At 38.7% G+C, this 58,342-nt stretch overlaps 3 protein-coding genes across 4 annotated transcripts; 1 reads left to right on the plus strand and 2 right to left on the minus strand.

Moving 5' to 3' along the window:
* Positions 1–471: 471 nt before the first annotated feature.
* Positions 472–22,769, minus strand: dnai3 (dynein axonemal intermediate chain 3). Its single transcript, XM_073475729.1, has 21 exons — positions 22,709–22,769; positions 19,112–19,296; positions 18,000–18,104; positions 17,267–17,395; positions 16,973–17,172; positions 16,539–16,655; positions 15,911–16,107; positions 14,471–14,589; positions 13,723–13,812; positions 13,387–13,476; positions 9,838–9,957; positions 8,675–8,748; positions 8,361–8,514; positions 7,797–7,884; positions 5,331–5,455; positions 5,009–5,069; positions 3,643–3,773; positions 2,711–2,918; positions 2,194–2,285; positions 1,828–1,944; positions 472–612 (listed from the first exon to the last, which is right to left on the minus strand). Exons 1-21 carry the CDS (start codon positions 22,767–22,769, stop codon positions 472–474), a joined length of 2,604 nt encoding a protein of 867 aa, XP_073331830.1.
* A 1,542-nt stretch (positions 22,770–24,311) lies between these two features.
* mcoln3b (mucolipin TRP cation channel 3b) lies at positions 24,312–34,692 on the plus strand. Of its 2 annotated transcripts, none has more exons than XM_073475702.1 (14): positions 24,312–24,509; positions 25,894–26,114; positions 26,202–26,369; positions 27,350–27,503; positions 27,624–27,699; positions 27,780–27,876; positions 28,357–28,456; positions 28,581–28,693; positions 29,832–29,981; positions 30,114–30,215; positions 31,074–31,196; positions 31,317–31,523; positions 33,314–33,444; positions 33,661–34,692. In XM_073475702.1, the coding sequence occupies exons 2-14, from the start codon at positions 25,896–25,898 to the stop codon at positions 33,698–33,700; spliced, it is 1,680 nt and encodes a 559-aa protein (XP_073331803.1). In that variant the 5' UTR covers positions 24,312–24,509; positions 25,894–25,895; the 3' UTR covers positions 33,701–34,692. The 2 variants fall into 2 exon arrangements, with proteins under 2 accessions (XP_073331803.1, XP_073331804.1); XM_073475703.1 differs by having other exon boundaries at positions 33,317–33,444.
* On the minus strand, positions 34,683–56,804 carry LOC141004278 (G-protein-signaling modulator 2-like). The gene is made up of 15 exons (XM_073475701.1): positions 56,597–56,804; positions 47,076–47,297; positions 46,614–46,749; positions 46,084–46,223; positions 43,823–43,946; positions 43,551–43,666; positions 42,903–43,058; positions 41,576–41,684; positions 41,146–41,311; positions 40,550–40,647; positions 39,844–40,029; positions 38,306–38,471; positions 36,938–37,123; positions 36,742–36,857; positions 34,683–35,756 (listed from the first exon to the last, which is right to left on the minus strand). Exons 2-15 carry the CDS (start codon positions 47,294–47,296, stop codon positions 35,592–35,594), a joined length of 2,085 nt encoding a protein of 694 aa, XP_073331802.1. The 5' UTR covers position 47,297; positions 56,597–56,804; the 3' UTR covers positions 34,683–35,591.
* Between the last annotated feature and the right edge of the window lie 1,538 nt (positions 56,805–58,342).

A 58,342-nucleotide genomic window follows, 5' to 3' on the forward strand; every position in this document is an offset into this window, starting at 1 on the left:
TCTTCACAAAACATGTCTTTAGCAACAGTGTACAATATGAGCACTACGAAACTGATTAATTTATTAGTGGAGCTTTTGATAACAACAGATCAATTTCATTACATCAAAGAGCCATAAAATGACTTCCAGCCAAGGTCGGGTCCTTGAGCTATTCCAGACTGTTTCCTGGGAGAGCGATGGAGAAGAGGGCGCTAATGGACGGCATCACCCAGTAACTAGATCGAAGATGGGTGGAAGAGAGAAAAATCCATCGGTGACCCTGAAGCCCCACCCCCACAAACGATCCGAATGTTGACGACAAAAATGCTTTCTGTGTTACGTGTTTTCTTTACATCTAGGTATTTTGTATATTATATTTCAATAAATATAAATATTGTGAAAACAGCAACGAACATACAAACCTGAGTGTTTTTATAGAAGAGTACCAGATTTATTAAAAAAACATAAAATACCATTTGTGTACGTGTAATATCAGGTATCTGGTGTGTCGGCCGTAGCGACCCACAGGCCGATGCTCTTCAGGTTGCATTCATTCAGCGATGGGAAATCGCTGTATTCCGTCACGTAAACCTCTTTGTTCAAATCCAGGGACTTTGTTGGCTTGTCAGGCTCCTGAAGAGACAAACCAGAAAAGAATCATCATCATTAACAAACTATAGCCAGTGATGGGGCATTTTAAAACTCGTCTCTACTGAGAGTCTGATATTTTCCTGTTTAAAGCAGAAATGTTGAGATCATATCGAAGTAACATGAAACATAAACCAATTTTTTTAGCTAAATTGTTTTGAATAAGTAACTCGATTTTTCATCACAAACACAGACAATCCTGCACGTGCCCAGTTACACACTCATTTACACACACTTTCACACTGACATGAGAAGAACAGTAATCATACAGTATTTTTTGCATTCAATTCCTGAGGTCCACTGTCCTTGTCAAGTGACGGCCAAGGCAGGAAGTAAACTTACCAGCATATGTGAGATATTTATGGCTGATTTGTAAGAGCGAGATAATGATACATGATTGATAAAGAGAATATTCAAAACGTTAATAAACAAACATTAGATGACCACAATAAAACAAAGCGTCATCTACATTCACATCAGCCATCCAGTCTAAGATTTAAACATTTAAAAGACACTAAAATATTTAGCTTCTATAGCAGACAGACTGCCAGGATTTGGTTATCAATAACTCCACTGTCCCCGGTGTGGATCAAATAATGATCTGAATGAATTAAACATGAGGGGAGAGAGAAGGAAAGAAAATAAGGGAGACCGAAAAAAGAAAAAGAGACTTCTGCAGCTTTTCCAGTGTCATATTTGAACTGGTGTACACACTTTAAAACCATCTGTTGGCCTCACTGTACGTCCAGAGGACTGTTCGCCAACACCGTCGAGGTTTGAGTGAAGCTGAGGACACAAAGTCTCATTCAAGGCCACTTCAACAGTGAACTGATGGTTGGGAGGGTAATCATCATTAGGATCCTAACAAACAACCTTACAAGAGTGGAGGAATGTAACTAAGTACGTTTGCTGCTGTACTCGAGTACAGATTTGAGGTACCTTTTAGAACATTTGCTGTTCTTCTTCATTTACTTTTAGTCACATTTTTACTGTGCTTAGAGTGCTTTTACTTTTTGTAGCTTAAGTACATTTACCTGATTATATTTACTTTTACTTAAGTAACATTTTCAATGCAGGAGCATTAGTACCTTAAGTAAAGAATCTGACTACTTCCTCCATCGCTGCCCCTCCATAAACAATCTACTGTAACGTCTGCATAAAGCCTGTTTGCTCTTTCTACAGTCATTATCGACAGCTCACCGTCCTCTTCTTGAGCTCCTCAGCTTCCTTCTTCTGTTTTTCACACAGTTCTTCCTCTTTCAAAACAACCTTCATATTGTCTTCCTCCAGCTCAAAGTACTTCTTCACACTCAAACTCTGCATACAGACAAAAGAGAAGGTCAGCAGTTCTGACGTATATAAGGCAGGCATTATATAAACTCATGAATAATGACACAATAACTCACAATTTCAATTTTAAAGCAGTAAAAATAAATGTAACTAGTGTTTACATGCTGCAGTGCCTCTATTTGTACATTATTATTTCTTTTTGCAAATTAATAAGTAAACAGACATCTGATAATCTTCTTCAAAGTGAGTACGCTGGAGGTGTTTGGCCTGTCTTACCTCACTCTTGGAAGGAACGTAGAGTGTCTTTGGGATTTCTAATACACGGACCAGTCCTTGGTCATCACTCACAGCCAAGAAATGCTGCTTAGCTGTATGTTAAAATAGAAAATCCAGTAAATGAGTTTCATTTACTTTTTTTTTTTTTCTATCAGCAAGAGAATACAGTGAAATGTTTAAGGCCATTTTTTTAACCGTTTATTTTATTGTAGTCATGTTTTAAACTATTTTATTCCCTATTGTTTTTGTTATCTTTTATGGCATTTTTCATAATTCTTATTTCTCATGTGCTCAATCTCAAAACGTTTTACTGGTTACATTTGTACTGTCTTTTGTACGGATGTATTAGCATTTTTTTCAGTCATCTGTAAAGCACTTTTAATGGCACTTGCCTGTACAAAAGCTGCAATACAAATATAGTTTGATTGATATAGCTTATGTGTTGATAGCAGAGTACTCAAGACAGGCTTACCTCCATCTATTGTCATTAAGTTAAGCATATTACTGTCGAACTCACGGGAGGCGCTGCAGGCTTTGATGCAGGTAATCATTGAATTGGTGACGTGTTCTTGGACCTGCGTAGGTTCAGTGGTCTTTTCCAGCAGGTTCCACACCTCAATGCTGCCGTCCTTTTTCCCAATGAAGAAAACAGCTGGCCGGGACAGGGACCAACACGCCGCAGTGCAATCCTGCTCAGAACTTGATGACAGGAGCATGGGGCCATCCTGGATGTCATAGTTTACAAGAAGTCAAATAAGAGTCAGTGGATTCAAATGCAATAAATTGAGTCTCATGTTGTTCATCATGGTGGACTGAAGGATCGATTATGTTAAACGTGTAGAACAGGGGCTCTTTTAGCTTTGATGACTGAATGCCAATTTAGGGAGCCAGCATATGATTTAGTGTTGCACAGGAAAATCCTTGGTGTCTAACATTAAATTCGTTAAGCATCAAATTCACCTGTTTGCAGATAAGGCAGATCACTTTGACTGTCACCCTGTTTCCCTGTGACCCCCTTTTCTTCTCTACCATACAACGTTTTTTCCGTGCTGACTTTTCCAACTCACTTACACGTTAAATTGCAGAAATCGCTCACTTTAACTAACAGCACTAGCATCGATGACAGGACTTAATTCCTGACATACAAGCGAGGTGCCACTAGTCGTTATGCAACCAGAAACTTTCTACAAGTCACTCCAGTGTTGGCTATTGAAAGTGAGAGTATTGTAATGGACTGCAGATGGTTAAAATATAATGCATGCATTCCATGTGTTCGGGGGGCCAAACAACATGTTTCTGAGGGCCACCACTGGCCCACGGACCACACTTTGAGAACCCCTGGGTTTGGATAACTGTGATTTCTGTAATTTTATACTGATTCAGTCTGGTTTGATTTTAACAGTCTGCAGGGATTTTTTTTGCTGTAGTTGAGGCGAGGGGTGTTGTTACCATGACTCCCTCCTTCCAGACGGCGATGTTACAGCCTCCTGTTGTCAAAATAATATCTTTGAAGAAGGGCGACCGCTGTACTGAATTCACCAACCCCTGATGGATACTGAAGCAGTGGAGAGGCTTGGTACCTGTGAGAGAGGAGAGACAGGAAGAGAATGAACACTATTATATTTGACAGTAAAACAAAAACAAACAAAACAAAAAGAACTTTAACAGGAAAATGCAAAACAAGGAACAGTTAACCCTGTGGGTCTATGTAGGAGTATCAACTAATTAAGATAGTGATTACATTCAGTATGACTACCAAAGTGCTGCCTTACAGTGATAGTGGTTGTTAAAGACATCAAACTGCTACAACAAAGAAGAAATCCGTTTTTTTTAAACCTGGGCCTTATGTTTACACTACTCAAAATTAGTTAGGGATGTTTTAGTGTTTCACTTGATTGTTTATTCTGTGACATATCTGAATTTTTATTTTGTGAATATTTTTGCTCCCTAAAAACAATGCAACACATTTCATTTGACATTTATTGCATATCCATGCACATGCACATATGTACCCATATCCAAATATCACTACCTAATTTTGAGGAGTGTACTTACCAAAAGCTTTGGAATCAGTCGAGCAGCAGTGGCAATGGCTGCAATGCCTGCAACGCAATCCTTATGGGTAACTTCAACTGTCAAAGTTACATCCATTAAAAGTGTTAACCAGCTAAGGTAGTTATTCTGTCTAATTCTGACAACATTAAGGAAACAATTCCAACACACAGAGACAATTTTGTTAAATATTAAGATCAGTTTTGTTACCAAAAACACTGGTTTCGTCAAAGGAGAAGTCTCGTTCTAATATCTTGCGAGATGTGAGTTGTTACAGGAATACGACGGTGGGAATGTGAGTCAGAGTTTGAGAGAGGAGTTTGGAGTTTACTTCGAAGAACTGCCAGCAAGAATTATTTCCAAAGTCATGATTGAATATTTAACTGATTTTTTTGACCAATCTAGATGAGTCAACAATTGTAACAACTCACTTTACCATTTGAGAGCGAGACTTCTACTTGAACGAGACTTACGTTCTGGTAACAAAAAGGATCTTATTATTAAACAAGAAGGTGTATCTGTGAAGGAATTATTTCTGTAATGTTGTCAAACACTTATAATAACAAGATAGGCGTGTGAATGGCACAGACAAAGTGTGTGCACGTAACTTTGGTAGTTGGAGTTGCCTCAAAGGATTACACGACAGTCATTGCAAACATGTCGCGGCTGCCAGCTGAAGCTATCAACGGGATACTTGAATTCTCTTTTAAAGGGTTTATGTTCCTTTCAACTAGCTTTAATAACAACCAGCCAGAATACTCACTGTGCAGCCGTCCAAAGTCATCCTTCTCCAGTTTCCAGTCAGTGTAAACTATCTCTCCGTTCTTGAAGCAAAAATATACACATTATGGATCATCATGGAATAAACCTACACAACCTTTTGTTAACAAAATCCCAATTCTGAATGATAGACAGATTAAAAACAGATTTTTGTGGGTTCTTCCAATGGTTTAAGATCAGACTTTGTCTTTGTTCATTTATTAATAAGAAGAAAACTCTCAAAAGGTCGTCTCATTAATCTTATTCAGCAGTTACACTGAAGTTAAGTTCTGCTTGATGTTGATTTTACTGGTAGGAATATGTACCGCTGTTCCAATATAGAGCTTGGTATTGACATCCTCCAGATTCCTGAGTGTTTTAGCTGAAGACGCTCTGAGCTGGCTGTAGTCTGGGATGACCTCCGAGCCATCTTCATTTTCAGCAGCTTCATCTGTCAGGGAAAACAACAAGGGGAGCGTAAGGAGTGGGGCAGAAAATAAGGAAAAGATGAGTTAAACTAACGCGTTTTTTTTTGTAACAATCATGGGCCTTTTTTCAGTCAGTCAGGAGTGGTAGCAAGATCCTCATTAGGGACAAAACATATTGACAACGCTGTTGAAAAACGCAACATTCACACACACAATCACTAAGCACTTGTCTTTTTGCATTAGTTCATGGGCTCATGTTCACACAGCTATTCTGGGTCTTGTTTGCAAACAAAACAAATTCTTAAACATGCGTTTAAACTAAAGTAAAACACAACAATAAGGGAATAACAATCACAAACATGGACTGTTGATTAAAAGTAAGGAAATAAGTGCGATAGATCAGTGTTGGCGCGGCCTGCTCTGTAATCTGACCATGAACAAGACAACAGAAGGACAAAAGGGAGTGAGGTGGGGAGGGGTACAGCTGAGGTGAATGGGTTGTAAGAGGGGATACGAGGGGAACGGGAAAGAAAGCAGGTGGAGGTGGGAGTGAGGATTGTGGTGGTGGGGGGGCAGTAAGCGAGAAGGGTGGGACGGCTGAGATAGGCAGGACTGGCTGTGATGGAGAAGGCCTTTTCCATCACAAAAGCCTGACTGTCTGTCAGGGACACTGCAGGACTATCCGTTCACACCCCCTTATCAGCGGGCCGCACCCAATCAAGTCTCAGCTTCACTCTGCTAGATTAGCTCTTGAAGGTCAGATCCGATTACCCAATCACATCTTCTAAATCCACTTTCCCCCAGTTAAGATGTGTGTAAAGATATCAGACAGACGATACAGCACAGCTACAGATGTCGACATTGTTTCACTTTTACTGCACTGCTCTGCTGCTCTGTTGCTTAATCCCCATGAGAGGTTGCTCGGAAAAAAACTTGAGTTGTGTGTCCACCCAAAGTACCCAGGCACTACTTTTTCATGGAACTTAAAGGTTCCTTCAGCCTGTGTTGTTTGTGTTTCCACCGTGGTCAAAAGACATGTGAAGGTTAGGTACATAAGTCCTCTGACGTATGAAAAAGTGACAGCTGCTTTCACACGACTGTACAACAATAATGATGCCATATATTTATAATAAGAAGAATCTGTTGTATGCTTTCTTATTTAACTCCATATTGATGTGTCAAAGCACAATGAACAAAAAACAAACCAGTTTGCAGCAGCAGATTTTAAAAAACATGGCTGAAATAAAATGCTGCAAGCACACGACCAATCAGAAATGTGCATCACTGCAAGCCCCTGTACTTTTGGAAAGCACTTCCCCCAAACAGGGACTTTTTTGGGGGGAAAATAATGTCCCTGGACCTTAACTGAGACCTTGGTCCCTGTGGTGGAAAGGCACCTCAAAAGTGGAAAGTTCCTGTGGTGGAAACGCAGCTTTGGTGTGGAAAACATGTCGTACTGCTGCAGCTTTTTACAGTGGCTACTACTGTTAGTGAGTCCAGCATCAGAAATGGCAAAAGGCACAGCACATAGTGCTGACTACAGAGCTCAGAGACGGACAGGGTAGACTCAATCAATATCAGTCAAACATCTTAAGTAGCACTAAAATATTAATCACGAAAGGATTCATTAAAAGCTTAATAACAGACTGCCTGAGGGCTGCTGAAAATCGGATTTATTGCCTCAGTTAGTGAACATATTAATTCTATAACCGCCCACCACCAAAACTGTGTTTATGGAGGCAGACCTTCAGCCACACAAAGACAGGGTTCTTCTTGACCAGTCAGGACACACACGATCATCTTGTGGCCCTCGAGGAGCCTGAGCAGCATATTGCAAAGAGCTGACAGTCAGCAGGGCTAATGCTCTGCAACTATGAGGGCCTTGTTTTGGAAGTTTCACTTAATAAAGTGCTATGAAACCGGAGAAGAGAGGAGGGAGACAGACAGAGAACGAGAGTACCTGAGTGAACCCTGCCCCCACTGATCACTGTGCTCAACCATCCAAAGCAGAATCCAAGATCTCCACAAAAACAGACTGCACACACATCTGAGAACTGTCAGAACCAGGAAGTGTGTAATGTTCATTATTTGCTCTCCTCTCTTCTTTTTCACACAAAGATTTAGAATCCAGAAATTTTATGAATTGTTGACCTTTACAAAAATATAAAATTAGCGTTCTTCTAAGTAAGTGAGTTATGACCTACTTTCATGAGGTGCTAAAATCAGACAGCACTATTATACAAATCATTGCAATTGAGTAATACTCCTTTGTGTGACAGATTGTAGGAAAAGGGAGAGTCAGCTAAACAAATAGAAATAAACTGAAGCAGCCTGAAGGGTAAAATCCCTCACTTGTGGTTTTACCTGTATTATTATCATTACAGATGTAGTGCTCCAGGTTGAACTTCAAAGGAATGTATTCTCCACTGGTATCGATCTTTGGCAGGGAAACCTGACACGTGGCAGAGAAGAAGAAAACTTTAGACATTTGAAGAACTGAAAGACTATTATTATGTAAAACAGATTCACAGGCTGCTAAAGCAACCGCACACTTAAAAACATGAAATGAGCTCAATTTCAGCATTTTAAGGAAATGGGAGTTCATTTTCAGTATTTAATTTAATTTCATAATTGGTTGTATTAAAAAATATTCTCATCTGAATTTTAATCTTCCAAATTGACTTGTGGAGTTGAAAACTTTAAGTTACTTGTGACGTTTTATGAAATGCAAGTGCATACATATATCTACATAAATCCATTTTGTCCAGTGTTTCAACATCAAGCTTAAATTTGTAACAGTGGAAGGCAAACAGCAACAGAAAAATATGAATATTCATTTATATTCATTTAGAAAATACTTTTTGCCAAAAGACTGATGGTTCCACACAGATCATGAGTTTTCTATTGCACCCTTGAACCCTGCTGTACCCTGAACAGAGGTTTCCATGTCCGGTCCAGGTGTTTGAAAGTGTCAGGGACACTGTTCGGTGTCGGCTGGGTTTTGGGATCCATCTTCTGCTTCCTGCCTGACGCTGAAGGGTTCAACAGTCTTTGCACTCGTACATCCCAGAACATTAGGGTGCTTTAAAAGGAGAGGGAGACAAACAAAAACAGTGGAATGAAAAACTAACATCAACCTGAAAGTTAACAGTAACTTTAATCGTTTAGTTCATATTTAAACCGTGAGTATTGACTGATACACAATCTGTTGGTGTCATTAAAATGTTCTGTTTGAGAACTACCAGTCAAGGGAGCATGTGACAACTTGAACTGAGAGGTTATTCTTGTTCTCCACTGGTAATCCTGTCCTGGTCACCTAATCAGAGAGAGAGAGACAGTCACAAATGTCTGTAAGGCTTCAGTATCATATAGAGCTGATGTTAGTGAAGAGGGCTCCTGAAGATATATGGGAGCTTAATGTGCCCCTGGGGGCACTTTGATGATTGCCTTATTTTACTTATCCAGATGAGTGCCAGCGGGTGTCATGATTTATTACAGCTGACTTTACAGACACAAGAGTTTGGCACTTATGATAAACCAGAATTATAATTTATTCATTGTATTCAGACTGTAAGAATTAATGAATCTTCATGAGAACAAAGTTTGCTGTTAATGTATGAATATTATTATGGCTGCTAGCATTTGCTTCCACAGTTATTATTGTTTGTGCTGGGTCACAGACTAGAACACTGTAGTGTCACTGCAGCAAATTTCACTTCAGGTCATTACATTTTTCACGTGTACTGCACAGAAGACTTTCTTTTATGCTGGGCTACGATAACCAGACAAAAGCTGGACAACAGAACAGGAAAGTCTGCAAGTACAAAAAACATCTCGAGGCTGTGATTAATATGCAGTCTTTTATGACCGTGATGCTGTGGAGTTAATGTTCTGCAGTTAGGTGCAACAGTGTCATCCTTCTGTAACTTCCTTTTGAATCTTTTAATACCTTTCATTGAATCATGTTACATTCTGACCCTCATGGTGTTTTTTATCTGCTCTGACTGCTCTGTGCCCATTACTGCCTTTATCTCCTGTTAGTCTTGTTTACATTCAAGCAGCTTTTAACCTCAGTCAGATAAAAACTCTGTCAATAATCCAAAACTAGATATAGAAATCATTAGAGAACTGACCCTATTGTGTTTTTTTTTTGAAACCATGTGTTTACATTAGATATGCTAAAAGAAAATTGAGATCCGGAAAGCACTGCCATGTGGTCACACAATACACCTTTTAATAATCAAGATAGGCCAAATGAAACACTGGTTAACCATGTGAAATGTTGCAGCACCTATCAAATGCACCCCTGAGGGAAATGTCAAGAAGTATCTGTCCACAGTGTTCGGTGTTCTGGATATTTCATGTCAGATTTGCAGTTGTTGCCCCCTCCCATCCACCCGTGTACCTCAAAAGTTGGTGGCAGCCACTGGACATCAGTAATTGGTGCTTTGTGGCAGCCGTCTGAGGAAGACATTGCACAGTGTTGCACGACAGGAGTCTTAATCCCTTTGTGGTCGACGATGCCCTGGTGAGACGTCAGACACAGAAAGTACAGTGAGGTCTGACAATTCAATCTAAATACAAAGACTTTACACAGTGGTGAACATCTGTCCTAAAATGGCCCAGCTGGATATTCAATTGTACCATGCATAACAAATAATATATATTGCAGCACAATTTTTTAAAGACCTTCATATGAGGACATATATCCATATTGAGGAGAAGGGGGTAAAACTGTCGATCATGGCACACGACAAAAAAGTTTGAACAATGGCAGACATCTGAAAGTATTGGAAATTAGGTTTGTCATCAATTTGTCTCATTGGTAAAGTAATAAAGCATTCTACGTCCACAGGTTAAGAAGTATCTGTTGGCCTGACAGACCACCACTGTCGACAACGCTGCCGCTGCGTTTTCCTCTTTCTAACAGGTACATTATCACAACCTCCTCCACCATTGCCATGTACAGTATGTTGTTGTCAGTAACTCTTGACTCTGAGCTGCCTTCTGGTGGATATATTGCTTCTAGCAACAAGTATTACATCAATTTTGCTGCTCAGTCCTAGCATTTATACAGTATGCTTTTGAGCTTTGGAGATTTCCAAATATTGAGATATACATCATGTATTGCAATATAGCCCAAAGATATCACAGTATTATTTTAAGGCCATATCGCCCAGCCCTAATACATCACCTAGAGTCGTGGGTTGGCATAAACAGATATTTGAGATCACTATCTAACATACAAATTTAAATGTAAAATGGATGAGTTTTTTTTAAATACTTGGACATCCTTCTTTATATATGCTTGTTTTAAAAGGAATGATAGATTGGGTAATTGATCATTGGTTCTCATCTACAGAGCATTAGTGAGACTGGTGAAGTGAGATGATACTGAAGGACAACACCCACCCCAGCCTCAGTCTGTTCACCCTGCTGCTGTCTGGCAACAGATACAGAAGTATCTGCTGCTGTATCACCAGACTACAGATTATTTCCTCAGGCTGAGACTACCCAATTCATTCTCCACACTTCACTTCACTTTTTTTTATATGTAGCTTTAAGGGACTTGAACTCAAAATTCGTTCTACAACCCTAATGTTGTAAAATGACCAATGAATGAACCTTTAATCCTTTGATATTTTGGGGGAGTATAACTTATTTTATTATTACATAATTATTTATTTTTTTGCAGTCTTTCTTTTTCTCCCGATAAGCATTACTTATTATGTGTGTATACGTGTGTGTATATAAAGTACACACACACACAGATGCTATGATGATGTGGCCACTGTGTGTCGTTGGTGTTTTTGGTGCTGTTTATATTTATGTTGAAAAGCATAATTAAAATGTTTGGGAAAAAGAGACTGTGCCTTTAAATCCAGAAACAGAATGTACAACAATGGATTTCGTTTTTTCAGTATCACCATGTCCTCTTGTATAAAAATTTAAATAGCATGCTGGTGTTAAAAGCAAAATGGATAATGGCACACTTATTGCAACAAGGTATAATAACAGCTCTTCATCTACCAAATTCAAAACTTCATTTGCACGTCAAATATTATTTTATCTCCACTTTTTTTTTTTTAAAGTTAGATTAGTTTTAAACATCCAATCATTCTGCTGCATGCTGGGAGTCTGATTGTGCACCTGCAGATGGATTTAAACGGTGTGAACAGAACACAAATCTATACAGGAGAATGTTAATTCTTTCGTTATCTGATAAGCTAGCAACAAGTGCTGGTGTGGTGCAGCTTTCACAGCCCTCAACATGGAAATAAAGACTTTTAGCAGATACAAATGCCAGTGTTTACACTGCAAACACAAGGGAGGGCAGTGATCTGATTTGCTCGTGTGTTATCTTCTATGGGGACAAACTATGGAGGAGGATGGATGGAAGGTTTGGGTGTAACAGCTGTGAGAGTGTGTGAGCTGATGCTGTTGACTCTGGAGAATGAAAAGCAAACAAGGCCAGAGAGAATAGAGGGATGTATGGGGGTTGGGAGAGGGGAAAGCAAAAAAAAAAGGAAGTAGTGAGGACAGGGATGGAGACAGCTGTTCCACTGTAGAGGTAATAAAAACACACAAAGCAAATGAGGGCTGGATGATGGGGCATATGTGCAAAAAGTGGTCTAGATCACGTCTTTTAGACATCATTTATGGACATCCAAGACGTCTAAAAGACGTCCTCTGGGGAGCCAGAATGAAAGTTTTTTATACATCTTTTCTGGACGTTGTATAGACGTTTATATATCGTTTATCGACTAATTCTGGCCGTCAATGGACATCCAGATCATGGCCTGGCCATGTCAATAGTCAGGCCATAATCTAGACATCCACTGACATCCAGAATTAGTTGAGAATAGAAGTTCATACTGGCTATGATCTGGACGTCCATTGACAGCCAGAATTAGTCGATAAATGACGTTGAGAAAAGACGTCCAGTCAGGCCATAATCTAGACATCCACTGACATCCAGAGTTAGTTGTGAATAGACGTTCATACTGGCTATGATCTGGACGTCCACTGACAGCCAGAATTAGTCGATAAACAACATATAAACGTCTATACAACGTCCAGAAAAGACGTATAAAAAACTTTCATTCTGGCTCCCCAGAGGACGTCTTTTAGACGTCTTGGATGTCCTTAAATGACGTCTAAAAGACGTGATCTAGACCACTTTTTGCTCACTGGGCAGCAGCCGAGTGGAAGATGTCAGTGGAGGTCAGGCTTAAGGGACAGAACAGGTTTGATATTTGGAGTCTGGATGTCTCAACAGGTTACGGTGGACTTAATGTACTTGCTATGTTGTGGGATGAAACCTGAGTCCTGTTTTTGGTCACGTAGCCTCACGTAATCACCTGTCACCTCTCTCTCCCTCGACCTTTTCTTTATTACTCTACAGTGCATTATACCATTAAACAGAGCAGAAATGCCTTAAAAATATAACTATAAGTATATAAGTATACTTTAAGCTAGTTCGAAGTTTGAGTCTTCAGTCAAGAGTTTTTAATTCAGTTACATCACTTCGGTATGACGAGTTCAGGCTACTTACATTTAGCATTGGGGTCATGTAATAATATAAACTTGCTTTCAGATTTACTCCTGGCATAAGTACGTTTGTGGAACTAGTTTTGACAGCTGTGGCTGGCTTGAAAAGGACCATTAGCCCACAGCATTCCCATCTAATGAAAGGGTGAGGATGAGGAGAGAACTGGGGAGTCAACATATCATCATCTCACTCTGTCATACAGCACCACTGGAGTCAACAGCCTGTCTTTTACAGCAAACACGCTGCATGCTTTGATAAACTAAATAAACCGAGCTGACATCATGAGGATGTCAAAAGAATTACGGTTACTGGCACCACGTGTAGCACACCAACACAGATAAAGAACACCATGTATTATTGTATCAACATTGTGCACATTGGAGACAGGATATGGGTACTTACGAATGTGTCAGTGTTGACAGGGACCTTTGTAGCACTAGGCTGTGCTCCCTGTAAGTGTGTGACGTGAGCAGAAATGTCCCACAACACAACCTGAGGCAACAGGAACACACACAAAAGCAGTTACTGGAGATCAAATATGGATACATATGATCTTTTAAAAACAGAATGGGAGCAGAAACAATACACAGGAACTACACAGGATATGACCGAAGGTCTATTTGAGAATCATATTTATCTCTAGCTGTTTTTTCTTGTTGTGAAAGTGCCAAGTTACAAAAACTGCTATGATGCAGAAAAGTCCAGAGATATAACAAAGCAGAGAGTCAGAGTCAGCACCTGGCCTTTTACGCAGCCGCCAACAATAATATTTGGATCAGAGGGGCAGAACTCAAAGGCAGAAATGTCAACCGGGCACTCCAGCAGCAACTGCAAACAACACAGAAAACCCACATACAGAGGGCAGAAATATTACATTTCAAAGTAGACATTTCCATGTATTGGGTGCTTGCCATCATGAGTATTTATTTATTCTGGGCTCTCCATAAAAAGTTCAGCTTTCAATCCACAAAACCTCCAACTCCATTTCATCAGGCATAAGGGGAAAAAAGACCCAGGAGGGGTAGGATGGGTTTACAGTAAAGAAAAGTCATTCTTCAGTTCAGGACAATAACACTTCACTACCCACACTAAATAAATATATTTATTTCCTTTATATAGTGTTTCTGATTGCCTCTTTGCTCCAGCAGACAGTGAAACCAAAGCATGACACATACACCAGTGAAGGCGTACGTCATCCAGAACTCATATTACTATGTGAGTGATTTAGTAGCTCAGTTTTATTGATTGAGTGTCTGGGTCAAATCAATAGAGCCTCTCAAATTTTGCTAAAGCAAATAATGGTGTTGAATGACAGCACAAAGCCGCTTATCAAAGTGTGTCTCAAACAGATAGGAGGTGATATAGAAATTAATTTGCTTGTAAGCTCTCAATAAGAGAGAGACATACAGTCTTACCAATCGCTTTTCAAACAACTTGTACATTTTCCACATTTACTCAGAGGTTCCTTCTGATATACTTTCCATACCTGAGGATTAGAGGGGTCAGAGAAGCTATAGAAGAGAATGAGAGAAGGTCTGGTGACAGCTGTTGTGGAATCGATCAATTGCTCCTCCTTTTTTCCTGTCAAAGCCACAGCTATCACACCTAACACATCAAAAAACACATCATACATCGTGTCAACTACACAGCAGCAGGAAAAGAGATGTCAATTAGATGTTAATTAGAGTCATTTTAACTTTCCTGATTGAGAAGTTGCTGACTCAACTCTGATCCCTTCTTTAAAAAACATACAGTATATTTGCACTGATCACATGTTTCTATGAGTGATGAATGCTGGTCAATATTACTAAGCAGTAGTAAAGAACTACAATGCTTTTACATTAGATACAGATTTGAAAATCTGATACTTGTCAGTGCCAGTGAGATTGTTATATTTACTGATAGCATCTTTACAGAAGCCCTGAGGGGCAACTGAAGACATTTTTGTTTCTGGTAAACTGTTTTCTGAGTCTGATCCAAGTTGTTTTCTCTCCTGTGTTTATTACTTGAGAACTGGTGGGGAAAAAAGGTTTTGCCAGAATAATGTTACAACCTAAAAAATAGCAAGTGAGCAAATCCTCAATTTAATCTAGCGATTAATTGAATGAAATGGAGGGCCAAGCACCAAGCTAATGCAAATACATGATATGATTAATTTTATTTTGTAACAACATTGAGTTAGAGTCAAAATAGATTCTATTTATGGTGCTGTTAGATTGGTGATAGACCGCCCCAAAAAGGAAGAAAGACGGGTCATTATCGTGTCTTATTCCCAGGGTGTTAAATACTGACAGCTTAGGTTGGTGGCCTGGTCTGGGCCAGTAGTGTAATTTGTAATATGGATACAAAACCATGAAAAATATGGATATTCAATACCATTTTCGATACCATTTTCAATACCGTAGGGAAAATTTTACATATTATTGAGGGCATTATTGATTTTCATTAAAAGATAAATGTAACAAGGCATGTGTACGGTGTGTTAAGAACAACATCACCTGCTGTAAGTCATTTTACTTCTGTAGGAGGTGGGCCAATGTGGGCACTACAGCGTTGCATGTGTGCAAAAAAACACAGCTAGTACTGGTGTATCCATACAGTTTAAAATGAGTATTGCAACAGTTTCAAATATTCAGAATCGATACGTAGTTTTTGTCCGGCAGCGCTATTTGATCACATGGGAATTACACTCAACAATCAACTATCTTTGTCCAGATTTGCTGAATTGACATACAAAAAACCCCCAACAAAACAAAAACAAAACAAAACAAAACATACACTTTACACTAACTAAAGCAATCTTATCCGAATAATGCATTTTTTTAAACTAAAAACTGACAGAATAATATGGATATGGATGACAACTTTAAAGTCTTCTGGACTCTGTTGGAAAATTCTCTTCCCTAAGGATGATTTTGCACTTTACCGTTGATGGTAGGATGCCAGTTAACGCTGCTGATTTTCTTGTCCTTAGTGTACTTGTGGTCCGTGAAGGCCTGAAAAAGCATCAAATCTTGGGAAACCTTCCCAGGCCAGTCACCGCCTTCAGCACCTGTCCCCAGAGCTTTCCAGTCATCAAAGAACACATTCATGATCTCTTCCTGCTGAAGGGCATGCAAAACCCTGTAGAAAATAACACTTTTTAGGTAAAACCTTTAGTAGCAAAACTTTTCTCATAGTGTGCATCATTTTTCATTTTCCTCCATCATCATCTTTCCATCTTCTAATATTGCAGATGTTGTCTTCTCTCTTACCTGGCGCAAAGGGAAGTTGTGGGTGTGGGAGAGTGTATTATTACAAAGTATAATTGAAAACTTTGTTTAAAACCCAAAATCTGGGCTGTGAAAGCAACTATAAAAACACAAAATATAGTGGAAGGTGAAGATGGCTTTAAAAAAATGGTCCTACAGTGGTAATAATGCATGGGTTTGATTACCCTGAGGCTGAAACAGTAAGTTATGAGCTTGGGTTGACTATCAGTCTTTCTATACAATATGTACTCCCTTAGGAAGCAGACAGAAGGCACCATGAATTACTGGCATATATCATTTTACCTTGGGGTCACTGAGTTGCAAAAATTCTTCAGACTCTCACACTGGAGGATGTTCTCTTTTTCTTCGTCGCTTAACTCCCTTGGCACGTACTGGGTAAAGATATTCCTCTGAAACTTCCTGAACAGTGGGCAAAAAATAATTACACAGCACATTTATGGGGATGATTTTACTATTAAAACAAAGAGAGAAAATGAATGTGTCTATAATATATAGCTATATAATCTCACCACCATATATGAGGCATAAAGGCATGGATTACAGGAAAATACTTGTCTCACAAATAGATTAAATTTGAATTCAGTGTTAAAATCTTATTTTCTTTATACATTAACAGGTGAAAGTATTTCACCAGACTGGCAAGTGTTGGCAAAACCTGAAAGTGCTTTCCCCCTGCAGAACAAATTCATTTTATGTGTTCTGATTTGCTGGCATACCATTGTGTCTGAGCACTGCTGCTCTGCAGTCTGGGAACAGCCTGCACCCCGCAGTCCCTCTGCATCTGCTTGATGCTGAATCTGCTGTCCTGATAGGAAACACACTCTAGGAAGCCATCCTTAGCATCTGCAGCGTTGCGGTCGGAAAAACAGACTGGTGCCCCAAACTTCCTTCGCACTCTGGAGAACTTGTAACACAGCTGATGACAAAAAGAAGACAGAGTAGAGAATTAAAATAATCAGATTTAATATACATGTCATATGTATTTAATGTGTTTTTATTTACTGCAGTACCTTTTTTCTGGTCTCTTTGACAGATTCTTCTTCTATTTCCTGCTCACTGCCAAGAGATATCCATTGCTTTGGTCCTGGGGTTTTACTGACTTCATTCTCAAACACTTCTGGTGTCTCAGGCTCTGGGGGCTGCAGAACACAGAGAGAATTACAAGAATATATAAAGATCAGAGGACATACTAAAGTGAAATATCATTTAGTACACTGTTGTTGACAGTTACCTGAAACTGTCAACAACACTGACCTGAAATCTTCCCACACAGTCACAGTCATGAAATGTTTCATCTAGGAAGATAGTGAAGTAGTTTTAAAACGTATCATATTTTAATCGTACATTGAAAATAGGCCAGCTGGCAAAGCAATGAGCCTTGCAAATGTTCAGTATGACCTCTGATACCAGTCATTACTATTAGTAACAGCTGATAAGTGATACAGTAAATAAAGTACATACCTCCCTAATAAAAAGAACATAAATTATAAAAAACATTTCTGCCCACAGAACTGCAGTAAAATATTGGCCCCACACTGCTGCTAATAGGTTTACGCTAAATGACAAAAGCTTTTATCCTCATTAATTCGGAAAATGTTATATCAACATATTTAGACCAATCAATGCAAAAGCCTACTGCAACACTCTACCACAACAAGCAGTGGAAAAGGCTATTAGTAACAACAAAAGCAATTTCGAAGAAAGTAAACTACGTTACCATCACAGAAACTAGTGTCTGCTTACATTGAGGATTCTGTCCTTGGCTTCCGGTGTCAGAACCAGGTAGAAAGCCTGATCGTAGGTGAAGTCCATGTCAAAAACCAGCAGCATCTCATCCTCTGGGTAGTCCTGTCAGATAAAGGAATTTGGAATTCACAACATTCAGACAAAACTTCTTTGGAAATAATTAATGTGGTGTATTTGAATTGATTCTGGCAACCACAAGGAAACTTTGTACAGCTGTAATTTGGACGAGAAGGTGGACAGCAGAGTGAAGCAGGGATTTCAGACATGAAGACTGACGTTGTTGGATTTAGAAACACAGAGGAAGATCAACCACAGTCACACACCCAGGCCTTGGCTGTTTCCCAAATGAGAAAGCTGACATTACTTAGGATATAAAACAGCTTAGTGGGTTTGGGACCCTGAGGGGGCTCTCTGGTCTCATTAGACTAATGTGTTGTGGTAGAAGGGGCATGAATGCATAAAGTAAGAGTGGTGAATGTGCGATGTATATATGTTTATTGTATGGTTGGATACATCTATCATTGTATGTATTTCTATATGTTAGTGCTGCACGATTCTGACATTGCAATATTTCTTTTCTGCAATACATATTGCGATACGACAAAATACAGAAATTTTGACCAGATGACTTGAATAGCTATATTTTGCCTTTGAGTGTATATTCCCGAATTCAGCAGCTCCTCGTGTTGGTGTTGGCTAAAATGTAAAAAGCTATGTACTTAATTCTTAAGGTAATGTAAATATTGAAGGTTTACTGATCGACCAAAACCTTTGTGACTTACTTGAATGTCACAGACAAAAACGAAAGGGCTAAATTCATCTAGGCTCGAATCATGACAGCACCCAAAATATGGCCTAGAACATACTAGTGTGTGTGTGTGTGTGTGTGTGTGTGTGTGTGTATGTACTTGACCTTGTGTAATATAAATAAATTAATAAATTAATAAATAAATAAAAGAGTGGTTACCATCTAGACCACAGACAGAGGGGAACTGAGGTTAAATTGGTTACTAGTCTGTTCCCACAGCCTTTAACTTGGGGTCTGTCTGTCATCACAGTGTCTTGGGGGTATTGTCTCAATGATCTCTACGACAATGGATCAGCCTCACCAGCACAATCTTCTTCACGGGGCTGAAATCGGACACTGCGGCTCTTCGCTTAATGTCCTGTATGATGTCGTCTTTTTGCAGCAGCTTGTAAGGGCTCTCCCCTGTGACGTCCTCATCGGCAATACAGCCGAAGATCTCCTGGGTGGCTGATGTCAGGACCAGGGGGAAGATATCTTCAGGGTGACCTTGGTGGGAGAGTTCACAATCAATATAGACGAGAAAGATGATAGACAGAGGAGATTATGGGTGACTTTTCAAGCTAACGATACTCGCATCTCAAAATACCATTTCTTACCATTGGAGCTAGAGATGTTTTGAAACTTGTTCTTACAAAATCAGCACGAAAGGAAGTCTTCCACATATATATAATAATTACACATTTTATCAGATACACATCAGTTAATCTGCAGGTAAAGGGCCCCATAAATTGTCAATCTTAAAAGGTAACTCCACCAATTTACACATTAAAGTGTGTTAACAAGTCTTGGGGAGTACTACTGCATATGTGAAAAAAGACTTACAAAGTCTTTTGTGGCTAAGAAGCTGCATGTAATCTGATAAAGTGCAGCGAAGTCACTTAGTGACTACGTTGCATTGTGGGCAATGTAGGCCCCAGGTCTGGCATTGCACTCCTATAACACTGTTGGACTTACTATGGACAGATAAGGATGGACAGACAAATTATCAAAATGGATACAGCAGAACCAAAGATATCAACTTTTTTATTCCTCACATCCTTCTTCCTTTTCAAAACTTGGTGCCTACGTTACCCACAATGCAACTTTACCACTGAGTGAACTCATTGGAGGCAATTTATCAGATCACACGCAGCTTCCACTGAAATAAATAATAATAAAATTAATAATCTTCTTTTTTTAATGCAGCTTCCTCTGGAGCTACAAGTCCTGCAAACATTGAATGTGTGAAATTAGTGGAGTTACCCTTTAAGAATCAATCTGAAGTCATAAGTCAAGGTGTTTTTGTCAGACCTTGTCAGAAGGTCCCGACAATGAACTAATGAGTTATGTGTTTAATTGTCATGTCTATGTGTTCCGTCTTTCCTGCAGACTGTACAAAACAAATTGCTGTCATCATCTGTGCATCTAAAAACAATCTTCCTGAAATGAAATATACAAATATATCATGTGTGTCATTCACGTAAATAACTGGAGGTGGCAAAATGGAGCTGTGACAACAAAAATATAGATTGTTTATTCATGCTTATGTCCGGCATGTAAAATCTGTGTTTTTCCTATCTGACAGTTAGAGTTGAATGGAGGAAAACCAAGAGGTTTAAAAACAAAAAACACCAGACAGTGCTAATGATTGGTTTGCAGGTACTGAACAGTATAAAGAACAAAAGGAGTTATACTGTTAGTACTACAGGGATCAAAGAGTGAGACATGACAGACAGGACCGCACTACAGGAAGCAGGAATTGTTGTAGAAATAGATGAGACAGTGTTGAAAAGAGCACGATGGGCAGGAATGTAGATGTAGATGCAATAGCTACGAGCCTAAACCTCCCTTGTCAAGTGATATTCACACAATGGAGAGGCTTAAAAGTCACCATTGCCTACGGACTCTGACACAGATTCTTGCCCCTTCTTTTCCGATCAAACGCACAACAACCCCTCTGATCCTCTACCTGCCCCTCCCTGCAGGGTGGACCACCCTACAATATCACAGGATGAAATGCAATCCTAGTGAAATGCCTATACGCAATGTCCTTGTTGAGGGAATGCTGCTGTATTTTCTCCTATACTGCCATGTGAGAGGCTGATCAATAATGCATGAATTCAAGACTGCTCAGTTACAGACATCTTACAATGATTGTTACTATATAAAACCGCAGTGCTGCACCATCACCACTACAAAGTTTTTTCTTAATAAACAATCCCAGCAGTCTCCTCCATATCTAAGGCCAGGCTAAGACCAGGGCACACAACAGTAAACAGGGCTCTGCATAATGACAGTTTTCATCCTGCTCTCGGTCTCTCTCTTCAAAGTCTTTTCCACAAGGTTGCTGCGGGGACGCCAGGAATGCTAAAGTACAGCTTAAGTAACCACTTCCCAGCTGGGTGTGTCAACCTTTCCCACTCACACCACTTAGGCCTCACGCCAAATCATTGTAGTGGAAACTCACACCCCTCATTTCACAGCGTTATGTGTCAACTATGGCATTTGTATCCATGGGAAATATTTGCTTGAGAGACAAAGAGAGTGTGATGTGCAATGTTCCACAACCCTAAAGAATGCAATTAAATTGCATTTGTCGGCTACGCTGAAGAGTTATTTTAAATTTGTTTCCTCTTGCATAATCCACTGAAAGGAAGCATTTTCGCCTGCATACTGTAAGATATTTATACTATACCACAGTGCATTGTAATTATGGCTGTCTGCTATCTTTTCTTCTGATACTAGTGAGGAATTTAAGCCTAAAGAATGGCATTTATTAGCTGATAAGATTATCCATCACTTATTTTATCGATGTCCTTAAAAAAAAAATTCAGTAGCAGCATTTATATTTGTGTCATTGGGCCAAGATATACTCATTGTGACAAAAAGTTGGTCCCCACAAGGTTAACCACTACATTTAAGACACTGTTGTTGATGAAGTTTAAGGTCGCAGTGCAGGCTAGATTAGGGTAAATCTTGCCTGCATGACTAAGCTGGAAATTTCTGAATAAATGTACAAAACAGAGCCAATCTGAATCTGATTTACCTATAACTCAGAAACAGAAAATGTTTCTTTTAACCCACAACAGAAAATGACCCAATCTAAAGTAAAAAGATCCAGTGTTGGTGACCTGCATTTGACCAAAAGCATGTTCCCAGGGCTGGTATGTTGACAGTAAACCAGACCATGACAATGGGGAACCACAGCTGACTAGACAGCATGTCCAAAGGCTATGCAACAGTACACTCATGATCACATCAGAAGAGTGCATATTGTCTCTCCAAGTCCTCAAAGACATGTCTGATTATTAGTTTCAGATATGTTTATTACATCCTCACTTCAAAGAATGACAGTTCCTGTGATTTAAGTATCCTACATTATCTAAGACGAATCTGAATCAGTGTCATCTCATTAAAAGAACCCTGTCCTATCAAATAAACTAAGGTAATCAAAGACAAATGGACTCATTGTCAAGTTAAATTCAAAATGTATAAAACTACAGTTTAGGCTTAAATTGCTTTAGTTTACAGGATTTAAAGATGAACAAGTGAGGATTTAGTATAAAAAAATGCTTCAGGACCTGCAGAATACTAATAAAAACCTGTTGTTAACTTTTAAATTGTTGCATCTATGGTGAGTATGGACAAATCTAACTCACTTTAACCATCAGATTTACTGCAATTGTTCAGCTATATTTTCAAGTTGACATGACTGTGAATGTGCTAAGCTCAAAATAAATTCTAAAGTAATCAAATGTTTGTTTATTGTCTCTTCTGCATGATACTTTACAATGGGTTCATAAATTAGTAAAAACAATTATCTTACCAGGCTTTTCCACATGTGAAGGTGAAGTAACAGTCAATTTTATTTACTTTGTCTCTCCACACACACATTAACACTTTTGTATCAAACACTCACCTTTACCTCTCCCCTCACTACCTGCGCTGCTTCTTTGACTTTTTCGTCTTTTTGGTGGCATCCTCGCTCTTAGGGTAGCTTCACTATTGAGAGGGAGAAAATTTATGTACAAATTCATCAACATACAATGCAACATTTCTCCTAGCAAAGACCAAACTACATACTTATATATACATATACAATATACATTTCAATTTGTGTTATACAAAGTGGCAGAGCAGCGTCTGTCCAGAGTGCAGACACATCATTATCATTATCAATGTAGGTGGCGCCATCTTGTGGAGGATACGAGAATACAATTGCAGGAGGTACATAATCATTAGCATCACTGTCTTTTAATGTGTTCATCTGTTCATTCTAGTCTATTCAGTTTGAGCTTAGCTCTTCCATTTTTTCTACTGATCTGTCTTTGATCACATTGCCTTTTACAATTTTTTTCCCTGCCTAAACAAACCAAATAAACAAACTCTCTTTGTTTTTATGACTGATTAAACTGAATAAACAAACTGACCTTAAAAGACATCACAATTTCATACTGTTTTACTTTGTTTATATGTGGCATACCCTGCCACCTTTCTAGCTTCAAACAGTGTTCTGGGGACCTTATTTTCCTCTGAGAACAACTTGTTTATTCAGTTATGGAAAAAATAAATATTTCTCAGTTTGTATTGTTACCTCATTAATATCGTAAGTTTGAAGAGTTTGAATTTCTTCTCCAAAACTACTTGGTGCCCCTTTAATCTATTTAAATGACTTATGTAAAGCACAGTGAATTACCTTGTTGGAAACTTTCTTGCCTGAAGTATCACAAGTAAACATGAAAATCATTAAATTAGTTAAATTAATATATAAACATATATACATAAACTTAAATATTAGGTAAATTACTTTAGAAATTCATCATGTGGTGAAAACTATAATCTCTAAACAGAAGCTATAACTGTATAGAAAGTTAATGTCCTTCTGTGTCCTCCTAAAATGCAGGAAAGTAGAAGAATATATTGCACACAAGTGCAGTAAGCCTACTACCTAGTTCCTGTCCACTACCAATGTTATGGATGGAGCATACATTGCTGGTCATAACACCACAGCAGTAACGACATTTAACGTTACAGTATCATAACAGAATGGTTAATATTTATTACAATACAATATATCTAACTACCATTTCATTCAGCTGTTTGCTTGCTATCGGTAAGCTTCAGTAAAGAGTGAGCTTCACAGAGTAAAGTTAGCTAAGGTTAACTTAGCAGAAATTAGCACACTTGCTAACTAGCAGGGGTAACCGTAACGACAAAGTTAGGGATACAGTTCATTTATTAAAAGTCAGTAAATCTGTATAACGTAACGTGTAGCATCCGCATTTCTAACGGGATTTACAACGGCGGTTTATAGATGAATAAATAAAGTTTACCGGTGGTTAAACTACAGTAGTTAGCTTGAAATCCTCTCCATAACTCTACTTCTTGGCTCATCAATGGGACTGTTTGGTTGCCAGGGGTAACAGTGGTGAAGCAAACATTGACTGACAGATCCCACAGCCAATCAGAGCCTAGCAGCGACATGACGTCACATAATAGTTGAAGTTACCTGAAACATGACAGATTGAGGAGTCCGGTCACAAGACAGCACACACTCACGGAAGTCCAGTCGACGCTTGAGCAAAGATTCTCACAGAAAAACAACAACGACTGTTGGAAGTTATGAATTTTAATTAGACCAAGAAATCTGGAGACAACGCGCGTGCCACAGACGACAGGTGGATTCAATTAGAAGTTGATTAACCTCGTGCGGGACATTGGTAAGCAGCCACTGGCTAATGTTATATATATCATTTCATTCCTGTTCACTCTGGGTCAGTGTGGACAGGTTATATTGTTAACTTTAACACAACAAATGATGAATATTTGATAGTTCCCCGCAATGGAGGCTGCTCAGGTTTCAGACTGAGCTGCTGTCTATTATTCAACAAAGGTCAGGTGCACCTGACTTCCTTCCTTCCTCCTCAGACAGTCGCTGGAGAGTGAAGACAATGGAAGCAGAACTACAGCCTATAAGAGCTTCATGTTGACCCTGTGCAAAGTGTTTTTTAAAAGGAAATAAAACGAGGAAGAATAACCTGTAACATTACCTGGCAGTGACATTAGGTAAAAGTTGATCAGGTACACCTGAACAGTCTAAAGTAAGCCAGTACGACAGTCCTGCAGTGAATCTTTTAATGCTCACTTTTTGTTGATTCAGTTCAGTATTTATTCAACCTTTTTGAGGTCATCCCTTTCAACTGTATTGGATTTCATAATAGTGAGAAGATTCTGTTCAACCATAGTGTCACTTACACAGGAGACACTGGGGACATGTCCACACCTCTTTTTAAAAGCAAGATGAGTTCAAATGTGCTAAAAATATCTTGCACCAAGAAATAACAGATTTACTAATTATGATGTGCCATTATGCAAATTTTTATATCCACTCTGAGCTCATTTGATTCCCGTTATATCGCCCATAATCACATATGTTGAAGTCCAATAAAGTGCTGTCACGATACTCAAATTTCTTACTTCAACCCATTACCTTGAAAAACATCAATATTCAATACCATGTTCAATACCAGCTCGTAGCAGAGAACAGCTGAAAGGCTGTAGTAAAAACAGTAAATATTACATTTTAGAATTTAGATCAGGCCTTTTGAAAATAATGTCTGTGTCAACTCGCTGTCAGAGAGAAGGGTTAGGGTTAAAAAAATGAAATATTGATATCATGTTAATGATACACATTAAAATAATAATATCTGAATAATCCAGCAAAGGTGTTTGGCCTTCTGCATCTTTTGTTGATGAGTTCATCTGGTTGCATTTTCACTTGTTATAAAGTACTTGGTAGAATTTGTTCTTCCTGTTCACTTTTTTTTTTTTAGAGTAATGGTTACAGACTCTCTCTCCACCTCATGGTACCAACACTGGTATTTTGTGGGTTATTTATTTTGTTTCATTACACTTTACAGCTGTTCATATAACCTAAAGCCTTCCATCTGATCAGTTGGTTGTGAAGTCGACTGAAGGCTACACGTTATTTTTTTTTTAAGTACAGACATGTAAACGTTAAAATATTGTGATCAATAATGTTGCATTTTTCTTACCGTCATTGATCTCAGTAATGTTGTTATGCCAATTTTTATTGCATTGTAGACATGGAGGAGTCCAGTGACTTGTATGATGTGTATGAGACAAACAGCCCCCCTCCATGGGCAGACGACCACCAACATATGGAGGATCTGGACAATGTGGAGTGTCTCAGAAGGAAGATCAAATATCACTTCATGAACCCCTGTGAGAAGTACCACGCTCGCGGCCGCAAACCATGGAAACTCATCCTGCAGATCATCAAAATTGCCATTATAACTATCCAGGTAGTCATCCCAGACGTGACCTGAACAGGTGTTTATTGTGTTGTTCCAGCATTCTGGTTACTAATATCTTTTCCCTCCTCATCTCAGTTAGTGTCTTTTGGGCTGAGCAACCAGATGGTTGTTACGTTTAAGGAGGAAAATCTGATGGCATTCAAGCACCTCTTCCTAAAAGGTTATATCGATGGAGGCATGGATACGTACGCTGTTTACAGACAGGCTGATGTTTATGGTCACATCGATTACATCATTAGACAGGTAACTGAATACTATCATCGTCTTTATTCATTTTATTTCCTCCTCAGCCATGAAAGGCTTGATGTACTTGCTGGAATTTGTTTATTTTGATCTTGATGTGACACAGTAGATCTTTAGATTAGATTTCGGGCTGCACAAGTAATTGAAATATAATCACAAAATGGCCGAGTGCAATATCCAAATCTCAAGAAGCTGCAGTTTTTTGATAAAGATAAAATACTGTAGTGCAGTAGAGATGCCTTGGCCTACAAATCTTGTTCTCCAGATGTATAAAAACATGTTTGTTTAGTACATCCGCCATTACAAGTCACATCATCATCATTTCTTAAGCTTTACTTAATGCTTTTACATGTCACTACAAATAGATTCCCAAATACCTCTGTAAATGTCTCAAAAACAGAGGTCCAGTAAGAGGATAGTCCAGGACAAGTCCAGAAGGTGTGAATAAGAGAGCGTATGTGGGAAGAACATCATGATTTTAATAGTTCCTTCATTGAAAATGAAGATTGTGATGCAAAAATCATCATTCTGGCTAAATGTGAATCATGTCCTATTATCCCAATCACAATATTTGTTAAAATAATCGCTTTATGATATGTTGACCATAACGTGCAACCCTAATTAGATTTGCACAGGTGCAGGACTGTACAGGTACAAATATATTCTTGTGTGTATCTTTCAAACTAAACTTTTTTTGAAAAAAAAAAGGTAAAGAAAGGCAATTTCACTTTTGTTTTGCTGCAAATCAATGTTGGACTTTTATAACTCTTCATGCTTATATGGCAATAAAGTTTAACAAGCTCCCATGATAAGATGTGTCTCGTCACGAGATTGGACTTTGTTCAAGTCGTGTGTCGTTTTGTTTTGTATATACTGACTGCATAAATCTGCTGCAGCTGCTCTTCTCAGAAAGTCACTGTCAAATTGTAAACAACAAACCTGACTTTATTTTACCCGAAATTTTAATGATTCATTTCCAGTACGGACACCTGCACAACATCACAACAGGCAATCACGAATATGAGAAAAATGGCACTTCCTACACCCCCCTGTCAGTGTGTCAGGAGTTTTACAGGAACGGTACCATCTTCCCAGGAAGTGAAACCTTTGAAATTGATGCCCAGGTGGAAACTGGTATGTCTGCATGATTGTGTTTGAGTTAGAAAACAGAATAATTAACAAAGTTTTTATTTTGCAAACATTTGACATGTCTTACACTGTCGTTTCCTTCCTGTTGTGGATTGTTTCCAACAGACTGCCGTGAAATATATCCGATGTATCAGCTGTCATTGCGGGACTCACTTTCAGATTTTGAATTGCATTTCAAAAGGTTTGTACATAAATCTCTTTCCTCTCTTGGTTTTCTGTAAACGAAAGCAATAACTCATCACTTAATGCTCTGTCTTCCAGGATGCTTTCTGTCAAAATCACATTTGTCCTGAAGGCCATAAATTTACAGACAGTGCGACATCGAGAGCTGCCAGACTGCTACGACTTCAATGTAACTGTACGTCACTTAACTCATCCTCAAGGCTGAGTAAACACGAGCGGATCACATCAAACTTAGTCTTTTAAAAGCAGCATTATGTCACATCTGAACACTTCTTTGCTGCCTTAACGTTGACAATGATGTCTTGTGACACTGCAGCTGTTCACGCAGCACAGACGAGAGTTAAAATGAGAAATAAGAGACTCTTGAGTCAGCCCTGAGCTTATTTAATGAAGCTATTTGAGGACACAAATCGGAGCAGTCTAAAAGTAAACGTGTTGTGTTTGCACACATTTACATAGTTAAATGTTGTCTTTAGGGCCTGGCAAATAAATATTTAGCTCTGGGGTTTGGCTGTAGGGATGCAGTTCTTTCCTCACACTGCTTTTGGCATGAAAAGAAAGAACTCAAGTAAAGTAGAAGTACCTCAAATGTGTACTCAAGTACGGAACTTGAGTTAATGTACTTAGTTCCATTCCTCTACTGTGTGGTTCACAGATCACTTTCAACAACGAGGCTCACAGCGGCCGGATAAAGATTGACCTGGAAAATGATGTAGACATCAACGAATGCAGAGACTGGAAAGTAACCGGAGCCTGTAAGTGTTCAGTGTCGTACAAAGGAATCATCTGTGTTGCTTTAAGCTCATGGCCAGGATTCCTGCCGTTCATTAAAGCTCCTCCTGCTCTTGGTGACTACTTTTGATTTCCGTGTTCTCTCAGCTGCCAGAAACATAAACCTGACTGTGCTGTTTGACTGCCTCATCATCATAACATGCCTCACCTCCTTCAGCCTCTGCACACGCTCAGTGATCAAAGGGATCCAGCTGCTGTTTGTAAGGAAACTCAACTGATAATTACACACAAAAAGCATTTCTGTTCTCCCAGATGTAATAAAAGTATGATTGTTATGATCATTATGGTACTGTATTCACAAAACTGAGGTAAGTCAATGTCAAAAACTTTAAAGGCAGTACTGAATACTTGTGGGAGTCATAACTTTTTAACCGGTTTGAGCAAATTATTTACTTGCTGACAGTCATTTTTACTTCTTCATGAAACTTTTTACAGAAGCCCTGAGGGGCAAGGTGTCCATTTTCTAGTCTGATCAAAATCATTTTCTCTCTTGTGTTTAGGACTTGAAATAAATTCATGCCAAGATAATCTTTTTATGTTCCTTATTTTTTTTCCATCAAGTTTCACACATGAAATTTTTTTTTTTTCCACTTGGTTTCACACGTGAATAATAATATTTCTCCTTTTTTTTCCACTCAGTTTCACACATGAAAAGTTTACTTCTTTTTCACGTTTTCACAGATGTAATAAAAAAGAAAAAAAGTTTCGATCAGACTTAAAAAATAAATCACCAAAAGAAACCCCATTACACTTGCCCCTCAGGGCTTCCATAGATTTTTGCTGCATCTGTCCTTTAATGAAAATGTTTATTATTCATTTTATTCAGTGTGAGGTACCCAGCATTCTCTGTGTTTAGGACTTGAGAACTGGTGGTTTTGCCAAGAAAAGTTATTTGATTTAGATTTTTTTCCCCCATCTGTGAAAATGTGAAGTTTTTTTTCCATTCTATTTCACACATGAAGAAAAACAGTCTCTTGAAAATTTGTTTTAACTTGGTTTCACACATGAAAAAAAAAATTCTCAAGGTATCATGCCAGTATACATTTTATATAAGTGAAAGTCATCCATATGAATAATACTTGATTAAAAGTCTAACTATCAGATATGAATTGCAGCATGTAATCTGCAAAGTAACTTGTATCTTAAATTATCAACATAATGTTCAGGAAATGGAAATGGTTCTTTTTCTATTATTTCTTGTCCTTTTCCTTTGCTTGTTGGGTAGACTGCTTACTCTTACGTAGTCAACACAACCTTGTATATATCTATTCATCATATCAAGTCCTTTTCAAGAGATTTACAGAGCAACTTACATGCATTTCCCTCTGTTGGAACCAGGAGTACACACACTGCTGTAAGAACCACCTCCGTAAAGACGTCCCCTGGTCAGACAAGTCAGAGTTTGTGAATGGTTGGTACATCCTGATCATCCTGAGTGACACACTAACCATCATTGGCTCCATTCTCAAGATTGAGATTCAGACCAAGGTAATCCACTGTTACAGTCTGACTGAGGTTGAGCCATGTTATTTTATTAAAATGAAAATCTAAATTGCAACGTTTTACTTAGTATTCCTTCAGTCCATCGTCATATTTTAAAGCTCGACTGTTTTGTTTCAGGTCCTCACAAGTTATGACGTGTGCAGCATCTTCCTCGGGACAGGCACCATGTTTGTCTGGATTGGGGTCATCCGCTACATGGGCTATTTTAGAAAGTATAACGTAAGACCATTTATCAAATACAGTGCATGCTCATTAGTTTCTATTAGAGATGCACCGATCCACTTTTTTCAGTTCGGATCCATTTCCAATACCTAGATTTGGATATCTACCAATACTGATGCTGATCCAAGAATTTTTCTCACTTTCTTTAAGATTGCGAGACATTTTTGTTAATTTCTTAAGGAATAATGCATGGATATATGCTAAAAGAGTCAGGTGTATTAAGGTTGCTGGTACAATTTGATGCAGATCCAAATAAAAATCCAGATCTAGTGGATTGAAATGTTGCATGATATTGGATTAGGCTTGATTTAATTAAAGGGGACTGATGGGCCTTGGCGGAGGTATGCGCTCTACTGAGTGCCATTTTAGTTGTAGTTCGGATTATGTGAAAATTTACATAATAAACCACATCACACTTGTTATAAAAAGAGAAGAACTATACGTAATGCATTACATTTAAATGCATTCCAAAGCAATTTAGTTGAACTGTAGGTTAAGAAGGCTTCACACACAGCAGGTGCAGGAGAGCAAATTACTATGGCAACTCCTTAATGCTTTGAAAAACATTAACAAATCAAGTGCACAGCAATGCATCATCGAGTACCAGTAAGTAGACTTCTATCTCTCCTCTTGAGGGGGGATTTTGTCGCTGTAAAAACACATTGTTTGGTGTATAAAACTCCCAAGCTCATGACGCAGTGCCACATTATACCTTGGCTGTACATGCTAAAGTCTTTGTCTGAAAATTGTTAGGTTTTTAGGCCTATTTAAGATGATTGCACCAAATTACAGGAAATTTTGTTCGGTGGAACTCCAGTGATCATTTTTTAGCTCTGTTCTGTGGCTGTTTTTCAGATTCTCATCTTGACACTCCGGGCAGCTTTCCCAAATGTAATCCGCTTCATCTGCTGTGCTGGAATCATCTACCTGAGTTACTGTTTTTGTGGCTGGATCGTCCTTGGCCCGTATCATGAGAAGGTGAGGAGTGTTTACACAATACAGAAGCGAAGTCTACAAACCAGAATAAAAAATAAATCCTGCTAGTTTCAGTCGTTAATTATTAAGGACAGAAGAAACTAACCTCGCTCCTCTCTCTAGTTTCGGACCTTGAACACGGTGTCAGAGTGTCTGTTCTCTCTGATCAACGGAGACGACATGTTCCCCACCTTTAAGAACATGAAGCACAAGAGCAGCCTGGTGTGGACTTTCAGCAGAGTCTACCTCTACACCTTTGTGTCGCTCTTCATCTACATGATCCTCAGCCTCTTCATCACCATCATCACCGACACCTACGACACCATCAAGGTGATGTTAGCTCGTTTTAGATGTTTGTAACCATCATCCTTTATTGTTTTTTCCTTCGCTAGTTTTGAGGGATGATCCATCTGCTGTTTTTTGAGATAAAAGCAGTCAGGCAAGAAGCTCTCAGATCTTTACTCAAGTAAACGCAGTTCATTTACTTAAGTACTGTATGTGAGTACAAATTTGAGGTACTTGTATTTCCCTTTTATCCAACTTCATACTTGTACTCCTTTACATCTCAGAGAATATTGTACTTTTTACTACACTACACTACACTACATCTGACAGCTTTAGTTACTAGTTACTTTTAAGATTAAAATTTTTCGGAGCTCATTAATAGTTGACTTTTTAGAGATATGTAGTTCTGACAGGACAGTACACTTAAAAATATATGATGGTTAGAAGAAGGTACATTGCTGTAGATTCAACTATCAAAGATTGTATAAAGTAGCTAAAATTAGTCAAATCTCAAAACATTTACAGCAGGAAATTTGCAACATACAACATCAGATATAATAGTAAAACACTGACAGGGAACATTTTACTGCAGGATGAATACTCACGTTAGCAGTAGCGAAAAACAATATTGACCTTGAAGTTGAAAAAGGAGCCTCATAAGAAACAATACTAAAATCAAAAGCCAGAAAAGTCACGTGAGATCTCGCGTGGATAGTTGTTGCCGGAAGACAGTAGGCTATCGGTAAACGGTACTGCTAACGTGAGTTGTTCAAAAACCTTCTTTTTAGTAAACTCTGTGTACACAAACAATGTTCTTAATGCTCATGTTCATGTGTAGAGACCCTGGTGATACTACGAGCAAAGTTGTGTCGAGTCTTCTTAGTGTTTTAAAAATAGTGATTTTGATGCTACAGTAAAGTTGCCCCGAGCACGCCATTGAAAATGATTTTGACCCAAAGACGAAACTACAGTAAATCTTAAAAGTGGCTTTTTCGTCGTTATTATGCTTTTACACAAAGGTTTGACTCGGGTACATTCACAAAAAAAGCCTAGGTTGCATTTTTTACACTTTAACCTATAATAATAAATTTGAATCTGCAAAGTAACTAAAGTTATCAAATAAATGTAGTGCAGTACATTATTTCGCATCTGAATTGCACTAGTGGAAAGTAACTAAGTCTGTTTACTCAAGTGCCTTACCCAATACAATTTCTGCTACTTTCTACTTCTATTACACTTAATTTCAGAGAAAAATATTGTACTTTTAACTTGACTACATTTATCTGACTAGATTACTAGAGTAATTAAATAAGTAAGTACATTTTGCAGTTTCAGATAAATATAAAATATAAATCGCAAATATAAAATGACGGATAAGATACGATGATAAAAATGTCTCCACCTTTACCAGCTGCAACATTAAACTAATGTACATGTTGATACATCAATGATTATGATTCAATAATATAACATATGTCATTCTGGCCATTCTGCATGAGTACTATTACTTTTTGGACTATAAGTATATTTTGATGCTACTACTTTTGTACTTTTACTTAAAATATGATGTAATGCAGGACTTTTACTTGTAACTTGAGCATAGTACTGTGTTGTTATTTCTAGTTAGCTAAAAGATCTGAGTACCTCCTTCACAACTGATGATTTGATGATTTGTAGTGGAGTAGAAGTATACAGTTGCACAAAGTGTAAAAGTACCTCAAAATTGTACTTAAGTACTTGAGTAAACCATACTTTCCACCACTGGTTAAAGTTTCACTGTTAGAGCTAACTGTGTGACACTCGGTGTAAACTTTTTTCTGACTTTGGTCATTTAGCAGCAGCAGCAGAGTGGAACCCCGACATCAGAGCTGCAAAAGTTCTTGTCCGTGTGTAAAGATCTGCCAAACTCTGGGGTGTACAGACTCGACGACAACAACAGCTGCTTCTTTGACCAGTGCATCAATAGGTAGGTTCAATGCATTACACTGCTGGGTAAATATCCAGCTGAGAGTCGAAGATCAGTCCTGGTAGTTGCTTTCTATGTGACAACATCAACCATTTTGGGTGCCCCTTATTAGCACTAATTAAACTGGAACTTCAAGTGTCAAAGCACATTTTAATACTCTTAGTAACTAGACATTACCTCTCTGATAGGATCTAAGCTGAGACATTTTTCTTACAGGTTCAGGAAGCATCAAGAGAGGCTGACTTCAGAAGCATAGCAGGTGTTTGATGTGGAAATACCCGAAGGCTATACTTTATAAACTATAACCTAACAATTAATGTGCACTTTATACTGTTAGATTCAGTTAAGGGTCTTTATCACAAGGGCCCCAGGTTTTTCAGTGCTGAAAAGACCAAACCTCAGTGGACATGAAGGGCTGAAATGGATGAACTTAGACACTTAATGGGATAGTTCACCTAAAAATCCAAAATAATGATTTTCCTCTTACCTGTGGTGCTCTTAACCATCTGGATTGTTTTTGTGTTAGTTGGGAAATATCTCTTGTAGAGATGTCTGCCTGTTCTCAGACATCATGAGGCAAGATTGCACTCAGCTTGTGTTGCTCAAAGCTCCAAAAAATATATTTGAAAAACTCCACAGCAATGTCTCTTTCCAGAGATCATGACCCAGCTATTAAAGGTAATCCACAGATCTTATTGCAAGCAGTTTCATGTTGAAACTGTTTTCTTTCTACTAAACTACACCCACCAAATGGATCTGCCAGCTCAGCAGAGGAGGACACCATTATTGTTTACATCCCACGCTGTCAAAAGCACAAACCGGGTCATGACTTCTGAAAAGAAACATTTCCATTTAGTTTTTCCAAATGTATTTTTTTCTGGGGCTTGAAGCAGCACAAGCAGAGTGCCATTAAATTTAAGAGTGGGCAAACATCTCTACAGCCGATGTCTCCAAAACTCTGCAATTCACACCAAAACAATCAAGGTGAGAAATAGCATTACAGGTAAGAGGATAATATTTGTGATTTTGGGGTGAACTGTCCCTTTAAGCCCCGTTCTCGACATGATGCACTGATACAGAAAATGCTTTGTAAATACTCCTATTTATATTGATATGTAAATTTAAAAAAAAGGTTGTGACATGAAATTTAAGATTTGTATTGTTTTCCAAAGCATGTCACTGGAAGGACCCCATGTTGTACACAGAAGATAATGAATCAAGGTGAAATAAAGACGTGATTTAAATTCATGAGATTTTATTTCTCCAAAATCGGGAGAAGGTATCAATATAAAAGCTATAATAACATTTCTTTTCTTTTCTCTCACTAGTTAATTCCCTGTAAAATCTTGTTACAACAAAAAAATAATCCCATTTCAGTTGATGGCAAAAACCTATACAACTTTTCAAAGTGTAAAACAGACCATCTTTGAGTCCTTAAAAGCAATATCAGGAAGCAGTTTCTATAATGACTCCACTAGTCACCAGTGCAAGAGTTAAGGTGGATGTGGGCCTTTATTTCCCCAGAGATTTGTCCGTTGACTCCCCGAGTTATTGTTGAAGAGGTCTGAGATCAATTCAAACTAACACATACTGCTCTGAAAGATTGCAAGTGGGCAGAACAGGCTGTGCAGTGTTCCAATTGGCTTAATTGCTTCATAGTTGGGTTCATATAATGTCCTTTATGTCCATCATCATAACGCAGAATTCCCTTCGGTTTGGCTGTCGTCCTTGGAATACTTAAGTCCAAACACAAACCACCACGACCTCTCAGTTTGAGTGGCTTGATGCAAGCCTCCAGAGTAGCCAGACGACACCAGGTCTAAAAGACAGCAGAGGGCACCACTAAAAAAAAAAGACATGGTGACTACCCAGAGATGCTGTCACATATCTTCACACAAACAAGTCCGTAAATCTTGAAAACCTAACCTTCCCATGATTTTTTACCGTCACAATGACCAGTTCTGTACTTTGATTCCTTGTAGTGTCCCTCGTATTCTTGGCAGTCTTGCGGGAACATTGTCAAGACAATCCAGAAAGGCAGGAATCAAGAGTACTGTGGGTTACAAAAAAAACTCTTCATAAAAAAGGAAGCTTGGTTACTTCATCTGTTATCCTGAGACAGTAAGAGAAAAAAATCCCTCATGGAGTCAATCTGGTTTGGATTGTGTGACGCCAGGCGGCAGGACTCGCTGCTCCTCCATCCTGTTGGACTGAGAACGCAGGATGAGACTGAAAAAATCCTCATCCGGAACAGTTGTTCCTTTAGTTGCAGAAGATGGAGCAGCACACCTCTGGTCGTTCAGTCGGGAGCCCTAAAACATTGACAAGAGCCGGTATAGTTGTATTAACTGATGCTTATCGAGAGCAGTTCACCCTGCTTACAAAAATACCTGTGTACGTATGGACTAGGCTTCAGAGCAAATTAACACTTGGCTCAGGGTAAAGCTAATTGTTTCCCATCATGCATTGAGATTCTGCAGTCAGGGAGGAGCAGTTGCGGCACCTGGCTCTGTAGACTGTGGACTGCCTCTTGATCTCATGAGATTATCACAGCATGTGTCAATGTGACACTACAGCGAGTCATGAATAACACTCAGCCAGAATTAACACTCTGCGTTGCTTATCTGGAACCGCCCTGCTTTGTCATCATATAGCAGTGACACATTCAGTTATTTTCAGTGACCTTGCAACCTCTAAACTGATTGGGGATCAGGTCAGACATGATACAGTGCACCGAGATCGTAACTTCAGCCTCTGAAATTTACAATTTGCTTTGAATTGAACCCTGCAAGAACAGTCTCTACACCTTCCCACTGTGTAAACAGAAAAAAACAATTACAGTGAGTGGGTTGAACACTTTCAAAAAAGTGGCATAAATAACACAGGTCTGGCTAAATTGGTGTACTCTCAATAAGAAGAAATCCAAATAATTGCTAGTGTGTACCATTGAGATTCTTTTAGTTGGTGCCCAGCAGGTCATATCAACATGCACAAATGTAAAATATGTCCACAAAGAAGCCTACAGTTCAACACAGATGGAGAATTACATTTCTACAAATAAATTAAAACTGAATTAATATTTATTTGGCTTTTAATGGATCAGCTCTTCGAAGGGCAGTTGTTTTTCTCATCTTGATTAATAACAGACTTTGTAGTTCTTCCCAGGATACCTCTTGAGAAATTTTAGGGAAATTATTCTGAAATTTCAGACCGTTAAAACAAAGAGTTACTAGAATCTATACCTGCAATGTGGAAAACACAAACAGCCAGCAATATACTGGATTTTACTTTCCTCACCTGGCACTTCACCAACATGTCGAAGAAGACATCATCCCCCTCTGGCTGATCACCACTTGCCTCTAGGCGACTGTACAGGGAGGGTGTGTGAGGGGCCTCTGTACTGGAGACTGGGGCTGGAAGGAGAAAATATCATCAGTCGTATTCTGAATATAGATTCTGGAGGATATAAGAGAAATGGACAGTATTTCATTACCTGTTGGGTGGACTTGGTCTGTGTTGGAGGTGGAGGGTGTACGAGGCAGGTTGGAGGTGCTGAGACGTAAGCCAGGAAAATGGCTCAGGCTGGCTCGTTGGTCGTCCAGACGACGGGCCTGGGAGCTGGCCAGCAGCTCCAGGAAATGACCAGGATCCTGCAACGGTGTTTCGCACTCCAAAATAGCTAGAAACAGACGTAGTGATTATCTATGGGTGATTTGTAACAAATGGAGGATGACAGTGAGTTGTGCCTTTTACTCTTCTACCCAGCACTTCATTCTCAATTTGTAGAAGGTGGGAAGAGGAAAGAAAAGACCACAAAAGAGGCTGACATGGATGAGATGTTCTCAGGGCACAGTTTTTCTATGTGATTTAAGGCAACACTCCATCATAAATGTATCTTTTGGTCATCAAACACTCCCCATAGAATTGTAAGTTGGCTGTAAAATAAATAAAAGTAGTTTCATCCTTCACGGAGCATGAATACTGTGAAAAGCTTGGATTCATGACCATTACAGAGAACAGTTGTCAGTTTTCAGGATGGTCAAAAAGATCAATAGAAGCTGCTTTGCTCTGTAAAGGAAGGCTGAAACCGCAAATCTTTTACTTTCAAGGCTACACGTGGTGAGTGTTTGATACTGGGTGGTGTATCACTTTAAAGCTACGTCTCCACCATAGGAACTTTCTCCAGGGACTAACGCTGAATTCCAGACAACTCGGAACTAAAAAAATGTAAACTTCCTTCTTCCTTCCCGACTTCATGAGGTAGCAGTTTTACGTCACACAACAATGGAAGCACCCAGGGGAAGGGGCGAGGGTGTAGAGTACAGTATTGTATCAGTTTTAACCGATGAAATGTTAAGTTTCATTCAAAGTCTAAAAGTGCTGTATTATGGCAATGTATAATGGCTGTTGCCTTATGTCGTTTCCTCCTATTTCACTAATAATGCAGGGAGGCTGCACGGCTGAGGGATGGAAGTTGAAGAAATTAAGTTTAAAAACAGCTGTCAGGCAAATTAGTCCGCTGTTGTATGAAACGCTGAGTTTCACGGGTTGTTAGGTGGAAGCACAGACAAGGGGCTGAAGGAAGCTTTTAGTTTCTTAAAAAGTAGTTCCTTGGACTAAAAAATATGGCTGCCTTGGGTGGAAACACGGCTTTCTTTGACACAAACACAAAGGACTAATCACACAACATTTAATATTGAAAGGACACATTTGTGGACATGCTGAATTCACACCATTGTAGCCTTCCATCAAGTAGAATTTTTTTCCATGTTTCCACTTGTATTTCTCCCTAAAAGATAAGATAAAATAGTACTATTACACATGGTGTGAACACAGATGAGAACACAAGGGGCTGACTCACATTTCCTTTCAGCTACAGGTGGGGTGGAGGAGGGAGAGGAGGAGTGAGGAGGGAGATGGCACGGGCCATCCAGTAGGGAGCACCTTTGGTCGTCCATTCTGTTGCCCTGGAAACGAGAGAGGAGGTCGAAAAAGCCGTCCTCTCCAATAGTGTCCCGTGATCCTGGCTACAGTGTTAAAAAAACAAAACCAATACACTTAATAACTTTGGAAAAAGACTTCAGATAATTGAGGAAATCAGGACAGCTGAAGGCTTTTAATGAAAACGATCAAAATACAGAGAAGAAAGGGTAAAGAGCATCACTCCTTGCTTCAGAGGGCTCCTGTTACAGAGGTCATTATTTATCTATCAACAACGATTTTGTAGAATATGAATAGTGTAGGGATTTGTGAGAGGCATTTTTCACTAATTTCTGACATTTTATAGACCAAAGAATTAATAGATGAATCCAAAGAATACTGAACAGATGAATCAATAATAATAATATAATAATAGGCTAAATGTTTTTGACACCACTATATAGTTTGTAATGCAACATCATTTAAAAAGCATTTTCAATTAATTCAAATGAAATTATTTTTTTAAATGGACTTTTCTTTCATACCAACTGGAGACGTTATTTTGGAACTTCAGTCACATGATCCCACACTGCCACACCAAAACATTTCCTCCTGCAGTCTTAAAAGTAAAAACCTCAAAGGTTTTCATTTAAATAAATGTCTGAAGTCGCTATTGCCGAATGAGGTAATAAAATGGAGACTAAGCCTATGGCCCGCTGATGAAAGTATTTAATATTTATGTATTTACAGTATTATGAACTGGGTGTCTGTGATGACATTCCTTGAAAATGCTGTATTAAGTTACTGCTAATGCAAAGTGAATATACCATGCAGCTGCAGCTTCACAACAAAAGGATTTAACTAGAGAAAAACAAAATGACTTTTAATATGAAGTCCTGACAGGAAATACAATGTGTGTCAGTGAGTTCAACGCCGCTATCTTCAATTAAAAATGTGTCTACAAAACAAGACAGCAGCTATTGTTTTTTGTATATTTTGATAGCGGATCAGTTTGAAATATTGCAAATAGTAATGGAACAAGAAGGAGCAGCCATAGTGAGCTGCACACTGACAACTGCATTCACTGTGCCCTATTCAAAGTCTGTCAACAACAGGGCTGTGTGCTGCATAAAATCGGATCACAGTTGCTCACAGGTGATGGAAAAAGGCCCGACTTCTTTATTAGAACAGTAACAGTAGTAAAACAGTAGTTTGTTTTCCTGCCCCCAGGAAAAATGTGTGTCGTGTCGTACTTAAATGCTTTTGCTGTAATCACCAGTAACTGCAGGTGTCACCAAAACAACCAGGACCGAAATCCTAAGGATTAAAACTTTAATACTGCATGTGGGCGTGAAGCTCGTCACGGGATACATGTTTCACTTTAAATTTGTCTTTCGGGTGAATCATCATTGCTCATGAGCCTCGTGACCTCCACGGATGTTATGAGCGGGCATGAAAATCTACTGCATTTAGAAATACCTTAGGAGACACTGGTGCGTCCGGCTCAGGAGCCGAGTCCACGGTGCGGGGTTCTGGCTGGGCTTTAGGAGATGATTTGTTGTTCTTCTGCTTCTTGCTTCTCAGTCGGTGAAAAAGGAAGAGCTTGGTAGAAGCCTTGATTGTGTTGTTTTTTGAAGACCCAGGGAATACTTCCTCGTCCCAGTCCTGTACAGTCAAGATACACACAGATCATTTTAACGGCCTGATGTTTTACCCCTGGTAACAGTAGAGGTTGGGTGAACAGTATCTTGGGGTAAAGGGGGAATGTATCATTATTTTGCACAAAAAACACTGAAAGTTAAAAATGTCTATGAAGGTGTCTGCTTACTATGGCCTACATTTTCTGAAGCAGTAACACATGGCTGATTTTAATACATTTAATATTATACATTGAATGAGCATCCAATTAGTCAAAAGGAATTAGCCAAATAATTTCTTCATCATTTGTCATATGTGTAAAAATTAAAGTTATTATTTTAGATAACTACAGTAGTGCATACAGCTGGACAGTTTTGTATGTTACAAGCTTGATTTTGATGTCAAATACAAACTGGGACAGTTGAGTATGTATGTGCAAATAAAAAGTTCATTTAAAGAATCAGAGTGAGGAACTTCCAGTGGATTGCAATGCATTATAGACTACAAAAACACTGTATACTTCACAGTGTAAGTGTTTTCAACATACCGGATGTGGCGATGAATCTCCAGTTTGATTTTTGTCAGGACTTGGACTCACTTCCAGATTTTCTGCACTGCCTACTCTCTGGGATGGAGACTTGGCCCCTTAAACAAAAATACAAAATTTTACCAGTGTGGCCACACGTTTTTTCATGGATACAGCACGTTCACAACTACAGGACAAAAGTGATTTGTAAGGTTCCATGTGGAGTTTTCTTGTGCACAAATAAAGATTTTGTTTACATTATGTGGATCTCTGAGTGCTTACAAATGTGATGAATGCACTTCCTTCCTCACAAGTCATTTGCAAAGCCAATGTAGTATTTTACATGCTCATGCATGAAATGAACAATGACTTTCTTTATGCTATGTGGGTAAGCTTTAACAAGGCATCCTAACTAAAGGTGACCTTTTCTGGAGATTGTAAAAAATGGATTTTCCATAGCAAAGAATTTTACATCTCTAAGTATGAGCATAAAGAGCATTAGGATCAATCATCAAAACAAACTGCTGCTGCTAAACATGCAATTACTCAGATTCACAAGTGTTTTGACATATTGCTGTCCTAAAAGTGACAGGCTTTTCTTAAGAGTGCAGATTTACTTGAGAGGTTGGGGTAACCCTGGAAGCTTGCTGAAAGATTGCAGCTGTTTGTGTTAGTGTTGCGGAAGAAGTTGGGGTTGAAGTTGGAGTTGGACTTCAGGCCCACGACCAGCCGTAGGTCGGACAGGTTCATCCTGGCTGTCGCCTCTCCACTTTTGTCTCCCGTCTGCAACAACAGCATCAAAATTAATTTTAACAAAGCTTGATGTGATGCTATGACTCTAAAACAAAGACAACACATGCTATTGCTAAGTGGGATTCCTTTTTATGCTTTGTGGTTTGTCTGTCCTTCATGCATGCCTGCATAAAACTGCTGCATACAGAGAAGCTATTATTCCCTGTTGTTCCCCATGCGAGCAGTAGAGGGGGGTGTGGCTTAATGGCAGCTACTGATTGGGCTCTGTGGGAGGAGGTGAACATAAACAGTCACCTCTTTGGCAATTTCCAGATGTTTCTCAGCAAAGTACATGGCTTGCTGATGATTCCCCAGGGCGGTGTGGGCATTTCCTAGACTCCAGTACGCTCTTCCTTCACCGACCCTGCAGCGAGGCGCAGACAGAAACAGGCTGAGCAACTTCACATGAGATTGTGCAACAGTGGGAAGGGCATTCATCAACTATCATACAGTACAATCACAAAAACATGACCAACACATGAGCGTCACCTCATTTCACAAAAACAATTATATATTTACACACTTCATGTCTGTGAACACATTTCACAGAAAGTACACCATAGACTGTACTTATGGGAAGAATATTTGTATGAGTAAGTATACATTTTCAAAACCAATAATCAAAGAATTATCCTTTGTCCCTCCCATTACATCCCATTTTATATCTTTTATGTGACTTAAATAACAACGTGGCCGTGAAAGCTTTAAACCACCAGAAATCTTGGGTCCTTTTCTAAGACAATAAAAATAGAGAGGTACTCCCACGCTAGGAATTACAGCATTGCCTTGTTAGCAGAGATTTGTAGAAGAGAAGTCCACATACACTGACTTTATCTGTAAAGTGAAATAAAAAACAGCTTCACCAAGTTTCCTGACACACCTTTTGATCAGCTTGCTATAGTTGATCAAGAAGGAGGTCATTTTTAAATATAATCTATAAAGGATAATTATGATTTCATTATCTAAATATATGTATTGGATGAATGACTTGGTACATCTTTGCTTTTGGATACTTTTAGATTGATTATGGTGGCATCTCATAGCTGGTATTATGGGTAGGACTGCAATTGATGATTATTTTCATTATCGATTAATCTGCTGTTTATTTTCATGATTAATCAAGAAATTGTTTAGCCTATAAAAATGTCAATCATAATTTCCAAAATGCCCAAAGTGATGTCTTCAAATTGCTTCTTATGTCCAACAAACAGTCAAAAACCCAACAGATTTTTCATTTACTGTCATAAATGACAGAAAAGCAGCACATTCTCACATTTACAAAGCTAACCAGCAAGTATTTAATTGTTTTGCCTAAAAAAATGACTAAAACAGTTAATCACCTAGTTAATTTTGCAGTTAATTTAAGTATATTAATGACATTACATCCTGCAAGGAAAACTCCAAATGCTGTTTCCTTGAAACTTTATTTGCCTTTTTTTGTGTTTCTGCACTTTAGTCTGGCTTCGTGGGTGTTAGCAGGTAATTAATTCAGGCCCACCCACTTCCAAACTGTACATGCTCATTATACTTCAAAGACAGTTTGGCAGAAAGCTGACACAAAATAGCTTTTTATGGCCGATACCTGTCGTTGAGGTCCTGAGCAATGACCAGATGTTTGAGGTGATAATCAATGGCTCTCTCATAGTCCTGGAGTAGTGTGTAGGTGTTACCCAGACTGTAACAGGCCTGAGCCTCCACTGCCTTGTCCTTCAACAGCCTGGCCAGCTGCAAAGTCCTCCTGAGGGTGAAACAGAGGAGGAGGAAGAAGACGGTCAAAGAATGTCTTGGGTGGGTGGAGGAGAATGATAGTTATCTGCTCTCTCTTTTTTCTTTGTTGCCATTTTTTCAAAGGCTTCTGTATCCAGAAAATGCTAGAGTAAGGGATTCAAAACTTCTGAATTTAACCAACTACTGCTCCTGAACAACTACATAGCTGTGTTTGTTTTAAATAACTATATTATAGTCAGAACTTTTACTTTATACTGTATAACCAATACTTTACTTCAAATCACACAATTTAGGATTTAGAAAATAATAAACAAGCATTAAAAAAAAAAAAGATTTATGACAGCCTAGAATTTAGTTGTGAGGACATTTAAGGACATTTTTCAAATGATCATTTCAATTTAATCAGATTTTTCTTATCTAATTCATGATGATGACATACAGACTTATCTGCCAAGGACCTTCACAATGTGAGGAAGGCCTCAAGCCTCACTTATTTACTCACTTGTAATGACCGGCGGCCACTTCAAACTGGCTGAGAAATATATGAGCATTGCCAAGGTTACAGTGGGCCCTCCTTTCAGCTGACTTATCCCCAAACTCTTTCGCGATGAGCAGCCGCTGTCAAACAGAAAAAACGATATAGGTTCACATTACTGCCATTAAGGTCAGGATGATCAGGATGGGTCAGACAAAAAATAAGAATTTATATGGATAAACTTGTAACGACTATTCTTACTTGTTCTTTTGGACTGTCACCACAAATTTGCCACCAACCTTTTCATGTGCAGCTACTGCAGTTTCAAAGTCACCCAGCAGATAGTAAGTGTTGCCAAGGTTACCATAGGTACGACCCTGGGCTGCCTTATCGCCCAACTCCTTCACCATGCACAGGTTTGCTCTTAAAAAACAACAAAATACAAAAAAAAAAATATACACATTTACACATATTATGGTACATACACACCTTTACTTTACTATTCACCAAAAAAGAGCCTTTTTTGTGTTATTTAGAATGATTTTTGAGGCAGCAACACCCAGCGAGCCCTCACAGAATCAATCCTGGGCTAAATACACACACACCAGAGTAACACGCACGCACGCATGCACGCACGCACGCACACACGCACACACACAGCAGAAAGATGAACCGCAACAGGGACATCTGAAAGCTGTGTACTTGTCGCAGCTGTCAGGCAGTTACAATGACGTCCTGAAGAGGTGCTGAGATTTTATGCTTTCTGCTGTCACCTGCAGCCACACCGGCAAAACGTGCCACAGAAAGACGGGACAATATCTCTCTGTCTGTCAGAGTGAGGGATGTCGGAAGTGCGAATAAGTTTAAGGTTGCATAACCTTCTCAATAATGGACCACGCCAGACAGGTGGCTTTCTCATGCAAGCTTGCACATATGCATGCACGTACGCATGCACGCAGTGTTAAAAAAAAAAAAGGTTTCCAATGTTACAATTAATTAATTAATTAATTAAAGATGGTTTGAAACCAATGAGTTGAAAGATAAAAATTTACAGACAGAAGAAAAACAAGACCAGTCTTTTATTTATACTACACATCACAATCATTTTATTATAGAGAACTTGCAAATGTTTTACCTGATTGTGCTTTTTTCTGTTAATCTGCCATTGTAACTCTCTGTTGCTGCCATTCTTGGCTAGGTCTCCCTTGTACAAGAGATCTCAATGGGACTAACCTGGTTAATCAGCAGTATTTTCAAAGATTTTTACAGATTTTTCAGAGAGATTTTATTAACAGGCTGATTGAACTGACAAGGGGGAGAACAACTTTTTACAACTTGTCAACACAGCCAAAAAGTCAAAGTTGAGGCAGCCATGTTGCGCTTTAGAGACTTGGAACAAATTTATTTTGTTACACATTTACAGCATCCAACCAGCTAAGTATGTTACATTTGATATCTGGCTAAGGGCGCACTCACACTTGGCCCAGTTGCTTTGTACCGTGCCCAAGCACGATTGTCCCTCCTCCCCAGTTCCCCGCTGGCCTGTACTCACATTGCTGGTTGCATGGTACAGAGTGCTCACACTAGTCAAACAAACTGGACTTTGGGGGTCTAACGTGCTTGGGCACAGTACGGATTGCCTAGTGTGAGTGCGCCCTCAAAGTAACCACACAGGAGTTCAGCATCTCAGCCGCAGTTCACAGCCCAAGGATGCTCTGATACATGGTAGAGCAGTGGACTAATGAACTGAAAATATGGTACTGCAAAGGATGTTGTACACAATTGATCTAAAAAGCAAATTTCCTGCTTAGACTGGATGGTATGTCAGCCTGGAAGAAGAAAAGCACATTTTTTCAATGTCCTCTCTCAAAAATTTATATTGATTTGTACAACCCTGATTCCAAAACAGTTGTGTTAAACATAAATACAAACAGGATGCAATGATTTGCAATTCATATCACACCTATATTCAACTGAATACAGATGTTTATATCTTATTTATATTTATCATGTGTTTACAGAGAAGATATTTAATGTTTAAACAGATAAAATATAAAAAATGTTTTTGAAAAAATACACTCACATTCTGAATTTGATGCCTGCAACTTGTTTAAAAGTTAAAAAGTTGGGACTGTTGGGACTGTTCACAAATGAAACACTTAAATCAGCCTGGCAGATGGGAAAAAGCCCTTCATCAAGATAAACTGTAGGCTTGAAGCAGTTTTTTCAGTGAACAATTTGTTAGAAACTATTCCAAAATATATATATATTACAGTATTTAAAATAACATAGAAATACTTTTATTAGTGTTGTTTTTTTCTGAAGCTCTTTTGTTTTTGTGCTTCTGATAGACGCATGTCTTGTAATCCTGTGTGGGATGGCACAGAAAATCTACAACAAATAACATTAACAAGGTTATTGTGGGATCAAACCTGTCACTCTACTGTTGGGTTTCTGGCAATTTATCAGTCAAGTCATTTGTATCATTCCTCAGGGCTTTCAGAATAAGTGCAAAACAACATCAGTGAGTGTTTTTAAGTAAACAGTGATACCAACTCACTCATAGTACTGTGCAGCTTTCCTCAGGGCTATCCTGGCCTCCTCTGAAAACTCTCCTGGGTCAGCTCCAGTCCAGCAGATGCCCTTGCCCTTAGCGTGGTAAACGTTCCCGAAATTATACAGCGCCCGGGCCTGCCCAACCTACAGCACGCACAGCAGATATTCACAGACGGAAACCAGAGTGACCAGCGCTGTAATTATACACTTAAAATACTCTGACACCAGAGCTACTTGTGTGCACGCGGGCTGGCAAACTATTCTGGACGTTGATACGCCGACGCTCCACAGTCATCGTGCATACCAAAACCATTCTGTGGTTGCAGAGCATGTCATGTGGTATGATTAAAAAGTTCTGTCAATGACTAAATGCCTGTTTGATTAGAACAAACTGGATCCAAACTTGTTTTCAATTAGAGAGTATAAGTATAAACAGTTTAAAGTCATGTTTGCTCAAATACACAAACAAAAGGGATGTTTCAGCTATACCTAAATAACTCTCTTGTTCTACAATATCACTAAAATATGACCCACCTTATCATAAATGGCTCTGGTAATATCCAAATGTCTTTGGCAACAAACCACTGCTTCATCATACCGTCCCAAAAGCTTTAATGTGTTCCCAAGGTTGCCACTGGCTTTTGCCTCGCCAAGCTCATCTCCAATTGTTCTGGGATTTCAAAGGAGAAAAAGGCATTAAGAAATAATTAGACAGGAATATTAGTGGATTACTGAAGTGCATTAGTACGAAAACACAAGAGGCAAGAAAGTAATTTACAGCCGCAAGCAGCAATACAGCAGTGTCGAGTCTAGGAATTTAATCTTCGGGAGGGGGTATGCTGATTAAAAAAGTTTCAGCATTTGTTCAGAATATATTGTTTTATCTTCGAGTATTCGCAGTGGACCTGCAGAACACTTGTGTGCCGCTAACCCAGGTCAAAAGTCTCACCATATGGTCTTAGAACATATAAACATTATGGTTGTGAAACTGTTTACCTGGTCAGTGTGAGGTCATGCCGATGGTACTCCAAGGCTTTGTTATACTCCTGTAGGTGAAAGTAGGCATTGCCCAGCTGGCTGTAGATGGCACTAAGGATTTGAAGGTCCTCTGTTCCAACCTGGATGGCAGACTCAAAGAAGGACACACCGGCACGATAGTCACCAGTCTTACAGAGCCGCTCACCTTCCAGAGCAAGGTCCAGACAAGATGACTCCATCCTGCAGGGAAGTGGGATCATCGTGAGAAGTCAAAGTCCAACTATCCAGAAGATGTGATATTGTCATCTACATCAGGAGGATTAGTTACCTCATTCAAGGTTTGTTTAACAAAGGCTTTAAACACACAAATTCAACTATTGTAATGTATTAAATTCATTTAAAAACAAAACAAAACAAAAAACCCTAACCCTTACATGAAAAAAAGGGAAGGATCTAAAGAGCTAAATTACACCCTAAATTTACATTAGTACGTCCAGAGGAAGTGCTTATTGTTTTTGTTACTCTGGACAGAGATAAAATATTTGAACCAAAACTGCTTGAATGTGATTACTGACTGCAAATAGAGCTGCAACAATTAGTGGAGCTAAAGAAAATGAGTATTCAAGTAATCTTCACCTTTTCTTTTAAGCAAAAATAACAATCATTTTCTGTTTCCAGCTTGTTAAAGTAAGGATTTGTTGCTTTTCTTTGTCATTTATGAAACTGGATGGAGAATCTTTGGGTTTTGGACTGTTGCAAAACCCAAAGACTTGGACTGTAAAATCTGAAGATGTTAATTTGGGCTCTGGGAAATTGTGATGAGCATTTTTAAATTTTTTTTTTTTTACAATTTGTTGACATTTTCAATGCACAACAATTAATAGATTAATCCTGAAAATAATCAGCAGATTACAGCAACATTTTTTCAGGGCTGCAAGTAACGGTTATATTCAGTATCGATGAATCTGCAGATTATTTTTTCGATTAATTAATCAATCATTTGGTCAATAAAATGTCAAAAAATATTGAATAACTGTCCATCGAGTCCATGGGGACCTCTTCCAATGTCTTCTTTTGTCTGACCAACAGTCCAAACTTCACAGATATTCAGTTTTAAATAACTTAAAAGGAAGCAAATCCTCACATTTGAGAGGCTGAAAAAATGTTTGTATGATTGCCGCATTAATTACTTGACCACAATTATCAAAACATTTGTCAATTAATGTTTTGTTGATCAACTAGGTAATCAATGAATGAACAATTTTAAATACTCCCAGTAATTTTATGCCTCAAAATGCAGACAGAAACACTTCATGTACCAGCAAGTGTAGCACAAGGCTGTCTTCTGTAGCAGTCAACCTGGCTGTTGAATCACTTGCTCACCTGAACGACTGAATACACAAGCTCCTCTCAAGCCTCAATGTGGGAATCCTTTCACACACTCGTAGCACTCGCATACAACAGATACAGCAGAAAATCTCAAGCAGAGAAAAGTCCACACCACGTGAAGCCACAGACAAGAGCTATAAATCCAAAATAAGACGGAGCATTTCCTGTCTGTCGTGAGCCGAAAAACTCCAAAATTACCCTGGAATGAAAATGTGTGCCTTACATTTAACCATGAACACAAAGTAAACTCAGATGTGTCTGTGGTGAGGACTACAATTTTATAACCTCCACACCCTTCCTACGAAGTTCGACCATCCCTTTTTGGCAACTTCATACTGCCAGTAGTGAAAAAAACACAAAGAATCCTGAGTGAATCCATTGGATTACATCATAAGATTGTAAAACAAATCCAATCATGCGTGGGTGCAGAGGTTATCCATCTATAGGACTATGAACAAGGACATCCAGCATTTAGCTCATTTGTAGGATGCAGTTTAAAGTCTAAAGATTAACTTTCAAAAGCCAAGTGTGCTTTATTCTAGTTGACTGATTCTGAATCTTCTCAGCATTCAGACATAGAAAGAGGTTTTGTTTATAGACTGAATTCAATCGATTTTCTCCTAATCATACACAAAATAAAAATGCTAATCTGGCTTTTCAGACACAATGTGATTGTAGTCATGATTTTGTAGAGCAGAACTGATGAAACAGTTCTGATGAGCATACATTTTTTTCTTATTTTCTTAAGATTTTAGGCTTGTCTGTGATATCTGTCAATGTCAACCATCAAAATAAGAAGTGGTTAGGCATGTAACTCTCAAAGGGTTGCACAAGTATTCCTTTCTAAAATGACTTTCTAAACCCTTAGAGACCCAGTATCAGGGCTCCCAGACAGACAGCACTTCCTCCCAGTCTGTTTCCTGACCCCCCAACAAACCCTTCAGGAAATTAATGGTTAATGTTAGGGTTACGGTTGAGGTCAAGCCACTGCCAGCAAGGTGTGCTGCATTAACTTACGGCGTTCTAAACCAAGAAGCTTCATCATCTCCATCCACCAATACTACTTAAACACACCTTGGTGGCAAGGACAGAAGTATTTAATCTCAGCTGGATAGCAGATAGACCTTCAAAATTGAGAGTTGAAGTTCAGAAGTTTGTATTTAAATTTAAAAAAAATTTTTTTTATCTTAACACTGTTAGAAAGTACTTATGTTTTGCTTGTAGTTTGCTTCTTATACAGGTTTCCTATGATAGTATACCCAGGCATGTTATGAAGCTGCCATGAGTATTATTATAGACTAAAAGCATCCTGACATCTGACAGAAGAATTAAGAGTCAATGTGAAGTGACCAGGCTCACATACCTGTTGCCTCTCCCCCTTCTGATGCACTCAAGACAGTTTGACACGACGGACATTTCAAGCTTCTTGATCACTTTCTGGAGCAAACGCAGCTCTTTAAGCACAACACCTTTTACTTTCTCTTCCTTCACGTGCATACACATAACGCACACAGCCACGGTGTCCCTGTCTCGTTAAAATACAGAAAAAGCGGCTCCCTTGTATCTGCTGCCTTTCCTCTGTGCTCTGCTAACCTGTGGTAAGAGCAAAACAAAGGACTTAATCCGCTCAGCGTTTACACTGACCTTAACGGTCAGGTGCCAGGGAGAGGGACCTCTTGTTTAAGCGAGTACAGATCAACATCACGCTGTTACCGAGCAGAAATGAACGAAGAGAGAGTGGTATGCTAGGTTAACGTGTAGCTGACTGCCGTATTTCTCTGTCAACTAGCCATTGGTAGCCCGCATCGCTAAGCCACCTGATGGTGTGTCACTTCCAATTAGGCCAGACCTCAGTGGTAATTATAGACACTTTAAGTGGCTCCAGTGAAGCCTAAGGCTATTTGCTCACCACTCCATTAAATAATCATTCAGCAGCAGGATGCCTGCATGCGTAGGAATTCTTTTATTGACTCCTCAAAAATAATTTACCTGCATAATATACATTTTAATGAGATGGGTTATTATTTGTTGGATTTCCATAATTCTCAGTGATTTCCTGAGGCAAATCCCATAGAGACAACATAATCATGTTTGAGAAAATAAAAGCCGGAAATAAATTTACACCATCTCATCACAATCCCTCTCTTCTTCAAGCCTCTAGTAACTCAGCTGTAGTGGATCCAGAGAAATCCACTTGTCTAAATTAATTAGGATGTCTGGCCCAACGTGCCCTCTAGAGGAAGAAACAGTGGGTTGCCTTCCCATTAGGTTGAGCACAAGGACTGGGACAAGCCATGTGACGTTAAAGCTGCCACCTCAGTTGACCAGAACCCAGCTCAATCACTTTTTAATCAGGACTTTTGGGAACAACCCAACCGTGGTGCATATGGAGATGTTTTTGACTAGTAAAATCAGATAATGGTGCTCTCTAAAATGCCTTTTCACTTGCAGCAAGTGGGTGGGGGCACACCTTCAGTGCAGCTGCTCTTGTGCAGCGTGTCCTTGTTGCTTGTGTGTGGCACTAAAATTTAAAACACCTAACATCTTCCTGCTATCTCCTATCTGGAAAACAGAAAGCCATTATTGCTTAAGACTAGACCAGCAGGTATATGGTTATCAGATTGTGTCAATAAACTGAAGCCCCGTCTGTTACCCGATACTTAACACAGAGAGGAATTCATTCAGAGCAAAATCTGCCGAGAGTACGCTGACTTGATGAGGCTTGTGTGTTAAAATTATAATAAGGTGATGCAATATACGATAACTCCACAATGACAACATTGCCTGCAATCAGGTGTATATTCTCACAACTGTTTCAGTCATGCCATGAAATATTTACACTGCTGTTAGTGAGGACCTCCTGTAGTCTTCTCAACATCCTTCATCAGTAAGCCAACAAGGTGTCATGTTACTGCCACAGAACAAACTATCTGTGTCTGTATGGACACACACATCTATAAATATACCTACGTAGTCAAGCACAGGCAGGTTTTATTAAAATTAAATATGAAAACTATTTTTATATCTAAACATTTAACTGATTGTGTCTGAAAATAAACTTTTACAAAAGACCAAAAATTAACAGCAAACAAACACATTTAAGTAGCTATAACCACAGAAAGTTATTCTGACTTTTAATTGATTGACAAAACTAATTCCATTTTGTTGACCGACTAATCAATTAATTGCTAAATTTTTTCATCTCTGAGCTATATCAAGTATTACGACGCGTATCTATAATCAAAGTTAAAGCATTCAGGCCATCTGCTTTTATCACAATATACCAGCACAAAAATCTGTAAACTCTCTTCAGACATTAACCATGTTGCAGTCATTCTAAATTTCAGAACGTATAGAAAGATCCTACATAACAGTTCATGTGACAATGAATATACAGCCTACCTTTGGCGGACATGAAGTAAAAGTTCCCTGTCCTGAACATAGTGCAGAGAAACGCTGCCATACATGACAGTCAGCCTACGAGTCCTAACAAGATCCTGGGTGAACACAGCCAGATAATAAACCACATGATGGATCCCTGTCAACTGCCAAGCTAAAGGGAAAGTGAGGTAAACTAAGAGGGAATCTGCACACTACTAGAGGTGAAGGATCCTGGAAAGCCTAAATACTGCCATGCATGGTTTCCATCGGACAATGCAAGAATTCAGCCGTCATACTATCTGTGTCCCACCTCTTATCTTGAAACCGGAGCTGGGAAGCAGGAGTAAACACTAACTGACACACACTGTCATGTGCTCACACCAGCCACATCTTATTTCAAGTCATTTTGAGAGGTTGCAGATGGGAAAGTGTTTTAGTCAGCTATACATACTACACAGCTAAATTATGTTTATTGACGCTCAAGTTACCATACATTTTTTAGAAGCTGTCAGATCTACAGTTGAGCAGTTGAGACGATTAGTTGATCAACAAAAAATTACTGGCAACAATTCTGATAATTTGTTTATCATTTTAGTTTTTGTCACTTTAAAAATTCACTGGTTTCTGTTTCTTAAAATGTACATATCCACTGGTTTTACTATGATGTTGAAATTAAACTTTTAGGATTTTGAACTCTTGGTCAAAATTAAACAAAAAAAAGCAAGCCTTTTATTTGTAAACGTAAACTTGCAAGGCATCTGGATTTGTGTAACCACAATATCACATGATCTCAAGAATCTTAAAGCTGTGCGTCCAAACAACGGTGGTTTGAACCAAGCAGTGTCCTATGAGGAACAACTAGCAGGTACTAGTGTGGTTTAGGTCTGACGACCAGCAAGAGAAGCGGCTTTTCTTTTGAAAACAACAATGGTGGCTCCTCAGGAGGTTAGCGTAGCTGTTGCATTAGCATCAGTTATATCAGGACTGGAGATTACATTTCATTGAAGGAAGAGCAAAGAACACCACTGAAGGCTTTTCTCGATGGAAAACATGTTTTCGCTCTTCTCATGACTTGCTTTGAAATAGTTTGATTCATCAACGTGCTCCACTGGTAGAGCTCTGCTACTGCTGATCTGATTGTTTGAAGTCTGTGATAGACGGCGACTGACAGATGGTTCGTCCAATCATTTGCCATGTATTTCTTTTTAAGGTGCCTGCCTTTTTCCAGTTTCTATAAGTTCAATATTTTACAGACAAGCATTTTAGTGACTTTCATAAACCATCTGACATCTCAGTGCCCAAACGATTAAAGCCAGGCAAATTGATAATGAAAATAATTGTTAGTTGAGGCTGTAGTAGTCAGTTCCCAACTTTGTTGAAGGCAATACAGGCAATTTTCACTAATGTTTCTTCAAGATGGAATATGCAACATTCACAATAAATAAGTAGAATTTGGGCATATGTATGCATAAATATGGTAAAAATTAATCACATTGTGATTATTTTAGACAGATTTTGTGATTGCGATGTGATTCACATTTGGTGGAAATGATTTTCATTTGCTCTAAAAATACTGCTAAAATGATGATGTGCAGTAATTCATTATAATGCTGTTTTGACAAACACTCAACCTTAATCAGAAAAATTGCAGCTTCTGCAATTTGGATATTGCGATTTCAACAATATTTTGATTAACTGTGCAGCCCTAAGTAGAAAATATAGAAGCATTTTGTGGCCACACTATATCATATACAGTAAACCCAGCTAGAAGTGGCTGGGATAGTCACATGATATGTGGCTATTTTGCTGGAAGTTTCCTTTTGAAAAAGGGTAGACTGTGACTCATTCGCAACAATGCTTGGCTACACTGTGACCTGCAGATGATGCTCACTTGCAATATGATTCAGACTGACTGAAAAGGGAACCCACACAGGCCTGACCAGGCCACTAGTGTTTTGAACCAATGCAGAATGATTCATCGTATTTGTGCCAAATTTCCCGAACCATGTCCAAACAGAAGTCTGACATTCAACAGACCGGGCAACAGTTTATCTTCTCTCCACACCTCCCATGTTGTGCCTCCTGCCGCTTATGTTTTTGATATCGTTTGCACATACCGCTGCACTGAGTTGTACTGGACTTGTTTGCCTCCCTGTTGGCTTGAATGAGTCTATTATCCAATGACCTCATTCACTGACTGAAGTGTTTTCACCCAAAGCACTCCAGCTGACTGCATGAATTTTCGATGACTGCATCATCCTCTTTAAACTCTAGACAGTGTGGTGTGCTTCGATCCCAAGGGTGCAGCGGTTTGTGATGCAGGGGACCACAAAGTCTGGCAACAATCACAACATGTTCAAAGTCACTTTAGCTCTTTGTGACATTTGTCAAACCGTTACTTCACTTTTTGACCTGACTGCATGTTTGACATGTTTTTCCAGTGGGGTTTGAAACTTGGGTTGTAGCTATCAAAGTAAAGAAAAGGAAAAGCAGCAGCACATACTGGCACGTAACAAAATGTTGTGCAAAAATAACAAACATTCAACTTTATAGCTAGATTTGCACAGTTTGTCTTCACTGCCCCTGAATGTATAGCACTGTATAAGCTATCAATAGACAAACACTGAAGGGAAGATTAACAGGAACTGAGATGGATGGCCATGTCAAAACAAGACAGAAAGTACCAAATACTTGCCCTTTCACTTTTGATTTTTTGTATATAAATCTAAATTTTATGTAAATATAATTAGCTTACTTTAACTTTTGATATTTAGTTACTAGTTACTTTGCGGATTCAGATTATTCAGTGTTTACTTGCTATTAATTGTGACATATTACCAATCAGATATTGTTGTGGATGGAACATAGTGTGAGAGGATCTAACGTCAGAGCCAAAGTAGCACTTTTTTACATTAGTTTATTTTATCAGCAATCTGACAGAAAAATTACAGATACTGATAATCAGAAAATGCTGAATGTCAGCCCCGATAATCAGCCAGGACCAATAATCGGTCTACCCGTAGTGTATGCTTGTCACAAAGTTTCTAAGCCTGGAGGGCGCTTAGTGTTTTTCCGTTACAACGAGAGTACGAACAGCACTAATGTGCCAGGTGTAAAGAAAATGACCCAGCACCTGCAACACTGCGTCACTACTTGACTTTTTTTAGTAAGATAATAAAGAAGAATGACTTGTGTGGGAAAACTACAAATAAAAAGTACCGAGTGTGCAAAAGCTCTGACTAAGTTATTTATTGTGAATAAATAACTTAGTCAGAGCTTTTGCACACTCGGTACTTTTTATTTGTAGTTTTCCCACACAAGTCATTCTATCAATAGACAAACACTGAAGGGAAGATTAACAGGAACTGAGATGGATGGCCATGTCAAAACAAGACAGAAAGTACCAAATACTTGCCCTTTCACTTTTGATTTTTTGTATATAAATCTAAATTTTATGTAAATATAATTAGCTTACTTTAACTTTTGATATTTAGTTACTAGTTACTTTGCTGATTCAGATTATTCAGTGTTTACTTGCTATTAATTGTGACATATTACCAATCAGATATTGTTGTGGATGGAACATAGTGTGAGAGGATCTAACGTCAGAGCCAAAGTAGCACTTTTTTACATTAGTTTATTTTATCAGCAATCTGACAGAAAAATTACAGATACTGATAATCAGAAAAATGCTGAATGTCAGCCCCGATAATCAGCCAGGACCAATAATCGGTCTACCCGTAGTGTATGCTTGTCACAAAGTTTCTAAGCCTGGAGGGCGCTTAGTGTTTTTCCGTTACAACGAGAGTACGAACAGCACTAATGTGCCAGGTGTAAAGAAAATGACCCAGCACCTGCAACACTGTGTCACTACTTGACTTTTTTTAGTAAGATAATAAAGAAGAATGACTTGTGTGGGAAAACTACAAATAAAAAGTACTGAGTGTGCAAAAGCTCTGACTACGTTATTTATTCACATATGCTCATAATAAAAGACCCAAATGTGGCATCCTAAGCCATAACTATTTCAGTATGAATACGCCCAACCGATCCCTCTCCAATTAAGAGATGCTCTCTAAAGTGATAACCATCTTTTTTTCTTTTGAAGAAAGATGAGAAACCATCATTAGAGACTCAACTCTAACCCTGCCTGTGAGAAAGAGGTCACAGGCACATTTAAATGGAAAGCTGGGCTGCACACCCTCACTGTAGGCTGCTCTGTAATCAGTGCCTTGCTCAACTAGTCAAGTGTTAAAGGAGCATTACCAAAAAGAAAAAACATATACGAATGTAAATGTGTAGAAAAGCAAGCAAGGGTGGATCTAACACTTGCAATTAAAATGTGTGTGACCTAAAAGTATCAGATTTTGTAAAAGGAAAAATAGGGAAGCTGCAAGTTAATCTTTCAGTTCAGTTATTATTTTCAGTCACGTCTCATGACACATCCTACGTGATGATGTTGATGATGGTGATGTGTTTGGGAAATCTGAATGATAGTTGACAGTGAGTCAGATTAGGATGAACATGTCATCACATGCTCGCTGTCTGTCTGTGTGACTGAGTGGCAGTAATTACATGACGAGACGTTTTAGTTTGTTAATGTGAAGGCAAGTACAAAATCAAGTAGAAACTTAAAGGCTCCACGGTCAACTAAATAAGCTAACTTTAGCAACCAAAGGTAAAATAAAGTTGGTTGTAAGTTACGAGCTAAAGTCGGAGCACAACAACAGGACAAACGACAAAACTTTTCAGGTAATTATTTCACCTACCTTACACTCAAGTGCGCGAACACACCACAAACATGGCTTCAGCTTCCAAAAAATATATAGTTTCACCAAGTCAAAACCTTTCAAAGTGAAATTTTCACCCAGTTGTTTATAAAACTAGCAGCTCTTCATCTGGAGGAGGACGACTCGGCTGTCTCGGGAAGCAGAAGTTGAAGAAGCCACTCCTCGCGCTGAAAATCTGCCTCCAATTAGGATTCCACGGTTGGTGCCTTCAAGTGTCATCGGAAATGTTGACATCGCTGCATAAGAGCAAACGGTCGACCAATCAAGTCTGTATAAAACCAGCTTTAGACGTCACGTTTAGGAGGCGGAGAGAATCAAGTGGTGTCACTGATACAGGCCTATTAGTCATGTCTTCTGCTTGTACAGCAACATGTGGCAAATGAACACAACGTCTGACGCGAGAGTCACATTTGAGGCTCTCTCCCGCCCCCTGCCGCACAAAGTGGCTATGTTCTACTCGATTTTCTAAACTGTAACAACAGCTCCTTAAATAAACAGCTGTCGTTTTTTGTTCAAATAAAAATGACAAACAAAAGCAAGGTAAGAATCTGTTTACTAATATGTTTATATGTTGGAGACGGTTTGAGGGAAACTTCCGCGAAACGCCTGAATGCAGCTAGAGGTTTATTGAAAATTCTAAGATTTCAAAATAAAAGCCTGTGGCTAATAGCCTTATCTACAAAAGCAGGGATCTGAGCTCCCATGAAAGCATTACAATAATACATACATCACTGGGAGTCTTTAATATATTACCAACAACCATATTGCAATAACAAACAAAGCATTTTTTAAATATATATATAATGAGTTTTATTTATGTTAATAATCTAAATAAACTGAAAGAAACATGTTTTCCTCAACAACCAAACCTGACCACCCCACACTGTGGCACTTCAGAGGAGATGAGGGTGTTATGGAAGCTGATTTCTGCCAGTTAAAGAAAAAATGTTGGTGAAAATGTAACCTTGATTAAAAAAATATTTATATTCCAATGGTAAGGCATAATTATGAGATATAATTTTGACTTTTTGTATTATAATATTGACATTTCATCTCATAATTGTGTTTTTAATCACATAATGTTGATTTTTTTATCTCACAATTTTGACTTCCTATTTCATAATTTTGACTTTTTATCTCATAACTGACTTTTAATTTAACAATTTTGACTTTTTGCCTCATCATTCCGAAATGTAATCTCATAATCATGGCTATATCTTATGATTATGACTTTTTATTTCATTATTATGACTTTATCTCATAATGATGACTTTTTTATTTCATATTTATGTCTTTATATCTCATAATTATGACTTTTTATCAATTTTTTTTCTCCAACTGGAGGAAATGGGCTTCCACAGGATGTGGCAGGATCTTCCACAAGTCTCTCTCCCTCTTTCTCTCTGGCCTATTATTTATCTATTTATCTTTGCTTCTAACCTTAGTTATTTTAGAGACCCCTTCAAAGTTCAGATTATAACTTGAACTCTGCCCATAAGCATCCTACATCCTACTGTCCAACAGATCCTTCATTCTTTATAAAGGATCTGTTGAATGCCAGGCTATGTCAAAATACAATTTTTTATTTGTGGTTAACTACATATGTTCGGGACTATTGTGACACAAAAAAACAGCATGATGATCCCACATCTCACAACTGTCAGACCCAAATATATTATGACCACAGTATATTCCTTTATCATTACTAAAATACTTATTTAATAA

This window comes from Pagrus major, chromosome 11 (genome assembly GCF_040436345.1).
Source record: "Pagrus major chromosome 11, Pma_NU_1.0".
In the NCBI taxonomy this organism is placed as follows: Eukaryota; Metazoa; Chordata; class Actinopteri; order Spariformes; family Sparidae; genus Pagrus; species Pagrus major.

Coding starts and splice junctions, on each gene's coding strand:
- dnai3 (XM_073475729.1), bottom strand. CDS start 22,769: ATGCCACCAAAAAGACGAAAAAGTCAAAGAAGCAGCGCAGGTAGTGAG. Junction 16,656..16,972: donor AGCAGTGCTCAGACACAATG/GTATGCCAGCAA, acceptor CCCACTGTTCAG/GAAGTTTCAGAGGAATATCT. Junction 16,108..16,538: donor TGCAACTCAGTGACCCCAAG/GTAAAATGATAT, acceptor TATTTTCTACAG/GGTTTTGCATGCCCTTCAGC.
- mcoln3b (XM_073475702.1), top strand. CDS start 25,896: ATGGAGGAGTCCAGTGACTTGTATGATGTGTATGAGACAAACAGCCCC. Junction 27,700..27,779: donor TTTGAATTGCATTTCAAAAG/GTTTGTACATAA, acceptor TCTGTCTTCCAG/GATGCTTTCTGTCAAAATCA. Junction 30,216..31,073: donor GCTATTTTAGAAAGTATAAC/GTAAGACCATTT, acceptor GCTGTTTTTCAG/ATTCTCATCTTGACACTCCG.
- LOC141004278 (XM_073475701.1), bottom strand. CDS start 47,296: ATGGAGTCATCTTGTCTGGACCTTGCTCTGGAAGGTGAGCGGCTCTGT. Junction 43,667..43,822: donor CAGTAGCTGCACATGAAAAG/GTTGGTGGCAAA, acceptor TCTGTTTGACAG/CGGCTGCTCATCGCGAAAGA. Junction 43,059..43,550: donor GTGGCCGCCGGTCATTACAA/GTGAGTAAATAA, acceptor TTTCACCCTCAG/GAGGACTTTGCAGCTGGCCA.